We start from the raw sequence: 72,089 nt of genomic DNA, 5'->3' as shown, positions 1-72,089 counted from the left end.
ATCAGATAAGAACCAATAAAAAAATGACACATAGTCGGTAAATAGGGTAAACATGTATTTTTGTAGTCGAATCTCATTTTGGACCTGACACGTTAGCGAAACACTATAAAAGTCGTTGTGAGCTCGGCACGTAAGCAAATCACTACAAAAATAAGTATATAGATCAAACTTATTAAGAGATTCGACTACAAAAATCACTACACGTAATGCCGCTATTGTGTTATAAATTATAACTAATGTCCTAATTTTGTTTCCTAATCATGGAAAATATTAAGAGAATGTTATCTACTATATGATTGCTGTATGTGTTAGTTAAAGATAGCCCCAGAGACATAAACTTGAAGAAAATCTCCCTAAAATTATTTACCAATAAGGTTAAATTTTAGAACAAGTTTCAATGTGAAATCTTGATAAGTTTTTAATTACTAAAACCAAATTAGGGTGTTATCATAAAAATAAAAATAAAGAATAAAAACAAATTAAATAATTCTAAAAATATTTTTAATTCTATATAAGCAATATTATTTTATCTGATATATATATTTAAATGAAGAAATGATTGAATATATTTTAATTGTATTTATGTTAGAAGATAAATTAATTATTCTTAATTTTTAAAAAAATCTACTTTGTTATAAAATACAGATAAGAAGTCATTAGAAAATCAAAAATAAGAATAATATTCAGTATTCCAAAGTACGAAAAGGAAAATAAAACTTATGAAAAAGGAAAAGAATCATGAAATCATGAAATATGGAAGCAGACTAAAATTAAATAATATGGGCATAAATAAGTTTTGTTAAGTTATTGGTCGAAAATTATACTTCTATATAGGTGTTCATCTTTTTATGTATTAAATCTCAATCTCTTATTGTTGTTTTTCGATATAGATTCAAATTTGTGAAGATATTTTGATGTGATAATTGATTTTTTTACACGTAAATATTTATATATGTATTGTAGTATTGTCTTCAATTTCATCATTTTGATAATAGCTATGGTTTCTTATAAATTTTGAACTTATAAACATGTATATTTTAATAGACAAAGTAATATTCTATTAAAAAAATATTTTGTTATGATAACTATGTTTATTAATCATTATTTTTAATAAGATATTTGCTTAAATTCTTAAATACAATATTATTCGAAATAAATTTTTAGAAGATTGTAGGCGAAAACCAGATATCTTTATAAATTAATAATTATTAATTTATAGATAAATTTAATTAACGATAAATTAATAAAATTTCATAGTCCCAACATTATTAATTTATAGAGGTTTTACTGTATATTGTAAACCCTTTAAGAAACAATTATCATTAGTTGTCAGCCTATCACAAACAAGAAGAAAAGAAACAACTCTACTTAATTGTAAACCCTATTTAAGAAAAGAATAATATTGGACCCCCAGTATTCTGTATTCTTAAAAAAAAACAATTATTGTTATAAACAAATGGACTTCTAGTAACCGGCCCATTAACCATCAGGTTAATGTCTCATGGCCCATTAGAGTTTCTGATATATTAGTTATGTAATGTATATATACACTGCTTATGGAAACAATAAGATAAGAGTTTTTCCCTTAATACGTTATCAGCACGAAGCTCAACTTCAAACGATCATATCTCTCAAAATACAAGGAGTTAGAAGGCGATCTACATATCATTTTGAAGCCCTGGAAGAGAAGAATCTAGTGGTGAAAACCGCTCCTCAATCCGACACCAGACGCGCCTTCAAGACTCAAAAGAATCGGCGCTGTCCCACCTTAGCGGGTGATTCTTTCCAAGCGGTGGTTCCTCCATTGTAGCAACTGTTCGTCCTCCCTTCTGGTCATCATTCTCAGGAGTTTCCAGTAGATATCTGTGGTCTTTAGCTCCCAGATCATAAGCCGGTCAGAAATCCATTTGGCGAAAAGGTATTATCTAAAACTATAGATCCTAATCAAAGTTTTGGTTTTTTTTTGAAAACCCTAATATAGATCGGTTCTTCTTCTCTAAACCCTAATATAGATAAAACCATAACCAAACCGATCCTCTTTCTTCTTGTCTAAACCCTAATTGGTTTTATTTTTCCTAATCGGCTTTATCATATAAAACCTAAACCCTAATGATTTGTTCAAACCCTATACCGATCGGTCCTAGCATCATCTAAACCAAACACTAAAATTCCTTGCAAACCAAAACCTAAATCTTTGCAAAACCCTAGATCTAAAATCGTTTTGGTTTGTCTATCGTTAAACCGAGATCGATCGGTTTAAATCCTAAACCGATCGGTTATTTATCTTAGATCCGATCCTTGAAAACCCTAAAACCAGTCCATGCAAGCTCCTAAATCCTAAACCAATCGACCCCTTAAACTCTAAACCAATCGATCCACCTAAACCGTTTATAAACCGATAAATTCTAATCCTAAATCGATAGGGTTTAAGTTTAAACCGATCGGTTTTTCCTAATAAAAATTAAACCCTAGCAAATCCGTTTAGTTTAATCCCTTAACCGATTAATAACCCTAATAACCGGTTTCCAAAATTAAATCTAATTTAACCGGTTTTGTTGTTTAATCGATCAATCCGATCGGTTTAAGCTTAATCGGTTAATTTCAAATTAGTTTCCAAAATCAATCTAAAAAAAAAAAAATTAATTTCAAATTAGTTTATCTATTAGAGCTAAATTTGGAAACCCTAGTAAACCGGCTAGGTTATAAACCCTAAGGTTCGATTTTAGAGTTCCCTTATATAGCAAGTTTCCTAAAATAGCAAGTTTCCTGAAATGGAAAGTTTTCCCAAGAATACCTTAAATCCCTTATTCCAATGACCATAGTCTCATACTATTGATTATTTAACATAAATTATTATATGTTTCAGATGTCAAACATTCAGAAGGTCGAATATGAGGCACTCACTGTCTCCGGAGATAACTACCTCAAATGGGCCCTTGACACCAAGATCTACCTCAACTCAAAATGTCTGGGTGAATGCATCAAAGATCCCAACACCGCGACTCAAACAGAACGGTACTCGGCGATATTTATTATCCGCCATCACCTCGCTGAGTCTCTCAAGCAACAATACCTCACTCTTGAGGATCCACTCGAACTTTGGGTGGCACTGAAAAAGCGATATGACCATCAGAAAACGGTCATACTGCCCCAAGCCAAGTTCGACTGGAAGAACCTACGGTTCAAAGATTTCAAATCCGTCGAAGAATTCAATTCCGAACTCTTTCGGATAGTTGCACTCATAAAACTATGTGGCGAGGAGGTCACTGATAAGGATATGCTAGAGAAAACATTCTCTACTTTTGGCACTCCCAATGTTGTTCTCCAACAACAATACCGTGCCATGAATCATAGCACCTATGAGGATTTGATATCTTGCTTACTGCTTGCTGAGAAGAACAATCAGCTTCTGTTGAGGAACAGTCCCATGCGGCCTCCAGGATCAGCCCCATTGCCAGAAGGAACCAGAAAAGAGTCCAACTTCGTCCAACGTAACAGATCCTCAGATCGTGGACGTGGACGTGGAAATGGACATGGACTGCGCGGCAGAGGACGCGATAGACCGAACCAAGAAAACCGACCTAACCTCAGTTTTGGTCGGGGTAAGGGTCGTGGTATCAACAAACCGACCCAAAGAGGCAGTTCATCTAGACCAATTCCTTGCTCAAGATGCGGAATGACTAATCATTGGGTCAAGATCTGCCGTACTCCCAAATATCTTGCTGAGCTCTACCAGAAGTATGGGAAAGATAATCATGAGGCTAACCTGGTTCATCAAGTCAATGAAGATGACTCAAAGGATGATAAGATTGATGGCATGGATTATGAGCTCTCCGACCTCCTTGATTGATCTCAAAAAATCTGAATTTGTTTTTCATTACTCCTTAAACTTTTATCTTTTGTTTTTGGGATTTATTGTCTTTACTTTGGATTTTTAAGACCTTTTGCTTTTACATTTTAATTTATGGAGTAATGTTTTATTTACATCTCATTTTTGCATGTTATTGAATTATAATTCTTGTTTAATGAAGATATGCAAGACAATATGGATATCATTGTGGATAGTGGATCGAGCCACACCATTCTAAAAGACAAGAATTACTTCATAAATTTAGTAATCAAAACCGCAAACATTAGCACTATAGCGGGTAGTTCGAGCCTAATAGAGGGCCATGGCCAAGCTAATGTGTTGTTATCAAATGACACATATCTAGACATCTCTGATGCCTTATACTCACCCAGTTCTAAGAGAAACCTATTGAGTTTCAAAGACATAAGATTGAATGGTTTCTATATCGAAACTCAGGATGAAGGGAACAAAGAGTTTTTAATTATCACTAAAATGATAAATGGCCATAAACAAGTTTTTGAAACTATACCCGCCGTATCTACTGGCATTTACCATGCTAAAGTCAGTATGATTGAGGCTAATGCTGCTATCAAAGCACGGTTTTTAGATTACACTATTTGGCATGATCGCCTGAGTCATCCCGGTGCGAACATGATGCGTAAATTAGTCCAGAATTCTAAAGGGCACAGCCTTAAACCAAATGGTATTTTCCCTCAGCACCTCAAGTGCACAGCTTGCTCACAAGGGAAACTGATTACCCGACCTTCACCAGTCAAAGTGTCTAAAGAGACCTTGAACTTTCTGGAAAGAATCCAAGGAGACATATGTGGACCAATTCACCCACCTTGTGGGACATTCAGATATTTCATGGTCCTCATTGACGCATCGATATTTCATGATCTGTCTGCTCTCTTCTAGGAACCAGGCTTTTGCTAGGTTATTGGCCCAAATCATCAGATTACGAGCCCATTTTCCAGACTTCCCATTAAAGACTATACGTCTTGATAATGCTGGTGAATTCACTTCCCAAGCGTTTAATGAATATTGTATGTCCATGGGGGTAAGTGTTGAACATCCCGTTCCACATGTCCATACACAAAATGGATTAGCTGAATCCTTCATTAAACGAATTCAATGGGTTGCTAGACCATTACTCATGAGGTCACAACTCCCGGTCTCAGCTTGGGGACACGCAGTCTTACATGCCGCTGAACTAATACGCATACGACCATCTAGTGAGCACAAATATTCACCATCCCAATTGCTAACGGGTCATGAGCCAGACGTCTCCCATATTAAAACATTTGGGTGTTCAGTCTATGTACCCATTGCACCACCACAGAGGACTAAAATGGGACCTCAAAGGAGGATGGAAATATATGTTGGTTTTGATTCTCCCACCATCATAAAATATCTCGAGCCAACTACAGGAGATCTGTTTAAAGCCAGATATGCAGATTGCCGATTTGATGAATCGGTATATCCTAGATTAGGTGGTGAGACAGACAAGCTGGTAAAAGAACTTTCATGGAATCAAACATCCACACAATGGCAAGATCCTCGGACTCTAGAATGTGATTCAGAGGTCCAAAGAATTATACATTTACAAAAGCTAGCTAATCAATTGCCAGATTCCTTTGCTGACCCGAACAAAGTTACCAAATCGTACATACCAGCTTGTAATGCACCAGTACGAATAGATGTCCCCTCAGGGAAAAGTCAAGTTGCTACAGAGTCTGACGCACGTAAGAAACGTGGCAGACCACCAGGTTCCAAAGATAAGAATCCCCGGAAATCAAAGAAAGGTGCAATGATTGAAACCGGGATTCAAGAGAACACGGATACAGCCTCAGCTGATACTTACCCTATCGAACCATCTCAAGAGGTTTGGGACGCCAAAACTCAAGGTTCTGAAGGGATTGATAATAATGAGATCTCAATCAATTATATCATATTCGGTTCTCTATGGAACAGAAAAGATGTCGACATCAATGAAACTTTTGCATACAAGGTAGCACTTGAGATTGCGCACACGCAAGAGGATCTAGAACCCACGTCTATAATTGAGTGCACTCGTAGATCAGATTGGCTGAAATGGAAAGAAGCCATAAACGTGGAGTTGAATAGTTTAAAGAAACGGAATGTGTTTGGTCCGATCTTAAGGACACCATTCGATGTTAAACCAGTGGGAAACAAATGGGTCTTTGTGCGTAAAAGAAACGAACTCGGCGAAGTCGTTAGATACAAGGCACGCCTTGTAGCACAATGATTCTCACAGAGACCCGGAATCGATTATGAGGAGACTTATTCTCCAGTGGTGGATGCAACTACATTTCGATTCCTCATAAGTCTGGCCATAAGAGAAAACTTAGATTTGCGGTTAATGGATGTTGTAACCGCATATCTTTATGGACCACTGGACAGTGAAATCTATATGAGATTACCAGATGGTATTGAGCTCAAAGATAAGCATGCATCTCGTGATAAACACTGCATTAGGCTGAACAAATCCTTATATGGACTGAAACAAAGCGGACGTATGTGGTATAACCGGTTAAGCGAATATCTCATCAGAGAAGGCTACGAAAACGATCCGATCAGTCCATGCATCTTCATCAGAAAATATCAAAACAAAGGATTTGTAATCATAGCAGTATACGTGGATGACTTGAACATCCTCGGAACATCTGGTGAAATCGCCCAAACAGTTGAATGCTTAAAAGCAGAGTTTGAAATGAAAGACATAGGCAAAACTAAATTCTGTTTGGGATTACAACTTGAGTACGTCAATGACGGAATCCTTGTGCATCAATTGGCATACACTGAAAAGGTACTCAAGAGATTCAATATGGACCAGGCCCACCCATTGACCAGCCCAATGGTTATGAGGAGCCTTGGATTGGATAGTGATCCATTCGGTCCAAAGAAGGACGATGAAGAAATCCTCGGTCCTGAAATGCCATACCTCAGTGCCATAGGAGCATTAATGTACTTGGCTAGTCACACTAGACCATACATCTGCTTTGCCGTGAGCCTCTTAGCTCGCTTTAGTTCGTGTCCAACTCAAAGGCACTGGAACGGTATTAAGCACATCCTTAGATACCTTCAAGGTACTAAGGACTTGGGATTATTTTATTATAACCATAACAAGGATGGTCTAGTTGGTTTTGCTGATGCAGGATATTTGTCAGATCCGCACTGTGCCCGGTCTCAAACCGGTTATGTTTTCACGCATGGAGGAACAGCCATATCTTGGAGATCCATGAAGCAGACTATTGCCGCTACCTCATCCAACCATGCGGAAATCTTGGCCATTCACGAAGCTAGTAGAGAGTGTGTTTGGTTGCGGCCCATGACTCAGCATATCCGATCAGATTGTAGTATGGACGAAGATAAGGAGCCTACGGTGATGTATGAAGACAATGCAGTTTGTATCGCTCAACTCAAGGACGGCTACATCAAAGGTGACCGGACGAAGCATATTCTGCCCAAATTCTTCTTCACTCATGAGCTGCAGAAGGATGGTCAGGTCAAGGTTCAGCAAGTCCGATCAAGCGAAAATTTAGCCAATCTATTCACTAAATCATTACCGACTTCTACACTCCGGAAGCTCATTCATCAGATAGGAATGCGTAGACTTAGAGATCTACAGTGATGCCTAAACCAGAGGGAGTAATGCGTGTTGTACTCTTTTTCCTTCACCATGATTTTTCCCACTGGGTTTTCCTGGTAAGGTTTTAATGAGGCAACGTTCCCCAGCGCATTATAGAGATCCCGGTTTTGTGACAGGCACGCTACCTTGTCCAATGGGGAGTGTTATAAACAAATGGACTTCTAGTAACCGGCCCATTAACCATCAGGTTAATGTCTCATGGCCCATTAGGGTTTCTGATACATTAATTATGTAATGTATATATACACTGCTTATGGAAACAATAAGATAAGAGTTTTTCCCTTAATAATTATGATTATTTTATGATTATATGTGCATAAAAATGGTCTAAAGTTTAGATTTTTTATTTGGTAGAAGAAGAAAAAAAATCTACAGTTATCTGTAGAATCTTGGTTTTTTCAAAAAAAAAATATTATGGAGAAAGACAAGGTAGATATTTTTCGGTTTAATTTTTTTTTTTAAATAACCAAACAGGACCTGAGACTCTTTATTTTATTGTCGACCTCAAAGGTTTGGCCAACCTTGGGTGATGTCCTAAGTAAGATTTTGTATGTTCAACGACCTTTTTCCAAACATAATTGATTGTTTATTGAAGTTAATAAGCTATCCCAACTCATTAACATAAATAATATGTAAAGATATTCAATCTATTTATCGTTTTTCTGCAATGTCCAAACAAAAAAAAAAGAATCATTTGCAAAAAGTAAATGCGTGATCGAAGTTGAACATACCAATCCTTCATTTTCTGCCCAGTATTTCTACTAGTAATTCAATGACGGCATGCAATTGCAAAAAGTAAATGCATTATCCAATGATGACATGTAATCTCGTTTTATTGGTTTCGTCGAAGAGAATGTTTTACTTTTACAGTACAAATAAAAGGAAAAAAAAATGAATTATGATATCAGAATTCCTAAATATGTAAGAAATGCTCATAAACACATATATCTGTTTCTGTAATTATTATTTTTCGAAAACTTTATACAGTAGAAACTCTTTTTTTATCAAATACAGTAGAAACTCTATAAATTAATATACATTATATTAATAATTTGATTATTTAATAATTTGTTTGTCTTAAATTAAATGTTTGATCCAAGTAATTTTTTATAAAATAATAAAATATTAGAGTCCCAACTTTATTAATTTATAGAACTATATACTAAATTTGTAATTTTGATTTAAAATAAATTTATTTGCAGAAAAAAATGTAAAAAGGCCTAATAACGATTCTAAATGAGCCTACCTATATGGGCCGTAAAGGCTTTGATCTGTTGCAATATTTCACTCCACTTGCAAAACCTATCTTCTTCTTCCTACTTTCGCTCGTACCAAATGACCTCCATGAAGAAGAAGACCTCATAAACCTTCGAATAAACCTCTCACATCAATCATCTTCCTCATATATCAACACGCACGAAAGCTATGGTAGGAGCTTCGAGAACAATCCTCTCCCTCTCTCTCTCTTCCTCACTCTTCACCTTCTCCAGAATCCCTCACGTTGTCCCATTTCTCCGCCTCCATAAACCTTCCTCTAGATTCTACCACGCTTTTCGTCCTCTTTGCGCCGCCGCGACTGCTCCTACGGAAACTAATATCGCAGATCCAGACCAATTAAAGCACACGATCTTGCTTGAGAGGCTTCGGCTCCGTCATTTGAAGGAATCAGCGCCGAAACCACAACAGAGACCGAGCAGCGTTGTTGGCGCAGAGGAAGAAAACAACAGTAACAGCAGGAGAAAGAATAAGCTGGCTGAGAATTTCGAGGAGCTAGGGCTAAGCGAGGAAGTAATGGGAGCTTTGAAAGAGTTGAACATTGAGGTTCCTACTGAGATTCAGTGTATCGGAATACCTTCTGTTATGGAACGAAAGAGCGTCGTCTTGGGTTCGCACACTGGTTCCGGCAAGACTCTTGCCTATTTGCTTCCTATTGTTCAGGTGACTCATTGATTTTGTCTCGCCATTGTTTTTTTATCGATATGCTTCGTGAGCTCTGAAGTTAAAGTGTTGCAGCTTATACAGTGTTTGGATCATGAATTGCTTGTTAGCTCGTTGAATGATTTCGTTTTGATCGAAAACAGAAGGTCTAAATCTGTTGATTTGCTTGTGTATATTCATATATCTTGTAACAGTTTGTACATATATTCATTTGATTCATCCTCAAAAGTTGATATCTAGGCACTCGATTTGATTTGTGTCTTAGTATATTGCTCTCTCTGATCTAATATTGTGTTGATTCTTTCGAGTACTATATATGAAACTCGACAATGGACATATCCATATTGAGGTTCAAGTTGTATTGATTTGAGTTTTGCAGCTGATGAGAGAAGATGAGGCATCTCTTGGTAAAATAACAAAGCCTAGGCGTCCAAGGACTGTTGTTCTTTGTCCCACAAGAGAACTATCTGAACAGGTAGGTACTTCAAGTGCTTTTGTTTGTGTTTTTACCAAGATTAGTTACTGCTCTGTACAAATGCATGTCTTAAAAGTTTGTCAACTATTGTAATTTTGGATTCCTTTATTGGCTCGACTATTTTGAAGCAAAAGGAAAAGTGTAGAAATTTTATCTTCGTGGAAGTCATGGTTGCCTTCTTGTAGGATAATTATAAAATTGGAGAATGATGTAATATGTGATCACTGATTAGAGTATTTATTTCAGCTTGTTTATATTTCATGAATGCTTTTAGACAGAGAAATGGTGAAAACTAATTAAGGAGTCTGCATTAGGTTTACCGTGTGGCGAAGTCCGTAAGCCACCACGCGAGGTTCAGATGTACATTGATCAGTGGTGGTTCTCGGATAAGACCACAGGAGGATTCTTTGAACAATGCAATAGACATGGTTGTTGGAACACCTGGTAGGATTCTTCAGCATATCGAAGAGGGAAACATGGTCTATGGAGATATCACATATTTGGTATGCTCCATTTTGGGTTCTTGACATTATGTTCCATGGTTCTTGTTATTCTATAAACAAAGGGCAATGCGAACCTTTTTTTACCCAGGTGCTAGATGAGGCAGATACTATGTTTGATCGTGGCTTTGGTCCCGATATTCGTAAATTCCTTGCCCCATTGAAACAGCGTGCGTTAAAAGCAAATGACCAAGGATTTCAAACCGTCTTAGTCACTGCTACTATGACAACGGTATGCATATGTTCATTGGCCTCAAATTTCAAATGCTTGCACGATTTATAAACTCTTTGCTCCTTACATCTTGAACGTAATAAATGAAATTGTGAGTTTTCAGGCTGTTCAGAAGTTAGTCGATGAGGAGTTTCAAGGGATAGAGCATTTGCGAACATCAACGTTGCATAAAAAGATAGCAAACGCTCGGCATGACTTCGTCAAGCTATCAGGTAGTGAAGATAAGCTAGAAGCACTACTACAGGTAAATGCATCATTAAGATTCTGATCTTTGAAAGCAATCAGACATGTTACGGTTCTTGTTTGGGTACTTATACATTACTTATGCTTTGATGAGAATGCAGGTTCTTGAACCTAGCTTAGCCAAAGGGAGCAAGGTGATGGTCTTCTGTAACACTTTGAACTCAAGTCGCGCCGTTGATCACTATCTTTCTGAAAACCAGATCTCCACTGTGAATTATCACGGTGAAGTTCCAGCAGAACAAAGGTAGGATTAAAACAGCTTTGCTTACAATCATTGGTCATTTCTTAAGGAACGCATTGCCTTAACTAAGGTGTAAAAATCGGTTCGCATTTCATCTATGCAGGGTTGAGAACTTGAAAAAGTTTAAAGACGAAGAAGGAGACTGTCCCACACTAGTGTGCACGGATTTGGCTGCGAGGGGTCTGGACCTCGACGTAGATCACGTAATCATGTTTGATTTCCCAAAGAACTCTGTAAGTATATTGGCCAAATGTTTGTGCCTAAATCCTTATTTTTTCTTCTCTTAACTTGTTGATCGGCTTTTCTTGAGACCTGAATTTACTTAAACTTGAATTGCTTAGATCGACTACCTTCATCGCACTGGAAGGACAGCTCGCATGGGTGCTAAAGGTTTGTTCCTTAGCTCTACATTTTGCGACGTTTTCAAGTTCCTTCTCTTAAAGTAGCTGCTGTTTATGGTCAAAAAAAAAAATGGTTCTTGCTCTGACGTGTGATGTGCGTCTTTTTTACAGGAAAAGTGACGAGCCTGATAAGCAGGAAGGACCAAATGTTAGCTGGAAGAATCGAAGAAGCTATGAGAAACAACGAGAGCTTGGAATCACTCACAAACGATAATGTGAGGAGAGACGCTGCGAGAACACAAATCACTCAAGAGAAAGGAAGGAGCGTTAAGCAGATCAGAGAAGTGAGCAAGCAACGGAACACCAGAGACAGAGGAGCATCATCTCCTCCTCCTGCGAGATCAACTGGTGTGAAGACACCATTGAGAAAGTCAACTTCAACTTCAGCGAGAAAGTCAACTTCAACTTCAGCGAGAAAGTCAACTCCGGTTTCAAAACCCCGAAAATCATCATCTCCTCCAGAAAAATCTACAAAACCGAAAAGAAAAATACTAAAAACTGTTGGATCAAGATCGATTGCTGCGAGGGGCAAGAAGGGTTCAGAGAGAACAGGTAAGAAAATAAGTGTTGTTGGTTTCAGAGGTCGATCTTCTACGGCAAGAGCCTCTTAATTTAACATTCTGGTAACTTAATGAAGTCAATGGTGAAAGTGAATTATGTTCGGATTATGATTACTAGAACGTTATAGATGAATCGTCTTAAGAAGACCATAATATGTTCTTTCTTCTACGAATTTCATACCAATAGAAGAAATTCACTTTTTCCTAGAGATATAACTCATAAACTTTTGACCTGCTGTAAAATAACCAGTGAAGTCTGTTTATGACATCAATGGTTGGTTTATAATATATTATTTTTTATAAGCAGAATGATTATTTCTTTAGAAAAATGTTTTTTCTATATACATATACGACAAGAAAGAGCATCTAAAGGTCGAGTTTTGCTTCAGATCATAAAAGAAAAGGAATTCTAGAACTGTCCCACATCGAGAGGAGAGTATAAGAGGAGACCAAAGTTGTCGCTATAAAAACGAAGTGTTTAGAACAACATAATTCATACATTTCTCGGTCTTTTGGCTAAATCAAGTGTAGTATCTGTTCTTATCAGCTTAATATCTGATATGTGGTGACATTGTTGCCACATGATATTAACTTTATTTCTGGAGAGACCATTATGGCAGTTCACTGTCTGGGCTCTCTAGTGTCGCCTATGCGTTGCACTCTTGGAAAGGCTTTTGGCGCACCCCACCATAACCAATAAAAAAACTTAGATAACTTGGTAGAGCTTTTTGAGAGCGCAATTCTAATATTTGGTTTTTAACTAAAAACTGTCCCACAACATTGAGAGAAGGAGAGAAACGTTTGAGATATATGGTTATAACTTATAAGAGTGGCTTAGAAGTTTTAGTGTTTTACTACACCTTCCCCACCACAAATTGGCTGTTTTTTTTCTTTTTAAATCATGTGATGTCATTGCAAGATTTTCAATTTAAACTAAGGCTATCTTTCATCATCCAATGTGGCTCCATGAGAACAAAGAAGTAAAAGGGCCACAAAGCTCTATACTTTTTTTGTTTTGACATCCTCTATACTTTGGTATAGTTAATTAGTCAATGGTTTGTTTTCTAATTAAAATGTCCCACATCGATTGTGTTTACACTACTCTAACCTTATGTACACTTCCACACAAGGTTCATTGTTTGTCCCTTCGGGGAGATTTGATAAAATTGGAACGATACAGAGAAGATTAGCATTGTCCCTACGCAAGGATGACATGCACAAATCGAAATAGTCCAATTTTTTTTTTAAACATCATTAATTACAAATATAAATTAATTAGTTTCTTGATAAATCTTGAAAGATTAAACAAATACCAGTTGATACAAACAATGCTTTTAGATGCCTATATAACCTTCACTATTACTGCGTAATCAAATTGTTTATGATGAATTAACGTCTAACCATTTTTTATTTCAACAGTCTAAGTATCTAGAACGTATCTAGAACAGTTCGATAAGTCAAACCAGTGGTACTAATTTTACATACATAATTTCTTGCTAGGTTGTTTGCTTTTGAATTTTTTTGCGTGTGGAATACGATATCGATAAAAAATTGAATTTGTTCTTCATCTTCTCAATCTTCTCCAAGTGTAAAGTAAAAACTAGTCATTTTTCGGGTATAGACACCATCTACTTCTGAACAGTCTGTTACAAATGCTACTGACGTCCTTTGATTCTCTAGCCCATATATATAAGGGCTTCCATCTCTTCATGCAAAGAAGAAAGACTCCGCCACCCATTTTGTTCTTCCATAGTAAATTTCATAATTCCTTCTTTAAAGTAATACCATCTTAAATCTGCTACTAAATCTGTATCCTTCCAGGAGCCATCAATATAGAACCACCATTCATCGTACTCTGTCATTATTAATAAGTCCAACCATTTACGGTGAATTATCAAAGATATATTACAACGAAATAATGAGTCAAAATTTTCTACATATTCATTCGTACTTTGTTGTAATTTAGCGGCATTCTAGTATCGATCTAACGACAAATGTCTTTTCCCTGTTATTACCATTGATTTAACGATGAATATTTTTTACAATGGATTCCTTTCCTCCTATAATTTACGAGTTTCGTCATAATTGTTTTACAAATCCAAACCCTTCACAAAATTGTGACTGAGATTTGAGGGTCTTCGGTCAATATAACAAATAACGTTGGTTGTGAGAACACTTTGAAAATTTATGGTGGGAAAAAAGAAAAAAAAAAGACAAGCAAAACTGATCCCAGTAAACAAACAACTTTTTTTATGCTTAAGTTACCGAGTGATGAATCAAGTGGTGAAGAAGAGCGGTAATCACACACAGTGTCGTTTCATAAACACATTTTATGCCTACACTTACTAGATTAAATAAATCTTTTTATCTATTTATAATAACAATATGAAAAACTACAAATGAACCATTGTGTTTTTCCATTTAATATTATTTTTAAATTATATATTTTTATGTATAACTGATAATTTTATAAAAAAATTAATATTAGATGGTTGTGTTTTTAATTTTATTTAATTGTTTTAAATTATACATTTTTATGTATAACTGTTAATTTAATGAAAAATTAATATTTTATGGTTGTGTCTTTTCGAGTCCGACTACTTTGGCTAAGGCTTATAGCGATTATGGTAAGTCGCGACACCTAGATCGTAGATATAGCACAAACGTGAGCTAATCACTTATGAGATAATTACTATAGGATTTATTCAGTATCAACAAAATCTAGCGGATCACTTGACAAAAGTATTACCTAGAGATTTGGTGATCAAGTCGGCTAAACGGATATGATTAAAATCTATTTAAAATCTTGAATGATGGGATATCCAATTCCCTTAAAATACAACATTAGAGGCTTAATTCAATGGGGAAAGCCTACATTTTAAAGATTGAGGCACTGGTTTATATCATCCCAAAGTAAGTGCTTAGAGTAGTGTGGAAATTTGTGTGTAATATCTTCATGTGCCCAAAATGAGTTGAAAAGATTCAATTCATAGGACATCCTGGTTCTCAGACATCATGAATTTGGGATATATGTTGTTTATTTAGTGAATCTATGATTACTCTTAAATGGGAGAGGAATGTTGAAGATTTAAGTGTTAAATTTATTTTAGTGAACTATTGCAACTCTTGATTTTATGGTTATTTAACAAAACATTGCAATTTGTGAGATAATGGTTATTTTACCAACTATTGCAACTCTTGAATTTAATGGTTATTTACTAAACATTGTAACTCTTCAGTTTATGGTTATTTTACCAATCATTGCAACTCTTGAGTTTATGGTTATTAAAACATTTCAACTGTTGGAATTATAGTTGTCAGGACGAATCGCGTGCTTGCATGTGGCGTCCATGGTTTTTTTTCAGGTACGGCCCCCTGGGCCAAATAAGGATACATATTGGACCTCCGGCTCAATATGGTCTAAGCTTATAGCACCGGACCTCGAATCCATTCGAATTCAGGAGATCTAGCACGATATGCCATCTGTTCTCGAACTCCTCGTATCTGATAGTGCAGACCACACTGTTAAAAACAAGGAAGTTGGAAACTGAGTGGCCACATTCTCGGTGATCCAGAAGGGTCAGGATATAAAGAAATGTGATCCGCACAGGTAGCCGGAGAGAGAAGTAATCCATTCTCGACAGCCCGGTCCCAGTATCAAGGGAACTGGGCCAGGTATGAGTATTCCTTTTAGGGAAGAACACTATTCATATTTCCCTCCATTTGAAAAAATGAATATGTCTTAGTCTGATTTTATCATCCATACCATTACAAACCAACGAGATTGGCATTTAATGCATCTTTCTTACATGTGTCAGGTGGCAGTGACCTTTCGCAGGAGTCAGGAGGAAAAGCAGAGGTTCATCAAAGACCCATATCGTGTCAGATCCGCTGACCTGACTCGTACACTGAAGGTGAGAGAGACGCGCCAAGGAACTGTCTCACAGTAGGAAGAACACGCCAAGGAAAGTTGGTGAGACCGTCAGAAGCATGACGCCATCACAACATTCGAGCCCAATCAAGTCAGGTCATGGGCCGATCCACCCGATTCACTATCTGCGGATTGACCCGGTATACTAACCTGGGTCAGGTAACTCTCTATAAATACTTTTCTCTTTTCCACGGGAAAGAGGTTCACATCTTTAGCCATCTTAAATCTCACGCTATCTCTCTTGATATTTGTGGTTCTTAAGTTCAGGCATTCAACATTCTTCTGACCATATTTTCCGGTCACTCCTCTTCACATCGCCTCCATGGTGGTTCCTAAAGCATATAACTTCTTCACCCACAACTCTTCTTTTCTTCTCTTTCCACTGCAAAAGGTCATTTCCATCAAAAGGTCCGAGTAGATCCTACCTTTCTCAAGGACTCTTGGCCCAGTTTTCTTCTATAGTTTTTTTACTTCTTTCTGCTCTCTTATTGGGCATTTGCTGGTCTTTTGAGCTGTTTTCTGACTTGAGTATCAGAGAGCCTTCGGAAAACACACCCCCATCGTATTTTACGGGCCTTCACGTTTTCTCTATTTTGCAGGAGACTTACCCATTCTCTAGGACTGCAATTCTAAACCATTTCAACTATTCCTTTTTACCTCTTGGAATTCTATTAAAATTGAAACATATTTGGAGAGAAAAAAAGAAGAAGATAGGAGCAAGGAATTGGAAACAACAACCAGAAAAAATAACATATAACAAACACAAACAGTTCTACTTGTATTTCTTGTATCGTAGCCTATAACAAGAAGAAAAATTTGATTGTCTTATCCTATAAGGGATTTTGTATAAGGGATTTTGTGTTCCAAGACTTGATAAAAGTCAAGATACTCTTTGCTTCGTATACGATTCAATCATTATCCAAGTTCACAATATAGTAAAATTTGGGTTCAACCACAATTTTTTTTATTAATAATAACAATAGGAAAAACTACGAATAAACCATTGTGTCTTTCTGTTTAATACTATTTTTAATTATATTTTTTTGTGTATAACTGCTAATTTTATAAAAGATTACTATTGTATGGTTGTGTCTTTTCGTCTATTTTGTCAAATAATAAAAAAAAGTAAGAATGAACTGTTGTGTCTTCCCGTTTAGTATTTTCTTTTTAATTGTAATTTTTCATGTATAACTGCCAAATTTATCAAAGGGTACTTGTGTCTTTTTGTTTAATTTTAAAAAATTATATATTTTTGTGTATAACCATTAATTTTATGAAATGTTACAATTGTATGGTTTGTATACTTTTGTTTATTTTTTAGTTGTACATTTCAGTTCATAACTGCTGATTTTATAAAAAATGTTATAAATTTTTTAATTGTTGTTTTCCATATTAAGAAGACAACTTTCACAAAATCTATGACCATATGGAACATATAGAAGACTTTAATGATTTATATAGTAATATCTGCCATATTTTGAAGTTTTTCATCATTCTCAAATATACACTTGTAAGAAGGTAATTAAATCTTGAGAAATTGGTTTCTAAACAACAAGGAGCGGATAAAATTCTTGAATAAATTGTTCTTCTGTAATAGGAGGCCTTACTTTGCATATCTGAAGATATAAATATAATATAACTTTATTCAAAATAGAATAATTATTAGATGATATTATATGGTTCGCAAGATTAATGCAGTTCCTCAGTATTGTGGATGCATTATTTACTTCAACACCTTCGCTTCTCAATCTTCCATACTAGTACTCTTTATCTTCTCTTCTGACTCCTCCATATATATATATATATATGAAATCATAAATATTACAAAAAATTATTAGGATAGAGTTAAGTTGCAGAAGATTTTATATGTATTGTGATGCTGCCAGTATAATAATCTTCAATTGATTGATCAAATCCAAGAGCGAATGTGCAGATTGAGTTTTTTATTTATTTTTAACTTCATCTTCTTCATTAAAAAGAAAGAGTATAGTCCTCATGGTGAGCAGTTACAATAAACATAGGAACATAAAAAAAAGAGATACAAATTGAAAATTAGGAAATACTTTCTTTAATAAAAGATTGGCTGGTTGGTTACTCCAACTCCATCGTTGTACCCATGAGAACTCAGTACATTGAAATCTTGTTTTCCAAATTCAGATTTCACGAACCAGATTATGTAGTCCAAAATGTTGGTCTGTCCTGGTAATAAGCTTTGGTACTAACAGAAGAAAAGTTTGTTGAGCTGGAAAAGGAAAATATCTTCATTGATTGTTGAAAATGATTACAATGTTTGTTATATATGAAATGAGAACATGGTTAACTTCGGTTTACATCCAAACCAAAGAAAACGATTTTAACTAAACCGATCCTGTACTCTATTATTCTCCCTCAAGATGGCACTGAGTTGGAGAAGATAGAGTGAAGAGCCATCTTGCCTATAAGAGCCTTGAATTGTCCTGGATACAATGGTTTAGTAAACACATCAGCCAATTGTGATTCAGTCTTAACATGCATTGTTTTGATCAAACCTTCTGTGATTCGGTCTCTAACAGAGTGACAATCAAGCTCCACATGTTTGGTGCGTTCATGAAAGACAGCATTATTTGCAATGTTTATTGCTGCTGTAGAATCACAATAGAATGCAACAGCCTTGTTTTGGGGAACTTGTAACTCAGTAAGAAGGTTCACAAGCCAAACAATCTCCTTTGCTGCAAAAGACATGGCTCTATATTCGGATTCTGCTGAAGACAAAGAGACCACCGATTGTTTCTTAGACTTCCAAGATATTAGAAAGGGTCCAAGAAACATACAGTAGCCTGAAGTAGAACGTCTGGTGTCTTGACAAGAACCCCAATCCGCATCCGCAAATCCTTTAAGAACCAAATCTGAATCAGCTGAGTAGAAGAGACCAAAACCAACCGTGCCTTTGATGTAATGTAATACACGATAGCCGGCTTGGAGATGGGATTGTTTTGGTGCAGAGGAAAACTGACACAGCTTATTCACTGCATAAGTAATATCAGGTCGGGTAATTGTTAAGTACATGAGCTTACCAATTAGACGCATGTATTTCTCTGGATCATCAATAACAGGTTCATCACTGTTTTGTCTTAGCTTGACATTAGGATCCATAGGCACACTAGCTGGTTTACAAGCTAAAAGGCCCGATTCTTCCAATAACTCCAAGGCATACTTCCTTTGACATAGAGAGATACCAGAGTTGGAGCGAGCTATCTCAAGACCAAGGAAGTACTTTAATGGTCCGAGATCACGAAGCTTGAAGACCTGTTGCAGAGCCGTTTTGAATTGCTCCACTGCAGAATCATCATTACTAGCCACGATTATGTCATCTACATAAACCAAAACGGCCATGTATTTTCCATTGATGTTGCGAACAAACAATGTGTGATCTGTATGAGACTTCTGAAAACCCAAGCTTAATAAAGTTGTACTGAACTTTAGAAACCACTGAGGAGAAGCTTGTTTAAGACCGTATAGTGACTTTTTCAAACGGCAAACAGCATTGTCAGGTAGAGATTCCCCCTCTTTTGGTGTATATCCTGGAGGTAGTTTCATGTAGATTTCTTCCTCCAGGTCACCATTTAAGAAGGCATTGGAAATATCAAGTTGATGTAGACTCCATTTCTTTGCTGCAGCAACAGCCAACAATGTTTTAACGGTTGTCATTTTAGCCACAGGAGAAAATGTATCTACAAAATCAATTCCCTCTTGTTGTGTGTAGCCTTTAGCTACTAATCTGGCTTTATATCTTTCCAAAGAACCATCAGCATTGAGTTTAACCTTGTAAACCCATTTACAGCCAATGGAATGTTTATCTGGTGGCAGAGAAACGATCTCCCAAGTTGCAGTGCCTTCCAAAGCTCGTAATTCCTCATTCATGGCTGCTAACCAATCTGATGATTTCTTAGCCTGAGTATACGAGCTTGGTTCCGGGTATTTAGTGACTGAACAAATGAAAGCTCGATAAGGTTCTGAGAGCTGATCATAAGTCAAGTAATCAGACAACGGATATTTCACTCCCAGAGTTGCCAAATTGCAGTAATAGTCGTTCAGATGTGCAGGTTTCTTAACTTGCCTCGCTCGAGATGATTCAGTAGGTGGAGAGGAACTACTTGAAACATCCGGAGTGATATCAGGTATATCAAAGATATCAGGTAAGGGATCAGAGTCACCTGCATTCATTGGAAAGATATCCTCATGGAAGACAACATTTCGAGATATGTGAGTGGTCCTTGTTTCAAGATCCATTAGCATGTATCCTTTGTAACCAGAGGGATAACCCAAGAAGACACAAGGTCGTGCACGTGGTTGAAACTTGTGCCGGTTCTTTGAGGACGTAGAACTGTAAGCCAAGCATCCAAAGACACGCAGACCAGTGTAATCAGGTTTCTTAGAGGTCAATACTTCAAAAGGAGATTTGTCGCCAAGAAGAGGACTAGGAAGACGATTAATCAAGAAGACCGCCGTAAGTATACAGTCACCCCAAAATTCCAAGGGAAGTTTAGACTGGAACATCAGGGCCCTGGCAACATTCAAGAGATGTTGATGTTTTCTCTCAACGACTGAGTTCTGCTCAGGGGTTTCAGGGCAAGAATGGTATGAAATGATTCCTTTTGCTTTGAATAATTCCTCAAATCTTAACTCAGGAGCATTATCTGAACGTACTCCTTTGACTTTGGTGTTGTACTGAGTCTCGACCCTCTGTAAAAACTCAGGAAAGATCTTGAGAACATCAGACTTTGCTCGCAACATATAAACCCAAGTGACTCGACTGTGATCATCAACAATGGTGAGAAAGAATCGATACCCTTCTGTAGTTGGAACTGAAAATGGTCCCCAAGTATCGATGTGAACCATATCAAAAGATTTCTTACAAATGTTGTTCTTTGCAGGGAAAGAGAGATGTCTTTGTTTTGCAAGTGGACACACGGAACAGTGAAAAGTATCTTTATTCCTTTCTTTGATTCCAAGTACATGAGATAGAGAATCAGACTTTGACAAAGAGGGGTGTCCTAGTCTATTGTGCCACAAAGCAGAATCAAGAACAACATTTGTAGAAAAAGAGGGAGTCCGAGATGAGCTAGCTTCAACAGATCCCACATCCAAGACGTAAAGGTTGGAAACTTGTTCACCTTGACCAATCATCAAGCCCTTGGTATGATCCTGTATCATACAGGAATTTGCATCAAATTTAACTCGATATCCCAAATCCTTAGTCAGCTGGCTTACACTGATAAGGTTTAATCGGAAGTCAGGAATAAAGAGGACATTGTTCAAAATGATCTGTTCTGTCAACCGTATCTGCCCTGTTCCAACAATTCTCACTCCTAATCCGGTGGGAAGGGTAACAGAGGAATCAATAGTAGTAGACAGATTCAGGAACAAACTTTTGTCATGAGCAACATGATGAGTTGCACCACTGTCTATAATCCATGACTGAGAGGACAAAACAGCACGAGTGGCTCGCAAAATTCCAACAAAACAAATCGTAGAGGATGAGAAAGCCATACCCGATAAAGCAATAATGGTCCCTCCAGATGTAGAAGCAACAGAGTTAGGTTGTGAAGTCTGAAGCTGAGAGTTGAAATATGCGATCACTCTTTCAATTTGGTCCTTGGTCAAGGTTCGAGTAAAGTCATCAACAACATCAGATGAAGGATTGATTGTGAGATTCACTTGAGCAACAACAGGCTTCGTCTGAGTTTGTGTAGATGGTTTATCAGAAGAGGCCTTTTCAGCCTTTGTTTTGTGTTTGAATCCTGGAGGATAGCCATGTATCCTGTAACATTTATCCACCATGTGTCCAGTGTAACCACAATGGGAGCAAATAGGCCTTGTCTGAGATTTAGCAGCTGCATTAATCGATGGTTGTGCAGGAATAGGAGTAGATATGGCGAAAGCAGAAGCATTCTGATCTGGAATTATAGATCTTTGAATGTGATCCTGATCCAGTAGATTGTAGACTTCTGATAAGGCTGGGATGTGTTTCTTCATAATGATTTGACTTCGAATGACTGAATATGAGTCATTAAGTCCAGCAAGAAACTTAATTATCCGAGCATGATCTGCTTTCTTTTCTATTGCTTTACAACAATCACAATGATGACATATCTGCACACAATCAGCACCATCCAAGTCGTTCCAAAGAGTCTTCAAAGTCGTATAGTAAGCAGAAAGATCTAAAGATCCTTGCTGCAGAGACCAAATTTGTTGTGATAACTGATACGATCTTGGAAGATTAGTAATGTGAAAACGAGTCATCAAGTCAATCCATATCTCAGATGCATCGCAAAACGTAAGATGCTCTTGTAAATTTGCTTCGAAACTGAATTCAAAAGCCAAGACTTAACCATTGAGTTACATCGAGACCAAATCCTGAAGATACGATCCGATTTTAGAGGACGAGAGATAGATCCATCAATGAACGCTAATTTGTTCTTAGTATCGAGAGCTATCGTCATCGCTATTTTCCAATCATCATAATTTGTACCATCTAATACTTCAGAGATGATAGAGAGTCCAGGATTATCACCATTTGTAACGTAGTATGGAGAATGAATACTATCTGGTGAATCAGTTTGAGAGATTCGACGAACAGGTGAAAGTGGTGCATCTGGTGAAGAATCTTCGCGATTTGTAGTCTTGCGAGCTGACAATGATGCTCTGACTGCGCGACGAGCCACCTTGTGTTTAACCACCATCGTTTGAAAGCTTGATTAATGGCGGAATAACCAGAAATCAAGTCAGAGAATCGATTGAACGGCGGAATAACCGTGGAATCGATCGGAAAAGCAGATTAATCGGCAGAATGACCAAGAAATCGAGGTCAAAGAACGGGAAAACGAAGAAGAATCGTGTGAGATTTCGGGATCTCACAGCTCTGATACCATAACAGAAGAAAAGTTTGTTGAGCTGGAAAAAGAAAATATCTTCATTGATTGTTGAAAATGATTACAATGTTTGTTATATATGAAATGAGAACATGGTCTGCAAGATTAATGCAGTTCCTCAGTATTGTGGATGCATTATTTACTTCAACACCTTCGCTTCTCAATCTTCCATACTAGTACTCTTTATCTTCTGACTCCTCCATATATATATATATATATGAAATCATAAATATTACAAAAAATTATTAGGATAGAGTTAAGTTGCAGAAGATTTTATATGTATTGTGATGCTGCCAGTATAATAATCTTCAATTGATTGATCAAATCCAAGAGCGAATGTGCAGATTGAGTTTTTTATTTATTTTTAACTTCATCTTCTTCATTAAAAAGAAAGAGTATAGTCCTCATGGTGAGCAGTTACAATAAACATAGGAACATAAAAAAAAGAGATACAAATTGAAAATTAGGAAATACTTTCTTTAATAAAAGATTGGCTGGTTGGTTACTCCAACTCCATCGTTGTACCCATGAGAACTCAGTACATTGAAATCTTGTTTTCCAAATTCAGATTTCACGAACCAGATTATGTAGTCCAAAATGTTGGTCTGTCCTGGTAATAAGCTTTGGTACTAACAGAAGAAAAGTTTGTGGAGCTGGAAAAGGAAAATATCTTCATTGATTGTTGAAAATGATTACAATGTTTGTTATATATGAAATGAGAACATGGTTAACTTCGGTTTACATCCAAACCAAAGAAAACGATTTTAACTAAACCGATCCTGTACTCTATTATTCTCCCTCAAGATGGCACTGAGTTGGAGAAGATAGAGTGAAGAGCCATCTTGCCTATAAGAGCCTTGAATTGTCCTGGATACAATGGTTTAGTAAACACATCAGCCAATTGTGATTCAGTCTTAACATGCATTGTTTTGATCAAACCTTCTGTGATTCGGTCTCTAACAGAGTGACAATCAAGCTCCACATGTTTGGTGCGTTCATGAAAGACAGCATTATTTGCAATGTTTATTGCTGTTGTAGAATCACAATAGAATGCAACAGCCTTGTTTTGGGGAACTTGTAACTCAGTAAGAAGGTTCACAAGCCAAACAATCTCCTTTGCTGCAAAAGACATGGCTCTATATTCGGATTCTGCTGAAGACAAAGAGACCACCGATTGTTTCTTAGACTTCCAAGATATTAGAAAGGGTCCAAGAAACATACAGTAGCCTGAAGTAGAACGTCTGGTGTCTTGACAAGAACCCCAATCCGCATCCGCAAATCCTTTAAGAACCAAATCTGAATCAGCTGAGTAGAAGAGACCAAAACCAACCGTGTCTTTGATGTAATGTAATACACGATAGCCGGCTTGGAGATGGGATTGTTTTGGTGCAGAGGAAAACTGACACAGCTTATTCACTGCATAAGTAATATCAGGTCGGGTAATTGTTAAGTACATGAGCTTACCAATTAGACGCCTGTATTTCTCTGGATCATCAATAACAGGTTCATCACTGTTTTGTCTTAGCTTGACATTAGGATCCATAGGCACACTAGCTGGTTTACAAGCTAAAAGGCCCGATTCTTCCAATAACTCCAAGGCATACTTCCTTTGACATAGAGAGATACCAGAGTTGGAGCGAGCTATCTCAAGACCAAGGAAGTACTTTAATGGTCCGAGATCACGAAGCTTGAAGACCTGTTGCAGAGCCGTTTTGAATTGCTCCACTGCAGAATCATCATTACTAGCCACGATTATGTCATCTACATAAACCAAAACGGCCATGTATTTTCCATTGATGTTGCGAACAAACAATGTGTGATCTGTATGAGACTTCTGAAAACCCAAGCTTAATAAAGTTGTACTGAACTTTAGAAACCACTGAGGAGAAGCTTGTTTAAGACCGTATAGTGACTTTTTCAAACGGCAAACAGCATTGTCAGGTAGAGATTCCCCCTCTTTTGGTGTATATCCTGGAGGTAGTTTCATGTAGATTTCTTCCTCCAGGTCACCATTTAAGAAGGCATTAGAAATATAAAGTTGATGTAGACTCCATTTCTTTGCTGCAGCAATAGCCAACAATGTTTTAACGGTTGTCATTTTAGCCACAGGAGAAAATGTATCTACAAAATCAATTCCCTCTTGTTGTGTGTAGCCTTTAGCTACTAATCTGGCTTTATATCTTTCCAAAGAACCATCAGCATTGAGTTTAACCTTGTAAACCCATTTACAGCCAATGGAATGTTTATCTGGTGGCAGAGAAACGATCTCCCAAGTTGCAGTGCCTTCCAAAGCTCGTAATTCCTCATTCATGGCTGCTAACCAATCTGATGATTTCTTAGCCTGAGTATACGAGCTTGGTTCCGGGTATTTAGTGACTGAACAAATGAAAGCTCGATAAGGTTCTGAGAGCTGATCATAAGTCAAGTAATCAGACAACGGATATTTCACTCCCAGAGTTGCCAAATTGCAGTAATAGTCGTTCAGATGTGCAGGTTTCTTAACTTGCCTCGCTCGAGATGATTCAGTAGGTGGAGAGGAACTACTTGAAACATCCGGAGTGATATCAGGTATATCAAAGATATCAGGTAAGGGATCAGAGTCACCTGCATTCATTGGAAAGATATCCTCATGGAAGACAACATTTCGAGATATGTGAGTGGTCCTTGTTTCAAGATCCATTAGCATGTATCCTTTGTAACCAGAGGGATAACCCAAGAAGACACAAGGTCGTGCACGTGGTTGAAACTTGTGCCGGTTCTTTGAGGACGTAGAACTGTAAGCCAAGCATCCAAAGACACGCAGACCAGTGTAATCAGGTTTCTTAGAGGTCAATACTTCAAAAGGAGATTTGTCGCCAAGAAGAGGACTAGGAAGACGATTAATCAAGAAGACCGCCGTAAGTATACAGTCACCCCAAAATTCCAAGGGAAGTTTAGACTGGAACATCAGGGCCCTGGCAACATTCAAGAGATGTTGATGTTTTCTCTCAACGACTGAGTTCTGCTCAGGGGTTTCAGGGCAAGAATGGTATGAAATGATTCCTTTTGCTTTGAATAATTCCTCAAATCTTAACTCAGGAGCATTATCTGAACGTACTCCTTTGACTTTGGTGTTGTACTGAGTCTCGACCCTCTGTAAAAACTCAGGAAAGATCTTGAGAACATCAGACTTTGCTCGCAACATATAAACCCAAGTGACACGACTGTGATCATCAACAATGGTGAGAAAGAATCGATACCCTTCTGTAGTTGGAACTGAAAATGGTCCCCAAGTATCGATGTGAACCATATCAAAAGATTTCTTACAAATGTTGTTCTTTGCAGGGAAAGAGAGATGTCTTTGTTTTGCAAGTGGACACACGGAACAGTGAAAAGTATCTTTATTCCTCTCTTTGATTCCAAGTACATGAGATAGAGAATTAGACTTTGACAAAGAGGGGTGTCCTAGTCTATTGTGCCACAAAGCAGAATCAAGAATAACATTTGTAGAAAAAGAGGGAGTCCGAGATGAGCTAGCTTCACAGATCCCACATCCAAGACGTAAAGGTTGGAAACTTGTTCACCTTGACCAATCATCAAGCCCTTGGTATGATCCTGTATCATACAGGAATTTGCATCAAATGTAACTCGATATCCCAAATCCTTAGTCAGCTGGCTTACACTGATAAGGTTTAATTGGAAGTCAGGAATAAAGAGGACATTGTTCAAAATGATCTGTTCTTTCAACCGTATCTGCCCTGTTCCAACAATTCTCACTCCTAATCCGGTGGGAAGGGTAACAGAGGAATCAATAGTAGTAGACAGATTCAGGAACAAACTTTTGTCATGAGCAACATGCTGAGTTGCACCACTGTCTATGATCCATGACTGAGAGGACAAAATAGCACGAGTGGCTCGCAAAATGCCAACAAAACAAATCGTAGAGGATGAGAAAGCCATACCCGGTAAAGCAGTAATGGTCCCTCCAGATGTAGAAGCAACAGAGTTAGGTTGTGAAGTCTGAAGCTGAGAGTTGAAATATGCGATCCCTCCTTCAATTTGGTCCTTGGTCAGGGTTCGAGTAAAGTCATCAACAACATCAGATGAAGGATTGTTTGTGAGATTCACTTGAGCAACAACAGGCTTCGTCTTAGTTTGTGTAGATGGCTTATCAGAAGAGGCCTTTTCAGCCTTTGTTTTGTGTTTGAATCCTGGAAGATAGCCATGTATCCTGTAACATTTATCCACCATGTGTCCAGTGTAACCACAATGGGAGCAAATAGGTCTTGTCTGAGATTTAGCAGCTGCATTAATCGATGGTTATGCAGGAATAGGAGTAGATATGGCGAAAGCAGAAGCATTCTGAACTGGAATTATAGATCTTTGAGTGTGATCCTGATCCAGTAGATTGTAGACTTCTGATAATGCTGGGATGTGTTTCTTCATAATGATTTGACTTCGAATGACTGAATATGAGTCTTTTAGTCCAGCAAGAAACTTAATTACCCGAGCATGCTTTCTTTTCCATTGCTTTACAACAATCACAATGATGACATATCTGCACATAATCAGCACCATCCAATTCGTTCCAAAGAGTCTTCAAAGTCGTATAGTAAGCAGAAAGATCTAAAGATCCTTGCTGCAGAGACCAAATTTGTTGTGATAACTGATACGATCTTGGAAGATTAGTAATGTGAAAACGAGTCATCAAGTCAATCCATATCTCAGATGCATCGTTAAAACGTAAGATGCTCTTGTAAATTTGCTTGAAACTGAATTCAGAAGCCAAGACTTAACTATTGAGTTACATCGAGACCAAATCCTGAAGATACGATCCGATTCTAGAGGACGAGAGATAGATCAATCAATGAACGCTAATTTGTTCTTAGCATCGAGAGCTATCGTCATCGCTATTTTCCAATCATCATAATTTGTACAATCTAATACTTCAGAGATGATAGAGAGTCCAGGATTATCACCATTTGTAACGTAGTATGGAGAATGAATACTATCTGGTGAATCAGTTTGAGAGATTCGACGAACAGGTGAAAGTGGTGCATCTGGTGAAGAATCTTCGCGATTTGTAGTCTTGCGAGCTGACAATGATGCTCTGACTGCGCGACGAGCCACCTTGTGTTTAACCACCATCGTTTGAAAGCTTGATTAATGGCGGAATAACCAGAAATCAAGTCGGAGAATCGATTGAACGGCGGAATAACCGTGGAATCGATCGGAAAAGCAGATTAATCGGCGGAATGACCGAGAAATCGAGGTCAAAGAACGGGAAAACGAAGAAGAATCGTGTGAGATTTCGGGATCTCACAGCTCTGATACCATAACAGAAGAAAAGTTTGTTGAGCTGGAAAAAGAAAATATCTTCATTGATTGTTGAAAATGATTACAATGTTTGTTATATATGAAATGAGAACATGGTCCGCAAGATTAATGCAGTTCCTCAGTATTGTGGATGCATTATTTACTTCAACACCTTCGCTTCTCAATCTTCCATACTAGTACTCTTTATCTTCTGACTCCTCCATATATATATATGAAATCATAAATATTACAAAATATTATTAGGATAGAGTTAAGTTGCAGAAGATTTTATATGTATTGTGATGCTGCCAGTATAATAATCTTCAATTGATTGATCAAATCCAAGAGCGAATGTGCAGATTGAGTTTTATAATGAGCATTGAGCACCTAAATGATTACTCTTAAGCATATTATATATATCTGATTTTTACAGCTATCTTATTACTACCAAAAAAGAGATACAAACTGAAAATTAGGAAATACTTCCTTTAATAAAAGATTGGCTGGTTGGTTACTCCAACTCCATCGTTGTATCCATGAGAACTCAGTACATTGAAATCTTGTTTTCCAAATTCAGATTTCACGAACCAGATTATGTAGTCCAAAATGTTGGTCTGTCCTGGTAATAAGCTTTGGTACCTCGATATTATCTCATTCAAAGATAACTTTCCTATGTCTTCTGATCCAAGCTTGTTGCATTGCCATTAAAAGTCACTACAAAAAAATTGCACATTAATAGCATATCGTAATAGCACGAATTACAAAACTGCTATTGAAGATACATTTGTAAGTTCTGAAACTTATAATAGCACTTAAACAATGCTGAAATAAAATTATAGTAAGCGGGAACCAAATTTCGATAATCCGCCAACACTTAGACAAAAAAAAAACACGTATGCGCCAATTTTCCCTTTATCGAAAACACTTAGACAGTTTCCCCCTTTTATCGAAATTTCCCTAAAACCTAACCATCTCCGACGAAATCTTTGTCGACCCTCAAAATTTGACAAATCCTTCGCCGCCGTAACCACTAATTCTTCGCCGACCCTAATTCGTTCGTCTGAAGTGAACAGTGAGCTGAAATCGAGCGAAGGCATGTATTTCTTATCCTGATTTCTTTCTTCCTCACTCTAATTTCCTAATTTCGCACTTAAGTAGATTACTTTTGACCAATTTCTCTGTTTATTAGAATCGATAATCTGTCTTTTGTTTCTGGAAGTTTTGATTTAAGCTAGGGTTTATTAGAATCGATAATCTGTCTTTTGTACTTGTTCTTTCGCTCTGCATGCCTCTGTTCCTCGAGTTGGTGGACAATGTACCATCTAATTTTGATGAAACTGGAGATTACGAACGAAAATTTTGGTTTATAGATGTAACTCATAACTTTGTACCTGCGCTGTTAGTTGCAATTGATATATTACACTTTATAAAGCATCAAATTTTCACATAACTCATCACTTTAGTTTCTGTGTGACTGCAGTTTAAGGAAGTTTTGATCTTACATAGGTTTTTCAGAATTGACAGTAAAAGAATGTCTGCACGAGCTCTGTTATCTCTCTTTTATCTGCTTTGTTTGGTGTATCACCGTCTAGGAGTACTTCCGTAGCTGTTTACGTTTAATTATCTCTATATCTCATAGCTGTTTCTGTTAAACTGCATGCATCTTCTCTTTACTTATACAAATCATGTTATTCTTTTGCAAGTGCTGATCAATGCAAGATTTCTGGAATTGAAGCTTTATCTTTACCATAATCACAGGGCCACAGGTTAGCCCCATATATCCCAATTTGAAGTGTTATATGAGTTTAGTTATCTGGCTGTGTGCTTTGTTTTTGGTGTTTATGGTATTATTATGATAGATGTAATTGCGTTTGCGAGCTTTATATATTTGCTGTAAACGAGATTGAGTTATTGTTAAAATTGTTTGAGACTGAGATTTATATATTTGCTGTAAACGAGCGTTACTGTCAAATATTAAATATACAGATCATTCACTATAGTTTTTGTTAATTGGTAATTGGTAATTGGTTAATTGTTCTGCAATTGAGTTACTTGTTTGATATTATCTTGTTTGTTCATTGTTATGGCACTGAGTTACTGGTTACTGGTTTGATATTGATTAGTATCTGCTATTGTTATATTTCTCGATTGTTTTGATACTGAGTTTTAAATTGGTGTATCACACTAAAGGTTTTACCTAACTTAGTACATATAATGGTGGAGAGGGCATGTTACATCTTAGCAGGTATTAAACTCGATCAATATAAGTTAGGTTCTGTGGGAGTTTGTAGATTTTAAATTTTCTTCCCCATTTATTTCTGTGTTTGAAGAGCGGATCCTGCTTATGAAAGTGGGGCTCGACATTTTGTACAATCTGTGGCTGCTGCATTAGGAGACTGCAGTGATCTGATGATATGTCCGTGTATTGATTGTCGAAATATAGTTCGTCAATCAGGTAAAGTTGTAGTAGAGCATCTTGTCACAAGGGGAATGGATGAGGCTTATAAGATTTCTAGGGATTGGTATCATCATGGGGAAGTGATTTCAGAGTCTGAAAGTGAAACCAACTTAAATCATCAATGGAATGATGAGATTTTTGGATTGTATAGAACTGCTGAGTATTTCGAAGAAGAGTATGATATTAAGGATTACTTATCTGAGGATGACGATGGTGAAGACAAGAGGGAAGATGACTTCTATGCAAAGCTAGCAGATGCTGCAACTCCTTTATACCCAAACTGTGTAACGGATAGCAAGCTGTCAGCCATTGTCAAACTGTTTAGATTGAAGACTCAAAATGGCTGGTCCGACAAGAGCTTTAATGATCTGCTAGAGACATTAAAGGAGATGTTGCCCAAGGATAATGTGCTTCACACCTCATTGTATGATGTGAAAAAGTTTTTCAAATCTTTTGATATGGGTTATCAAAAGATACATGCTTGCGTAAATGATTGTTGTCTGTATAGAAAGAAGTAAATGACCTTAGATAGTTGTCCAAAATGCAAGGCTTCAAGGTGGAAGACTAATACTCAAACTGGTGAGGTAAAGATAGGTGTTCCAGAAAAAGTACTACGGTATTTTCCGATAATTCCCCGGCTGAAAAGGATGTTCAGGTCTGAGGAGATGGCTAAAGAATTAAGATGGCATTTCAGTAACAAGAGCAGTGATGGAAAACTGCGTTACCTGGTAGATTCTGTGACTTGGGATCAAATGAACCATAAATACCCATCCTTTGCAGCAGAAGAGAGGAATCTGAGGCTTCGACTTTCCACAGATGGATTCAAGCCGTTTGACATGAAGAATAGTACTTATAGTTGCTGGCCTGTGCTGTTGGTAAATTATAATTTGCCTCCTAACCTATGCATGAAGGAGGATAATATCTTACTTACATTGCTTATCCCTGGTCCACATCAGCCTGGTAATAGTATTGATGTTTATTTAGAGCCCTCATAGAGGATCTAAACCATCTGTGGAACAATGGAGAGTTAGCATATGACGCCTATAGTAAAAGTAGTTTTACTCTTAAGGCGATGCTTCTCTGGACTATTAGTGACTTTCCTGCTTGTGGAAATCTAGCAGGCTGCAAAGTAAAGGGTAAAATAGGCTGTCCTTTATGTGGGAAAAACACTGATAGTATGTGGTTAAAGTTTAGCAGAAAACATGTGTATATGTGCCATAGAAAGGGTTTGACACAAACTCACAGTTACCGGGAAAAAAAGACTTGGTTTGATGGAAATGTTGAATATGGGAAAAATGGAAGAATCTTAAGTGGTCGTGAGATTTATAAAACCCTTAAAAATTTCAAAAATGATTTTGGAAATCTGAAGGAATCTGCATAGAAAAGAAAAAGGAAGGAGATTACTCGTTTGGAATCTGATGATGAGGATATCTCCAGTGAATCCGAGGAAGAGGAAGAAGTAGAAGTAGATCAGGAGGAGTTATTGAGATGGAAGAAAAGGTCCATATTTTTCAAACTTTCTTACTGGGATGTTCGTTTTTCTGTTTTTAATTGCTTCTTTTTATCAGATTTTATCAGTTAATTTTTATGACTTTGGTTTTGACTCAATTTTTTAATGTTGACATGGCAGCGTAAGAATAATCCCAACGCAGTGTTCAAGGAAAATCAGAAGTGCAAGTTGGTGGATATTGCAAATCGAAAGCGGATTGTCGCTCAAGCAGAATGGATTTCAAATGACCCAGAACAAACTATACACTGTGTTCGCTTGGGGGTTAATGGAGTTAAAGTTCTGGTTAAGGCAGTGGACGTACCTGATGCAGCAGTTTGGAAGCCATCTTCTGCAATCGAGTGTATGGAAGATGCACTTGGTACATATATTGCATGGCCAGAGGATAAAGTTATCATGGTTTGAGTTCAACAAACTAAGGTTAGTGTTGTGATTAGAGCATGCTAGCTACTTTGGTTCTCAACTTTTCTCTTGTATAGGATACTGATGTATACATGGTTGATTGTTGCAGGGAATGAAGAAAACTTGGTCCAGATTAGGTAGTTTTACTTAGTTTAAAACTAGGCTAACTTTGCGTTTAGGCTTATTAAGTGTAGTATGGATTCAGACCTTAACTTTGAGTCTACTTATGTAACTTGGATTGGGATTTAGACTTGTGTTATGTGTGTTGAATTTGGATGATTGAGACTTATGTTATTACTGGTCTTGATTTCTATTAAAGCAGGTGTATTTCGTAACGAAAGATAACATCCAGAAAGCATGTATCTGGCAAAACGAAAGTGCTATTACTTATGAGGAAAGCACATATCATGACAGAACGAAAGTGCCATAAATTCAGAAAAGGTCATATCATAGCAAATGAAATTGCCATTACTTACCAAAAGCTCAAATAATAACAAAACGAATGTGCTATTATTGACCAGGAAAGCACATATTATAGCGCAAAAATAAATGTGATTATTTGTTTCTTGGCACGTAAATTTTGTTACTAAATTGTGTCTTACAGGAACTTACAGTGCTGTAATAAACTTAAACATGGCGAGAATTCTGAATTGTAAAAAAAAAAATTTGATGATTTGAAACAATAAAATACAGCATTTGAATATTGCTATTGTCTAAAAACATACTGTAGGATTTAAAACATGCTATTATATAGTGGGTACTTTCCATAGCTGCTGATGTCACGGCACGACTGAAAATGCTATCAATAACATATAATAGCATTTTTTCCGTGCCAATAATGTGCATCTTTGTTGTACTGAGTCCTTGTAATTCTGCTTCAAGATATGAAATACAGATTGATCCAGTATTCTATCCTGCCTCTAAATAGTAACCATTCTCATCTCGCATGATGCATGCTGCTTTTGAAAAGAATCCATTACTCTAAAATCGAAAATCATGAATTACATTTAACGGAACCTGGTTGCGGACGTTTCCAACATGATCTTTTGGTATTTGGAGTTGTTTGAGACTGTTCTGATCCCTTCCAAGAATGGGGTAGACATACTGATAGCCATTCTTTCTCTCTGTCCTTGCCTTACGAAGATCTTTCCTCCAGTTACTACTTTGTTTTTTGATAAACTAAAAGGTTTTGACTCTTCCAAATTCTCCATAAAACACATAGAGGAAGTTGTCTCAGTGTTGGGGATAGTTTTCGGTTTTGATGGCCATCAAAAAATAGCTTTGAATTTAACACCAAAACTGATGTTAGGATCTGCTAATTTTGAATATGGTAATTGAGCACTACGCCAAATCGCCTGAGCATATTTACATTGAAGAAAAGATGATCAATAGTTTCTTCCTCTGTTCAACAGCGGCGACATTGCGAGTCAGTAATTATAGCTCTGTGAACCAAAATTGAACCCGTAGCCATGGCATTTGATAGAATTCTCCATAAAAAAATGACAGATTTTTGGAGCTGTTTTTAACTTCCATATGGCTTCTTTGAAAGCCGATCTGACCTGGTGGTGGATTGATATTATCCTCTTGATCAGGAAGATGGGTAGCAAGCCAATATCCTGATTTGACTGTATATAGACCAGAGTCTGTATAAAGCCAACCTCAGCCGTAGCTTCAGAAACAAATAAATTCTCAATTAAGTCCTGATTCCATCTCTTATGGGGAGCCTCAAAAAGATCTGAAACAGAGGAAATATCTGTGTTGATTCCTTCACATAATCTTGGGGGTCTTGGTAGGTAACCATGAGTCTAATAACACCTTAGTGTTGCTTCCATCTCCAATTAGGAAACATAGACCCTGCTTGATTACATTTCTTCCTTCAAGTAAGACTTCCCTATAAAAGAAGATTTATAACCCCTTCCAGCATCAAGAATATTTGATTCAGGAGAATAACGTCCTCGGAGAAGTCGTGCATCAAGGCTATCTGGTGTTTATAATATACGTCAGAATTGTTTCCCCAAAAGAGCTAGATTAAAACGCTAAATGTCCCTCAATCCTAAGCAACCTTCTTTTTCCGGTAGACCCATCCTTTTCCAAGCAAGCCAGTGCATCGATCTTTGACCTGACCCTTTACTCCACCAGTAATTGGCTACGATTCCATTGATTTCGTCACAGATGACTTTAGGTAACTTAAAGCAGTTCATTGTGTAGACAGGTAACGCTATAGCTACTGTTTTTAACAGAATTTCTTTTTCCTGCTTCAGATTGATTTATCCATCAAGTTATTCATAAAAAAATCCTATAACAATCAGAAAATATTTAGAATTAGGTGGGGATCCGTGCCAATCACAGGCTTGCTATGTATACTTTCTTGTTGATGCAAGTAACTGTAAACTGCCTTAAGAAACGAATGTTAGCCCACAACATGCCCCTATCACTTTACTCCCGATCCAAAGCACCCCTTTTCCATTCATAGATAAATCCACAGCTTATTTTACAAAATTTATAGAGGTGATCATTGATAAGTAGAAGATTCATAAGATATATATAATCTTTTGAAATGATATATTTTAATATTTTCTTGTTCTAACAATACTAATTATCATAAATTATTATTATTATTTTTTTTATAATAGTGAAAAGCTTCGATAGTTAGATAATGGTATTGTGATCTCGTTAATAAACCCATAAATTTTTATAGTTAGATAATAGTTCTTTTGGAAAAATTCATCACTTTATCAACCATGACCATTATTGTTATGTGCAACAATATTTGCTGATGTACAACATTCCAATATTACGATCTTTAAATTGTAGTTTGTTTCAGTGTGTATTTTTTCAAACACCATTATGGTTTTGAACTCGGTTTCCTTTATGTTTAACAAAAGTATCGATTTTCGACAATCAGGAAAACTCATTAATGAAGAGTATCAATTCTGAAACACAATAAACTAATGTATCATTAAAACAAACCATTTAATTAGTAAAGGTCTAAACCAAAACAAATAAAATAAACTATTGTTTCCTTACATTCTGAAAGACGAGCTTGTATACAACGTTCAAAGTATTAGTTTGTGGCTTACCTATAGTATCTGTTATCAGAATTTTGATACCAACTCTCGAAGTAACATGTGATATAGCCACATAAAGTTGTCCATGAGAAAATACGAGTTTTGGTAAATACAGTCCAACCTTTTGTTAAATCTGTCATTGGATTTTATTGACAGTCATTGCATAGGCAATGACTACAGGAAATTGTTTACGCCTCATTCTAAAAGGAAATCTTGTCTCGGTGGGAGAAACAAACATTCGTGGGATCAAGACCTTTTGACCAATATACTCACTAGTTATGTGGCTAGCTTAAATAATATGTTTAGCCAGTTGTGTTATCAAGAGTCTTGTTCCATTACATAAACCACCTCTAGGGTCAATATTCCAAAGAAACATAATAGGTATTCCTATTTTTAATTTCAATTCCCGGTTCGGCAATCCTGAGATCTTAATATTATTAAGATATTTCTGGGTGTAGACTTTCTCGTCAATTTTGCCCTAATCCCTAAACCCCTTGCACGAGCATAGGGGTTTCAAAAACGTACAACAGAACTTGATGTTATAAACTGATGACTGAAGAGAATTAAAACAATCATTTAAAACATAGATGATAAAATAAAACAAATCCAAAAGTAAACACCATCTAAAATTAAAAACCAAAATGCTACTAAAGAAGTGTATGAAACTCACAAACCAATTGAACTAAGACAAAAGTAAATTCTTCGTCTCCACATAATCGTTTTACATCTTTTTATTTTTCCCTCTTATTTATATGTTGATTTTTCTTCTGTATCGTCTTTTTCTTATCTTTCTTTATCATTTTCCACCTTTATCTCTCTTTATTCCCTCACATCTACTTTTTAGTTTTATTTTATTTTATTTTATCTCTTCTTCCTTCTCCTCTTTATTTTATATGTCTTTCTTACTTTTTCTTCTTTAAGATATTTTTTGTCACGTCTTCTTCTTCTTGGTTTCCTTCGTCTTTTATATTAATTAAATACATGTACCTCAAAACTTTAACTCTCTCTCTCTCTCTATCCCCCTCCATTGATAACACCGGATTTTGACCATTTTTGTAGATCACTTTAATATCTTTTGCAAGTGTTTTTACTCCATTTTCAAAGGTTTTCAAAGGATTTCTATGTTTTCGGATTTTAAAAGACTTTTCAGGTAATTTGGGATAAAGAGGTGCAAATTGGAACAAAAAGATTTTTTTGGATAAATTCAGACCGTCAGAACTCTCATGGAGAGACGAAGACCTTCTCACCGTCTGATCACTCTCAAAATTGGATAACTAATAGAAGACTCAACAAGCTATCAAATTCACTTGGTTTGGAGACATTCCAACGGCTGGATCTCAAGATATTCTATTTGCCCTGGAAACATTCAAAGACAGCCAGTAAGCTACGTGACCGCGGCCAGCATCCCATCCACCGCTGCCAGAGCCATGTGACCGCGGCCAAGCCTTCATTCCCCACGGTCACACCTCACGCAACCGCGGCCAGATATCTCCGACTTAAAAAGCCCATTTCTGAAGCCCAAGTCATTTCTCAGCCTCAATTCTGGAACCCTAGAGACCCTGGAGTATTGAAGACTATAAATACTTGTCATCTTGGTCGTTTTTAGATATCACCTTTCATACTTTTACAAAAACCCTTTTTCCAGCCGTTATATGCGATTTTTAGAGAGGATTCTTCAATTTTGAGTTGATCAATAGAGAAGCTTTCTTTCATCTCTTTTCTTTACTGTTTTTTTATTGCTTTCATTAAAATCAATAATGATGTCGACCTCAGACATGGCTGAGTAGATCCCGAGTTGGGCATAGGGTTCCCGAAAGGGGCTCTCATAATCGATTAAGACATCTAGGTTTTTAGATCTGAGATTTTAACTATGTTCTCTGTTTATTCTCATCTTTAATGCATGTATGCTTGATTGATCACCTCGTATCTGATCTAGATAGTTAGTGTTGCGAAAGTGTTCATTAAGTATCCGCCCTAGAATGAAACATGCGATTTTTCCATAGGAGTGGAAACCTACCTGCGGTGAAATCGTGAGTACTGACGAGTCATGTGCAGCTCTTGCGTTTTCTCCCCTCCAAGGCCAGAGTGGAAACCTACTGGTCAGGGTTGCGAGAAACAGTTGGTTATGATCACGACAGTGACGTAGTCATACCGCCGAACTATAGTACTAGAACCCTAATATTTCGATATCCGTCAATCCCAATCTAAAGTCCCTAGTGTTGAATCTGTAGAGTCCCAAAAAGTCCAGCGTTTTTTAGTCATAGTTTACAAACCAATCGATATTTACTTGCTTTCTTAGATCTGCATTTTATTCGCTTTAGTTTGATTCCCTACTTGTTTCATCTTACTTCCATTCGATTTTATACTTGTATTTTAGGATAGATTTATCTGCTTTCTTTAGTTTTACTTTAATCCGTGACAAAAAACAAACCCCTTTAAAACCGATTTAGTCTAGACATAAACTTAGAAACCGTGGAAAAATACTAAGCACACAAATCCCTGTGGATTCGATCCCTAAGTACTACAACTAATTAGCTGTGCACTTCCGGCTTTTATTTGTTTTTATTAAGGGTAAAACTTGTTCCCTCACCTCGCAGCACATCAAGTTTTTGGCGCCGTTGCCGGGGACTTGTTTTGCTGTCCTTTTTATTTTTCTTGTTCTAATTTCTGTTCTAGACATCTGATCTCTAGTTCCTTCTTAAGTTTCTGAATTATCTTTCCCTTCGTTTGTTTTTCTCTGAATTGCATGAATACCAGGCGCAGACCTGTAGAAAACATTCCAATTCTAGACGAGATAGACAGGCACGAAAGAGACTTCGAAGACTTAGACGAACGCAAGGAATAGCCGACGACAACCAGCCTGGAGATCCTGTTAACCGAAATTTAAACATGGACCAAGATGGGTCCGAACATGGTGAAAATGAAGAGAATGATCATAGAGAAGGTGAAAATGCTCGACAAGATGGAGAAGAGAATGAGATTCCTCCAAGAAATCCTCAAAACCAAGAGAGAGAAGATCGCGAAGGCCTCGATGCACCTATCAATGCAGCCGATGGTAACAACCAGGAGATACAGCCGAATGGGCGCAATAACCGCCCTGTTCAGTAAGCAAATCAACACCGAAGACAAGCCAGGAACCATCGCATAGCTGATTTCGACGCACCTAGTCAGAATTTTCAAAATCGATCTGCAATCCAAGTATCATTTCCGAACTGGAATGAGTTTGATGTCAAGCCTCAAATCATTTCTTTGGTGAAACAAAACCAGTTCCATGGAGTTCCTTACGAACATTCAATGGATCACACTAAAATCTTTGAAGAAATCTGCAGCATGATGAGGACAAACCAAGTTCCAGCAGACTATCTAAAGTGTAAGTTGTTCCCTTTTTCATTAGCATATAAAGCTCACCGTTGGTTTAAATCTTTGCCTGCAGGATCGATCACTAATTGGGAAGAATGTAAAACCGCTTTTCTGAACCACTTCTACACCAAGTCAAGGTCAAACTTACTGAGTACCAAGATCTCAAGTTTTCAGCAAGGACCGGCTGAACCTTTCTATGAAGCCTGGGAGCATTTTAAAGAGTATGAACGTGACTGCCCTCACCATGGATTTCCTGGATCAAGCCTTCTGAGTACATTTTACAGAGGTTTGCAACCAAAATACAAACTTTAACTTGATACAGCCAGCAATGGAGATTTTGGACAAAAGACGATAGCACAAGGAAGAGCCCTCATCGAAACTTTGGCTCAAGCAAATAGCAATGACTGTTCAGAGTACGATTGATCGACGAAGCTGACTGGAACGGATAATAAGGAGATAACCGAGTTGAAGAACATGATGAGCCAGATTTTAAAAAGCCACAATCGCCCAATCCATGCTTGTGAGACCAACATTGGCGAAGAAGACGACGAAGGACCTTGTGATACCGATCACACTAATCCAACCTTTCAAGAAGAAGAAGTGAATTATGTAGGAGCACAAGCACCATATCCGAATCGCTTCAACAATGGTTTCAACAACAACTTCCGGAATGCGAATTACAACAATCCCTCTTACCAAAATCCAAATGTGGAGAATCCTCAAGACCAGCATTATCCACCGCAGCAGAGACCCTTCCAAAACAAGTTCTAAGGTGGAAATTTCGGAGGGACTAGAGTCTTTCAGCCGTGACAACCATACAACTATCAAAGTACGGGATTCAATAATCAATTTGGACAACAGCAGAGAGTTACAACAAAACCAGCTAGCTTTGCAAATAGGAAGACTTGAACAGTCCATCCAACAGCTTGTTATGACAAACGAGAAGGCAGCTAAAGACATGAACGTGAAAGTCGATTGCATGTACAAGTTTGAAGCTTTATCTTCTCACTTCAAAAAGCTAGATGTCCAAGTTGCCCAAACAGCGAAGAGACAAAATGGAGCTCTTCCCAGGAGAGTTGAAGACAATCCCAAGAGATTTTGCAATGCCATCACTACATTGCCCGAAGAAGGAGCCAAAACCAATGGAGAGGACAAAGAAACCCCATTCTTTATGCCTCTCTACAAGAATACCGATGCAAAGCAACCACCATTTAAGGTATCTCAACGTTCCCCAGCCCGCTTCAAGGCTTACAAAAGTCGATGACCCGAGACATTTTTCTTTCCAATGTTTCATTTCAGGAATCAAGTTAACAGACTGTCTATGCGATTCCGGAGCCAATGTCAACATCATGTCTAAGATATTTGCCGAAAAATTGGGGATAAAGACCTTCAGGCAATCGACGATTAAGGTAATGTTAGGAGATTCATCTTAAAAAGATACCGAAGGGGCGATTCATGACCTGCAAATTATAGTTGGAAACAAAATTGTTCCAGCAGATTTCCAAGTTCTGGAAATGGATCAAGATAAAGAGAGACCACTTATATTTGGGTGACCGCTTCTAGCTACAGTAGGAGCAGTAATCGATCATGCAAACCGGCATGCTATCTTTCTGAACGTGGACCGCAAGAAGTTTTATTCCACTTCCCAGAAGATGTTCCAAACAAAGGAAAACGGTCAAAGGAGAAAGACAAGGAGAAACCGAGACCTTTTGCGAAAATCAAGATTATTATTCCACCAGATTCAACAGAGTATAGTGAGGAACAGATACAAGAACTGATTGAGAACACAAAAAGGGTCTTAAACAACGTTAAAGTCCAAAAGAAGAGTAAAGGAAAGAAGCCGGTGCTAATCGTGTGCCGTTCTAAAAAAAGAGCATGACGTTTTTCAGACGCTATAGATCGTCCAAACGACGTGATACAAAAACGTCTACACGACGAAATAATGTATCAAACATAAAAAAAAACAAACCGTACGAAAACAATCATATGCAAATTATTAATACAATATTTAATTGATGAATAAACAAAAGGTGAAAAAGCGTTAGACCTAAAAAAAGACCAATGTTATATCTAACAAAACAAAGATCTATCTATTCATATATATATATATATATATATAAAGTAGAGTGTTTCAAAGTTAGTAATTCTCGAGATCGTGACACGTGTCAAGATAAACGATTAGATTTTGACATGTGTTTAATAAATTTTCAATTAAATTCTGATATGTAATATTAACAATAAATGAAAAAAATGGTAATCGGTTCCTAATCCTAAAATGGTAATTGGATTCAGACTTCCTTCTGCTCTCCGATAGGCCATTTGGTGGTCTTTTGAGCTGTTTTCGGAATTGAGCGTCGAAAAGCCTCCGGAAAACATACCTCCATTGTGTTTTACGGGCCTTCCCGTTTTCTCTGTTTTGCAGGAGACTTGCCCCTTCTCTAGGACCAAAATTCTAAACCATTTCAACTATTCCTTTGTACCTCTTGGAATTCTATAAAAATTGAGAAATATTTGGAGAGAAAAAAAAAAGATAAGAACAAGGAATTGCAAACAACAACCAGAAAAAACAACATATAACAAACACAAACAACTCTACTTGTATTTCTTGTATCGTAGTCTATAACAAGAAAAAAACTTTGATTGTCTTATCCTACAAGGGATTTTGTGTTCCAAGACTTGATAATAGTCGAGATACTCTTTGCTTGGTATACAATTCAGTCATTATCCAAGTTCACAATATATTAAGATCTGGGTTCAGCCACAATATTTTTTTTATTTAAAATAACAATAGGAAAAACTACAAACAAACCATTGTGTCTTTCTGTTTAATATAATTTTTAATTATACTTTTTGCGTATAACTGCTAATTTTATGAAAGATTATTATTGTATGGTTGTGTCTTTTCGTCTATTTTTTCAAACAAGAAGAATACTAAGAATGAACTGTTGTGTCTTCCCATTTAGTATTTTTTTTTAATTGTAATTTTTCATGTATAACTGCCAATTTTATTAAAAATTACTTGTGTCTTTTTGTTTAATTTTTTAAAATTATATATTTTTGTGTATAACCGTAAATTTTATGAAATGTTACAATTGTATGGTTGTATCTTTTCATTTATTTATTTAGTTGTACATTTCAGTTCATAACTGCTGATTTTATTAAAAATGTTGTTGTTTTTCTAATTGTCGTTTTCCATACTAAGACAACTTTCACAAAATCTATGACCATATGGAACATATAGAAGACTTTGATGATTTATATAGTAATATCTGCCATATTTTAAAGTTTTTCTTCATTCACAAATATAAACACTTAGCTCTTTTTCACTTAACAATATCTGACCTCTTTTCTTATCTTTTTAGACACTTGAAACTTTTGGCTTCTTTTTTCTTTCTTTTCACTTAGAGGCCAGAATTTTCCTTTTAAAAAATATTAGAGGTTCTTTCCTTTGAACACTAGACCCCAAACCAATTTCTTTTCTTTTCGATCCCCTAGATCTCATCACTCTCCACTTTTCCATTGCATATCTCTTCTCTCACCCAAATGACTTCTCTCTTTTTAACTTTCACCAACAAACCATTCCCCCACACTCAATTCTTGCCATGATCTCTTAGTCCCTTGATGATGGAACTAAATATCATGAGAACTCACCCTTGTCGCTGATGGGCTTGCGGGCCTAAGGTTATTTTTTAACAAGCCCGTTGGTCCTCCAAAAATTTTAAATTTATAAAACCCTAGTGTCTGCAAGTGCACAGATGTACGTTGTAGGACTTAGGGTGTCGATCCACAGGGAGGATGTCTAATCTACGAGAACCAACAAACTGGGGAGTAAGCAAACTCATAAACCAATAAAAGTTTTGGGTTTTTGGTTAAAATTCCTAAAATAAACCTAATCTAATATTTACAAGAAATGCAATGCAAGATAAATTGTTAAAAGGACATCTAAAGCATATCGACTCAAACTAAAGACTCTAAAGTCCATCGGGGGTGAGAGTCTTCCAGGACAGGTAAAACATGCGTTTACCGCAGGTGAGAGACTTCTGGGACTGGTAAATTGGGTCAACTTGTTCTCCATGTATCTTTTGATTGCACCGTTGAATCTTTGTGATGTAAAGTGCTATGGAAATCTGGTTGTCTCCTCTTGATTGTCTCCAAATTTGAGTTGGATCAGACGGTGAGAAAGTCTTCATTTGAGGCTGAACTTCTGACGGTCTGACTCTAAGCTGAAAAAGTGGATTTCTTCCATTTTGCCATCATAATCCCTAAGTTTCCTGAAAAGAGCCTTGAAACTAGAAATACAAGGAAATCATAATTAAAATACCTAAAACTAATTAAAACCTTTGAAAAAGCATTTGAAATCAATGGTGAAAAATTGTCAAAATCGCAAGTTATCAACTCTCCCAGACTTAAGACTTTGTTTGTCCTCAAACAAAACAAGATCAAATCTGGAAAAAAATATCATTCAACAAAACTGAGAGGGAACTCAAAAATATCAGCAACCATACTTCTAGACCTTAATTATGGACAATGCATCAATCAGATCAAGTCTAGAAAATTCTCACCAAAATACAAACATAACTAGTCCGTTAATCCGTCATGCGAAAATCCACACACTTAGAACTAACTTCCAGTCAACTAGCTCTTAACATTCATTAAAGGTTTCAGTGGTTCCCATAAAAAGGACTTTAAACAAGGCATTCAAGGTTAGGTATCAAAAGGCTTTTTAATGGTAAGGCTTGATGTGTTTACGGTTACCTTTTTCTGGAGAGACAGGACATTATGCAAAACAGCAAGAGAGGATGGAACTGTAAATGCCCCCACAGTTTCAGTCACACTCTTCTTGCTTCAAGATTTCTGATCTCCTTTCTTCAGGTTCTCTTATAGTTCCCCCAGACTTGCATTTTTGTCCAGGTTGTAATCCATAACTCCTTAAGTGAATACCTAATGTCTTGGCTCAAGTGATTTCGACTTCTAAGACTCTTTTAGCCTTTTGGTTTCCTTTCCTTTTTTTTTTCTTTTTTTCATTTTTTTTTCTTTTTTTGGGAAAGGGTAAACTGCCTTTTGACTTGGAGTCCTAGAGAGCACGAAAATTACCTTTAAAAATGAGCTTTTATTGCATCATAAGATCTCTGGCACATTCCCTTCTGGTCTCTTTCAGTCTTTCTCTTGAGTGACTGAAAACTATGTTGTTCCTCCCTCTCGGGCGTTTTTGCACATATCTGTCGATATAAACTTAAGAGAGAATGCATGAGGTTTGAACATGAAGGTTTGGGTTAAGGGTGTGGTACCAGCTAAAGATAAACTGACCATCTAGGACAACAAAGAATGGTAACGTACAATAAGGTAAAGATGTCCTAGATGTGTATCATGATGCCTTTTTTAAACCATCGATGAGAAAATTAGATGTCAAGATTAAGTTCACGTAAAATGAGCTAGTATATCCTGTCAGAAAATATCTTCATGAATAGAAGTTCTCTGGTGGGATTTCGTAGTGTAAGTACTCTAGCTACCGCCTAATCTAGTACTAAACCTTGAAAGAGCTTTCATGAGTAATTGGTGTAGAAGCGAACAGGTTGGTTATCATCATCGATTTTTTCATTATTCCCTCAAAATGTATTTGACCTTTGAAAACACTTTTTGAAACTCAAAAGACTTTTGAAAAGTTTTAATAAAAATCGAAAAAATTGAAAAATTTAAAGAAAATGTAGAATGCAATGGCTCATGCAAGAAAAGGTGGTTAGAAAGGGATGAAATCCTCCCCCAGACTTAAATCACACTGCCCCCAGTGTGATATAAATCAGGCAAGGATGAAAAATAGAGTATGTGAAAAAATTAAAAAGATAAAGGAAAAGAAAACTTACATGTTGTTGGTGATGGATTGTGAGGTGGTTGTGGAGTGGTAATGCTTGATCAAACTTGGATGCTAGGGATCCAAAACAGATTCGATCAAGGTGGTGGTGGAAGTGGCTAAAGGATGGAATGGTAGGGGCCAAAGGTGGAATTGAGGTGGCCAAGGGTGAGATGGAGGTGGCCAAGGTGGCCGGTTGTGCTGGCCGCGGGTCACAGCAACACGGCCGCAGTGGGACGCGTGCTGACCGCGGGCCGACCTTCTTGGCTGCTCATAGGAAGTAACATAGGAAGTAAACCAAATTCATAAACACCCTAACTTATTCTTTTTATGCTCATTCTTTCTTCTGTTTGCCCTAGTTTCAGAAATCTTTGAAGCATGGATCATTCAAGGAGAAACCCTAACCCTAAGTGAAGGTCCTGCAACCTGTGTGAAGCTCTCTATGCATATGAATCACCCTCCAGGCATGATTTTGATCATCATCTTCGGAACCCTAATCCGAACCACCACCATGGAGACTTGCGACCTCCACACCATCGAGATGAGCCCTATTCGCCTCACCTGGTGAATCGTCGACCATCTCATCCTCTTCCTCATCAGATTCTGCACCAACACGCTGAGGCTGATCGATTTAGGCTCCAACTAGATCAATTAGACACTACACTGAATGAGTTTCTTAATCTACAAGCCATTGCTGAATCTAACCTTTGTGTGAAATTGGAATCAATGTCCTCTGATTTTAGCAGGAAGTTCGAATGTCTCTCTGACCGAATGAAGACTCTAGAAACACAAAAGCTCAAAGCTGATACAGTTCTAGAGAAGAGACTTAAAGACATCGAAGAAGGCGAGGCAAAGAACACCATCGCCCTTCGTCAAGCACTTAAGGAACAGAGAGGCTGCAATGTCCTGATTGAAGATTTGGAGAGAGATTTCAAAGATAGCAAGTAGTACTATGATGGAGACAAGATAGAGATGAGTAAAGAGATGGAAAAGATCACAAACAAGACAGAAGAGCTTGATGCTACTTTAGACTAAGTTGTCTATGATTTGGATGAAGTAGAAGAGAAGGTTGAAAAACTTTCTAAAGATCATAAGGAGTATGATCTGAACTCTGGAATCAATGATTTGGATACCCCAGACGTGCCTGACAACCACTGTGAGCAAGAGAACAACAATGGAGAAGAAGAGATTGAAGAAGCAAGCATGGAGAGCCGGAGGAAGCTGACCGCGGCTGCGAGCTCCTCACCCGCGGCCAGAGTCACTTCCACCGCGGCTCTGAGCTCCTCACCCGCGGGGGAGCACGACTTCTCAGACTGGGAGAGCTGTCAACCTCTTTCTGAAGCCTGTTCATCAGAAAACCGATCTCATGTGACCAGACCTAGGTTGTTTGGCCAAGCTGTCTTGCAACATGGTTAACACTTGTGACAATGAGCTTCAAGAGCAATTCTCAGAAGATGAAGAGTATGGTTTGTTTGTAAAAGATCCAAACCCTGGGGACGATACATCTGATGACAACACAAAACCAATAACCAAGAGCATATCTAGAGAGAGACTGATCGAATTCAACAAGTTTGTGAATTCCATTCCTCTCTATCTGGGGTTCGACGATGTCTGGAAGCAAGGCTGCCTTCAAGTCTTCTTCAGATACAGCAAGGAGACTAAGGAGAACATCTCTACATATTTCAGAAGAGCCAGGTATCTATTTTTTCCCAAATTATCACCTGATGCAGCTGTTTACAGGATCCATCTCAAAGATCCCCAAGAAGCCAGTGACTACACAAACAAGATCAGCAAAGAAGCACTTGAAGAGTTCAATCATGTAGTTCAGACCCTGCCAGAAGGAATTTCATTTGCCAAAGCATGTAGAGACTACATGATACGCCACTTATTTTGTGACAGCAAAGAATCAATCCAAGAGATGAAAGACTTGTTCACACACGCCCAAGAAAGAAGACCAGTTCGAACTCTGCACAAAGTTCAAGACAAAGGTCAATTTCTTATCTCTTGTGACATTAGAGGTGAAAGATTCCTCAATATTCTTTGTGATTCTGGAAATTGCATTAGCATGATGTCCAAAGCAACTGCTTTGAGACTTGGCATTAAGCACATCTCAAATACCAGGACAAAGATTAGCTTAGTAGATGATTCAAGTGCAACACCGAGAGGGATAGCCCGAGACATTCCTCTAAGGATTGGAGATTGCATTGCACCTGTCGATCTATACATAGTGAAGACCAAATATGACTCTTATCCAGTTATTCTTGGATGGCCTTTCTTAGCAACTGCTGGAGCCATCATGGATTGGCCCAACAGGCGAGTTTATTTTGCTAATATCGACAAGGACATATTCTATGAAGCTACACCACTTAAGAGCAAAAGAGGAAAACATAAAGCCCAGGCATTTGAACCAGAAGACTCTGGAGTGATGAAGAACCTGCAAGACAGAACCGGAGAATTTCGAAAAGGACTTGTCTTAGGACAAGATCCTATTTGAACTAAGTCTTTTTCTTTGCAAAGTCTAGCTAAGGACTATAAACCAAAGTGCTTGATTGGAGACAACCCATTTTAGGTACTCATTTGTTTTTGTTTAGCTTTCTTTTTCTTTTAAAGTTTTGTTTCTTTTATTTTAGATAAGCCTTAGTATGCCATAAAAAAAAAGAGAAGAAAAGGAGCTGGCCGCGGAAAAGGAGGTCCAGCCGCGGCCAGCAGGCGTTTTACCGCGGCCAAGAAGGTCTGGCCTGCGGCCGGCACGCGTCCCACCGCGGCCGCGATGCTCTGACCCGTGGCCAGCACAGCCGACCACCTTGGCCACCTCCATTCAACCTTGGCCACTTCCACCACCACGTTGACCAAATCTGTTTTGGATCCCTAGCTGATGTGGTGTCTGCGTTAGGGTTGTCAAGTTTTACCCTAAATGAAATCAATAGCCGCAAGTGCACAGCTGATCGATTGTAGTACTTAGGGATCGAATCCACAGGGAAGGAGGATCTTTCCTGCAAAAGCCTTCGAAAGAAATATAAAGTAAACAAGTCTAGAACCAGGCGAGTTTTGTGAGGGTTTTGGTGGTGTGTTTAAAACGTAAAAACGAATCTTAAAGAGAAAATACGATAATTAAAATGACCTAATAACTAAACTTAACGAAAACGAGTAAAAACGAGAAAAACGACTAAACCTAATTGCTTAAATAAAAATCAATTGAAAGAGAATGAAAATAATGAACTAAAACTTGAAATAAAACGGTGTAAATCTATAGGAAAGAAAGCGCTGGGGTTCAGGGAAGTTTTCTCAGGGGTATGAACGATTCAAAACATTGCTAGAGAGTAAATTTGATAAGAACTTAGCTTAAACTTTTCGAACTGGAGTCACGGACGTATGAATACGCCACTGTTGTGATCATAGACAACTATCTCTCTCAACCCTGACCAGTAGGTTTCCACTCTGGCCCTGGAAAAGAGGAGATACATTATGTTTAAGACTCGTCAGCATTCACAAATCGCCCATAGGTAGGTTTTCACTCCTGTGTTTGTTTTTCTCTCCCAAACTAGATCTAACACCGGATGAACACTTTCGTGTCACCAAGCATCTAGATCATATTGTAGTTCATGACGCTACTCTCATGCAGTAAAAACGAATTCAGAGAAAAAGTTCTAAGATTCGGCTCAATAGCTCATAGAATCCTTATCGAACATATGTATCCCCATCGAAAATCCCTTAGACCCAACAATAAAACTACTCAGACATGATAAACGAAATCAAAAACATGGTATTAAAAAGTAGTACAGAAACCGAAATTGAAAAAGAAAGAACAAGGATTCAAGAGATAGATCTCTCTCTCCCTAAAACCTAAAAACAAAGCTTAAAGTAAAATTTCTGTAAAGTATTTCGTCTCTCCTCTTCTCTTCTTAAAAACGACCTAAATGGTATGTATTTATAGTCTCCAATACTCTATGGTGTCTAGGGTTCCGGAATTGAGGCTGGGAAAATGATACGGGCTTCAGAAATGAGCCTTCAAACTCGGAGTTGTCTGGCCGCGGTCGGGAAGTGCGTGACCATGGGAAATGGATGGCTGGCCGCGGTCGGGATGGTTGTGACCGCGGGGAATGGCCTGTTGGCCGCAGGTGGAAACGCTTGCCGGCTGGTTTATGGGACATCTTGCTCTTTGCGTATCTTTTGATTGAACCGTTGGATTGCCAAGCTGTAAAGTGTGCTGGAAAGCTGATACTTCCATCTTTGAGATCTCCAAATTTGAGCTGGATCAGACGGTGAAAAGGCCTTTAATCAGGGGTGAACTTCTGACGGTTTGACTCTGAGCTGAAATCTGGTCTTCTATCCATTTTGTTAAGCTTTTCCCTAAGTTACCTGAAAAGAGTCTTGGAACTACAAATACTAGAAAAACGTAATAAAAGTACTTGAAAACAATTAAAAACATAGAAAAAGTATTTCAAAACGATCCATAAAAGTGGTCAAAATACGGTGTTATCAACTCCCCTAGACTTAAACTTTTGTTTGTCCTCCAACAAAGCAAAAAGTCTAAACTGGTTAAGTGAAAACAAAAAATAGGGAATGCACAAATTTCAGAGACATGAACTCCTAAACTAGGACCAAAGATCGTGCATCAATCCACAACTTAGTCTAGAAAATTATCACCAATACACAAAAGATACTAGTCCACTTTTTCCGTCATGCAAAACTTAAACAATCTAAATCTTGATTCCAGTCAACTAGCTCTCTACATTCATTAAGTGTAATAGTGAATTCTCATTAAAGACATCATCCAGGGTAGACGGCGTTTGGCATTAAAGGGCTGTTTAAGTGGTAGAGTTAAAGTGTTTCGGGTTACCTGATGAATTTGGAGGATGCAAGATAATATGCAAAACCGCAAGAGAGATAAGGACCTGTTGATGACCGCAATTTTCAGTCACTTCTTCTTGCCAAATGTTGTTGCATAATCCTTCCTCCTTTGTTGTAAACAGCTATTCCCCCAGATTAAGATTCTTTCCGGGAATCAGAAAATGATCTCCAAAACTCCATAAAATTGAACTCCAGTTGCCTTAGGACTTAAAATTCAACCTCTCTAGACTCTCTAAGGCTTTTATTTCCTTTCTTTTCTTATTTTCGGATTTTTTTTTTATGAAAAGGAAATGCCTTTTAAAGAGAGAGAGACTAGAGGACGAGATTGTACCAAAATTTGAGATTTTTCTAAGGCAAACTGAGCTTCCTCTTGTGTTGAATCCTTCCAGGAACTTTTCCGGCAAATCGCAGGTCTCTGTCTTTGGTGACTGAAAACTGCGTCGTTCCTCTTTCTCTCCAACGTTTTTACACATATCTGCATATAAGACAATAGAAAATAAGAGTGCATGTGGTTTGAAAGAGGATTGGTTAAGGTGGGAACTAGCTAAAGATGAACTAGCCATTCAGGATCAACAGAGAATGGTAAAAAAGGTAAAGGAGTCCTGAATGTATGATTCGTTTCCCTGGTCTAATGCTTCAATGAGAAAATTAAGTCCAAATAAAACAGAGCTAGTGTATTCCTTCATCTAAATCGAAATCATTCAAATTCCTCTGGGGTACTTCGTTTCAAATGTGCTTAGCTACCGCCTAGTCTAGTCCTAAATCATGAATGAGCATGTCACTAGGAACAGTCTAAAAGCACACAGTCAACTATCATTGATTCATGTTCACCATTCCCTTTAAAACGTATTTTGTTTTGAAAACCAATTTTGAAAAACTTTAAGGAAAATGCAAAAAGTGTAGATAATGCAAGACTCATGAAAGAAAAGTGGTTAGAAAGGGATGAAATCCTCCCCCAGACTTAAATCACACTGTCCTCAGTGTGAAACAAGTCGAGATTGGATGAGAAAAATGCATAGATAATCGAATTGGTAAGTCTAAAGAGAACTTACCTGGATCCGGGATGCTGGTGGAGATGGACCGGATTCATTCGAAGAGGTTTGGGAAGGTGATAGGTGGTGAGGAAGGTGGTGGGAAGTGATGAATGAGGTGGAATGAGGTGAAGTAGGTGATTTGGGGTCGGGTTTCGTCTCAACGACCATTTGTCGCGGTCAGAGGTCATGCGACTCAGAGGTCATGCGACCGCGGCAAACCGGTACTCGGCCACGGTCAGAAAGACGCGGCCGCGGTCGAACATGTGTTTCCCGTGGTCAGAACACCTGCGACCGCGGGGGCTTATATCGCGGCCTGTTTCCTGCTTCTCCTTGGTTCCTGCTGAGCCGAGCAGTCAGGGACCATCCTTCTTTTTGGTCTTTTCAGTTTTTTGATTTTTTTTTGCTTTTTTGTTTTATAAGAAACACCTAAAACTAAGAAAAAGATCATTGGAAAAAGAAAGAAAAATCATAAAGAAAACAATACCTAAATGGGTTGCCTCCCATTAAGCGCTTCTGTTTTAAGTCGTTTAGCTCGACTTTTGGTGTTGGACGTGGCTTAGTCAAATGAAGAAGATCTTGTCCTGAGACAAGTCTTTTTCGACATCTCCTTGATTTGCCTAGCATGTTCTTCGTCACTCCAAAGTTCTTCTTGAAACTCTTATGTTGCAGAACGTTTTCCTGTTTTGCTGTTGTATGGGACAGCTTCTGTGAAGACATCTTTGTCGATATTAGCAAACGAAATCCTCCGGTTTGCAAGTCCATTATAGCTCCGGAAGTTGCTAGAAAAGACCATCCGAGAATCACTGGATGTGTTGCGTCTCTCGTTTCGACAATGTAGAAGTCGACAGGCACGATGCAATCTCCTATTCTCAAAGGAATGTCATGAGCTATTCCTTGAGGTGTTGCATTGGAATCATCAGCTAGACTAATTCTTGCTCTAGTCCTGCGGAGGTGTTTAATACCAAGTCTCAAAGCAATTGCCTTGGACATCATGTTAAGACAAGCTCCAGAATCACAAAGCACGTTTTTAAACATTTCTCCTCTAATAGAACAAGAGATGAGAAACTGACCTATACCTTCGATTTTATGAAGTGTTTGAACAGGTTTACCTCTTCTGGAAAGATTAAACAAGTCTTCTATCTCAGGGATTGATTCCTTGCTCTCACAGAAGTAGTGGCCTATCATGAAGTCCTTGCAAGCTCTGGCAAAGGTGATTCCTTCAGGTAAATTTCGGACTACATCATTGAATTCGTCGAGCTTTTCCTTGCTGATTTTGTTGGTGTAGTGGCTGCAGTCTTCGGGTTTTTTTAAGGTGAATCACATAGACAGCTGCTTCTGGTGTTGTCATGTATCGAGCTCGCATAAAGTATCTATGGATATCCTCTTTAGACTCCTTGCAGTACCTGAAAAAAACATGCAAACGACCAAGCTTCTAGATTTCATCAAAGCTTAGGTGAGCAGGGAATGACCTGACCACATTGTTGAACTCTATGAGCTTCTCCCTACTGATGTTGTTGGTGATCCATTGAATTTCTCCTGAACTGTCTTCTGAGGAATATCCTGCGTTTGGATCTTCTACAAACAACCCAACTCTTCATCTTCAGAGTATTGTTCTTCATACTCATCTTCACAAGACAAGGCCATGTTGCAGGGCAATGACTTGTCTTCGTCTTCAGATCTTTGGGTGCTGATGGAGCAAACCAGTTGCTGATGGAGTGGTTTAGTCATCCCAGGAGGTGTATCAGACGCACAGCTGCTTGTATGAGCTGAACGGGGCTGTTTTGGAACGTTTTTCCGGTTGGCCTTAACTGTAGGAGACGCGACCGCGGGAAAACGCCCATGGGCCGCGGGTAGACCGAGCACGACCTCGGGAGAAGGCTTCTTGGCTGCGGTCGGAAGCGGCGCGACCGCTAGAAAGTGTCTCTGAGTCGATTGTCTGCTATTACTTGCTCCTCTGCTTCCTGGATGATCTTCTGGGTTTTCTGGCTTGATGTACTTCCTCTCTGGACTTGATTCTTTAGTTTTGGTTGCTGGGATCTGCTCTCCAAGTCCTTGTATGATCTCCTCAACCTTTTCTTCAACTTCATCAAGAGCATAGACTACTTTGTCCATGGTTGAGTCAAGCTTTTCGGTTTTGTCAATGACTTTGTAAACCTTCTCTGAAACTTCGACTGTGAAGTCATAAGACTCGTTCGTAGCTTCGTTGAGGGCTTTGTCCACATCATCAAGTTTGAAATCCAGGTCCATGACTTTGTTTTTAGTGTTACGAAGCTCGTAGGTGTGCTTCGCTTGCTCTTCCTCCATGATGTTGAACCTGTTAGCGATCATAGCTGCGTCCATGGTTGCTCGTTCTTCTATTGATTTGACTTGTGAAGCTAGGTTATCGATCTTCTTATTGAAAAGTTTTGATATCCCGTTAATCGTTTCGTTTAGAGCGGCTGTAGCGGTTGCTTGAGCTTCTATGAACTGCTTGATTACACTTTCGAGCTGACTCAATCGGTTACTGAGCTAGACGTTCTCATCTTGCTGGAGAACCTGGTGAGGTAGGCGATACCTAGGTGGTCTAGGATTTACCATTGGCGGCATGTAAGGCTTGTTCAGGAACGTTCTGTAGTCTTCGGTTCGAACATCTTCGTAAAGATCGCGTAGGTACTGCTTCTCTATGCGTCTGGTGGCTTGAGGAGTGTTGTAGAAGCCTTCTAATGCGTGTCAACTGCGTGAGGGAACAAGTTTTACCCTTAACAAAAACAAATGAAAGCCGCAAGTGCACAGCTAATCAGTTGTAGTATTTAGGGATCGAATCCACAGAGATTTGTGTGCCTGGTATTCTTCTACGGTTTCTTACTTTGTGTCTAGACTAGATTGGTTTTAAAGGTTGGTTGTTTTTCACGGATTAAACTAAAACAAAAGAAAGCAAATAAATCTATCCTAAGGAACAAGTAGAATAATCGAATGAAAAGGAAATAAAGCAAGCAAAATATCGAACTAAAGCAATTGAAATTCAGATCTAAATAAGCAAGTAAAAGTCGATTGGTTTGTAAACTATGGCTAAAAAAGCTGAGCTTTTGGGAACTCTACAGGGATCATAATCGGTTTTAACACTAGGGTAGATAGATTGATTGACGGATATCGATATATAGGGTTCTAGAGCTAGAGTACGGCAGTATGACTACGTCACTGTCATGATCATAACCAACTGTTTCTCGCAACCCTGACCAGTAGGTTTCCACTCTGGCCCTGGAAGGGAGAGAACGCAAGAGCTGCACAAGACTCGTCAATACTCACGATCTCGCTGCAGGTAGGTTTCCACTCCAACGAAAAAATCGCCTGTTTCATTCTAGGGCTGATACTTAATGAAAAATTTCGCAACACTTACTATCTAGATCAGATACTATGTGATCAATCAAGCATACATGCAATAAGAACAAGAATAAACAGAGAACAAAGTTGAAATCCCAGATCTATAAACCTAGATGTCTTAATCGATTATGAGAGCCCCTTTCGGGAACCCTAAGCCCAACTCGGGATCTACTCAGACATGGCTGAGGTCGACATCATCATTGGTTTTAATAAAAGTAATCAAAAACAGTAAAGAAAAGAGATGAAGAAAGCTTCTCTATTGAAGAACTCGGACTTGTACAATCTTCTACAAAAATCGCATAAAAACGGCTAAAGGAAAAAGGGTTTCTGTAAAGTATGAAGGGTGGTGTCTAAAACGACCTAAATGACAAGTATTTATAGTCTTCAATACTCCATGGTCTCTAGGGTTCCGGAATTGAGGCTGAGAATGACTTTGGGCTTCAGAAATATGGGCTTTAGTTCGGAGTTAGCCGGCCACGGTCGAGAATAACGTGACAGCAGGAAATAGGTGGCTGGCCGCGGTCGGAAGGCTTCAGACCGCGGGGAATGGGCTGTTGGCCGCGGTCGCGTGACTTGCTGGTCGTCTTCGAGTGGCTCCGGGGCTAATGGAATATCTTGAGGTCCAACCGTTGGAATGTCTCCAAACCAAGTGCATTTGAAAGCTGGTTGATTCTTCTATAAGTTGTCCAATTTTGAGGGTGATCAGACGGTGAAAAGGTCTTCGTCCCTCCATGAGAGTTCTGACGGTCTGCATTTATCCAAAAGAGTCTTTTTGTTCCAATTTGTGCCTCTTTATCCCAAATTACCTGAAATGTCTTTTAAAATCCAAAAACATAGAAATCCTTTGATAACCTTTGAAAATGGAGTAAAAACACCTGTAAAAGACATTAAAGTGATCCATAAAAATGGTCAAAATCCGGTGTTATCAACTCCCCCAGACTTAGTCTTTTGTTTGTCCTCAAACAAAACAAAGGCTAAATCTCGGCGAGAGGTTTGAAAACGCAGGAACTAAACAAAATCTCAGAGACCAAACTTCTAGAACAATATCAATCAGTATGCATCAATCGGGAATAGCCTAGAAAATTCTCACTAGCAATACATGCATAACTAGTCCGTTAATCCGTCATGCGGAAATCTATGCACTAAGATCTAACTTCCAGTCAACTAGCTCTTATCATTCATTAAAAATCTCGGTAGTTCTCATCAAAGAAAGTCTAGGCAAGGCAAACTAGGTTAGGTGTCAAAAAGGGTTATTCTAGGGGTAAGGCTTAAAGTGTTTATGGGTTACCTGAAGATCTGGAGGATGCAGGATATTATGCAAAACCGCAAGAGAGAGTGAAGCTGTTGGTATCCACAGTTTTCAGTCACTTTCTTCTTGCCATAGATTCCTGGTCTTCTTCCTCAGGTTCTCTCCTAACTCCCCTAGACTTAGATTTTTGTAAATCTTTCAAAAACATAGCTCTATAAACGCTTAGTAGTTGTTTCTTGCTCCACAAATTTCGACAATCTAGGACTCATTAGGCTTTTTGTTTCCCTCTCTCTTTTCATTCGTTCGTTTTTTTTTTTTTTGAAGAAGAAGAAGAAAGAGAGGGAGCACCTTTAGATATAGAGTCATAGAGAGCATGAAATTACCAGTTAAGATCTGTCTTGTAAAGCTTCATGAGGTTTCTGATACTCTTCCTTCCCAATTCCATTCAGTCTCCTTTGTGAGTGACTGAAAACTGCGTCGCTCCTCTTCTCTCCGACGTTTTTGCACATATCTGCTGATATAAACTAAAGAGAATGCATGAGGATTGAAAACAAGGGTTTTGGGTTTAGGGTATGGTACCAGATAAAGATAAACTGGTCATCTAGGACGACAAAGAGTGGTAAAAGTGAGGGTAAAAGACGTCCTAGATGTGTATGTCGATGCCTGCCTAAAATCAATGATGAGAAAATTAGATGTCAATATTAAGGTCAAATAAAATGAGCTAGGATATCCTGTCGGAAAGAATCTCCATGAATAGAAGTCCTCTGGTGGGAGTTCGTAGTGCAAGTACTCTAGCTACCGCCTAGTCTAGTGCTAACCACAAATGAGCTATCATGCATAGTGTAGAAGCGTGCAGGTCTAAATCATCATAGTTTTGTGTCAAACATTCCTGAAAAATACTTAATGTCAAATAGGTTACATATAAAAATTTAAAAAGTGCTTGAAATTTGAAAGCAAAAGCAAGAAAATGATTAGTACGGATAGACATCCTCCCCCAGACTTAAATCACACTGTCCCCAGTGTGAAAAAGTTGGTAAGAAGATGGTGAATAAAAGCGAAATAAAATAAGATAAAATAAAAGAAAATGATGATAGAACCATGATGGCAGTGAAGTGCTGATCAATCATTCATCCTCCGATGTGTCTGCTGCGAACTGGTGCTGCTCCTGTAGGAAAGTGACAACGCGCTCAAAGCGTCGTCCCTGCCTCTCAACTCTGCTCTCCAGATCAGAATGTGCGTGCGATGATGTCGATGATGAGGTGTGGCCGGTCGAAACAGATGGCTGAAAATGAGAACGTGCCGTAGCTACATCACGTTTTGCCTTGGCCACTATGTATTGGCCAATGGTGAATGGTACACGGGGTACAGATGGCAGAAACTCATCGGGTTCTGGAGTCCATCGCGAACGTCCTCCGTTACTCAATCTCGGGACTGATGCTGAAGGCAAGCAGACTCGGTGCTCCTCAGTGCCAGTGCAATACTTGTAACCAAACCTGTCTGGATCGAAAGCGGCACGAGAGATAGTGTGATCGCGAGAGAGATAAAGTAGGTCATACCAGACATCGGGAAGTGGATCATCAGATGAGAAATCGAATCCTACAACTTGTAGTATCGCTGTAATAGCGCTCCCGTAAGCTGGAGTAGCGTCCTCGCAACCATGTAAATCATGTTTCACTTTTACCATGTTTTGTGCTATGATCCAGGCAAAGCAGGTAAGTCGTGGGTCGTCCATAAATGGCATCTGAAGTGTAATGAGCTCGGTCTTCAAAACACATCCCATGTTAGCTCTAGAGAAAATCGTGTGTGCTAAGAGTTTGTGCACAACTCTCACTGCAGGATGAGTAAGAAGGGCTGATTTGGATCTCCCACTATCATAGACTCCATGACCCATCTCTCTCCACAAGTTAAAATCGGGTTCATCTTCAAGGTAAATGCCATCGGTGTATGGAAGCTTAAGAGCCTTACAAAGTGCAGAAATGGTGAGCGAGTAAGGCTGTCCGCGGATAGAGAATGACAAGATGCCATCTGATGCTCTGGGGTTCCTCCTCTTCGTGTGGTGGAGTGTAATAGTTGCTAAGAACTCGCGGACTAGCTCAGGATAAGTTGGAAGGTTCAGCTCCATGTAGGGTCTTACCTTAAGTGCATCGATGTACCAGATTACATCTTCTTTGATTCCAAGTATCTTAAGTGTATGATAATCAATGCAGGGCGTGGGCTTGATGTTCAGCTTCTTGAAACGTCTTGCATAGTCCACTCTCGGGTTTATCTCCTTACCAATGTATCGGATCTGTGGTGGCTCGGGAGTTGCTTGTGTTTCTCTTGAGTGCTGGAGAAATCTCATTACATAATTTCTTCTTCTCGGTCTGGCTTAGTTCAGCATGTACTCTCCTAGAGTAGCATCATCGGGAATGTCCTCAGAGCTGTCACCAGTGCGACGGCTTCTTCGGGATCTAGTCTGTTCTATTTTTCTGCAAGACGAGATGATTCTTGGAAAAAGAGTGAATATGGATGCTGATTTTACCACATTAACGATCAGTTATACTAATACTAGTATAAAGAGGTTAATTAAAACCATGAGCAAGCATAATTGACATTGAATTGAAGAAATCGAGTAGTTCATGACTAGATTCGGATTTTTGATGTTCTCAACATAGAAATCTTCTAAAAATCGGTTTTAATGAGCAATTCCCAGGTCAAATCTATTGGTTACCTAATACTAACCAGTAATCACACAAGACTTAATAAAATTCATCAGTTTTGCTGTTCCAAATTCGATTTTTATAAAGCATGTAGAATCCAAATTTCAAAAATCTCAATTCCTCTTAAGCTAGGTGTTAAAATCGATTTTTAGATAACCTAAAAGGACAATCTATTGTTCTTAAGTTATTTCCACCATCAATAAACCAAGATGTGGGCTTTTTAAGAAAACCCTAAGTTCTAAAATCAATTAAAAATGGCTAGTTTGAGCTTCATACATTGCTGGAAATAGAAATTTGATGACAGAATTGAAATCAGCTTTGAAAAAGAGTGAGGTTTGGGCCAAGAATCTCTTAAAACGCTTAAGAATTGAAAAAGGTGTTCTATCTCCTAAATCTCCAAGTCTTTTGAAAGAGAAGAAAAAAATGAGTTTTGATCCAAAAAGTGCATTTCCTTTTTTTAAAAAGCGTTTTTGTAGCAAAAACGGAAAATTTTATGGAATTCATAAGTTTACGGGAACTTACATTTCTTATCTTGCACGCAACGGAGGTTTAAAACTTACGGAAAATCTTAACGGGCTTTACTGGGAATACTCCAGAAATCACCCGGGAAACTCCGGGAACTTTTGAAAAGCGGTGGAAATCCGCATTCCTGTCTCAACGACCAACGACTGCGGTGAGAAAACGCGCGACCGCGGCGATTAAGGGCTCGGCCGCGGTCACATTCTCGGTGCCGTGGTCGATGCTCCCTTGGCTGCGGGTCGGTTGGTCGCGACCGCGGCCCTTTCTCATGCGGCCTTCGTCCAACTTTCAGGTCTTTGCTGGGCCAAGCAGCTAAAAACCTACCCTTTTCTTCTTGGTTTTTCTAATTTTTTGTGTTTTTGTTTTATAAAATATCTGAAACTTAAAAGAAAATGAAAGCATAAATTGTAAAAAGGAAAAGAATACTAAAAGAAAGAGTACCTAAATGGGTTGCCTCCCATTAAGTGCTTTTGTTTTAAGTCGTTTAGTTCGACGTATGGCAAGAAGAATCAGGCTGATTTGAATGGCACTCCACTTGATGTGCCCTTATCACTTCCGGTCGCTGGAGGTTTTACTTCTTCTCCTTGAGGGACCATCTTCTTTCCTTTACTCTTCTTTCGGATTTTAACATTGTTTAAAACCCTTTTTGTGTTTTCGATCAGCTCCTGGATTCGGTCCTCACTAGTTTCTGTTGCATCCGGTGGAATGATGATCTTGATCTTTGCAAAAGCTTTCGGCTTCTCCTTTTCTTTCTCTTTTGGCCGGTTTCCTTTGCTTGGAAAATCATCTAGGATAGTCGGGTAAAACCTTCTGCGATCTACATTGAGGAAAACAGCATGCCGGTTTGCGTGATCGATTACTGCTCCTACGATAGCTAGGAATGGTCTCCCGAAAATGAGTGGCCTCTCCTTGTCTTTATCCATCTCCAGGACTTGGAAGTCTGCTGGAACAATCTTGTGTCCCACTAGAACTTGTAGATCATGAATCGCCCCTTCAGTATCTTTTTGAAAATATGAATCTCCAAAGACAACCTTAACCGTCGATGTCCTTAAGGTTTTTATGCCCAATTTTTTGGCAAATGTCTTTGACATGATGTTGACATTGGCTCCGGAATCGCACAGGCAGTCTGTGAAACTGATTCCTGAAATGAAACATTGGAAAACAAAACGTCCCGGATCGTCGGCTTTTGTAAGCCTTTGAAACGGTGATCGTTGAGGTACCTTAAATGGTGGCTGCTTGGCATCGACATCCTTGTAAAGTGGTACAAAGATTGAGGTTTCTTCTTTCTTTCCATCGGTTCTGGCCTCTTCTTCGGGCAATGTGGTTATGGCGTTGCAAAACCTCTTAGGGTTATCTTCAACTCTTCCTGGAAGAACTCCACTTTGCCTCTTCATAGAGTCGGCTGTTTGGGCAACTTGCACGTCTAGCTTTTTGACGTGTGAAGATAAAGCTTCAAACTTCCCGTTCAGGTCATTGTACATGCAATCAACCTTCACGTTCATGACTTTAGATGCTTTTTCGTTCGTCATAACGAGCTGTTGGATGGACTGTTCAAGTCTACCGATTTGTGAAGCTAGCTGGTTCGTCGTGACTCCTTTCTGTTGTACAAATTGATTGTTAAAACCCGTACCTTGGTAGTTATATGGCTGTCGCGGTTGATAAGCTCCTGTCCCTCCGAAGTTTCCACCTTGGAACTTGTTTTGGAAAGATTTTTGCTGTGGTGGGTGGTACTAATCTTGAGGATTCTCCACATTTGGATTGCGGTAAGAGAGATTGTTGTAATTTGCATTCCGGAAGTTGTTGTTGAAGCCATTGTTGAAGCGATTTGGGTATGGTGCTTGTGCTCCTACATAATTCACCTCTTCTTCTCGAAAGGCTTGATTAATGTGATCGATATCACTAGGTCCTTCATCTTCTGCGCCATTGTTGGTCTCACAAGCATGGATTGGGCGATTGTTGCTCTTCAAAAGCTGGCTCATCATGTTCTTCAACTCGGTTATCTCCTTGTTGTCTGTTCCGGTTTGCTTCGTCGAGCGATCGTATTCAGGACAATCATTGCTATTGGCTTGAGCCAAATTTACGATGAGGGCTCTTTCTTGGGCTATCTTCTTTTGTCCAAAATCTCCATTGCTAGCTGTATCAAGTGAAAGTTTGTATTTTGGTTGCAAACCTCGGTAAAATGTGCTCAGCAGGCTTGATCCAGGAAATCCATGGTGAGGGCAATCACGTTCATACTCCTTAAAACTTTCCCAGGCTTCATAGAAAGATTCAGTCGGTCCTTGCTGAAAGCTTGAGATCTTTGTTCTCAACAAGTTCGACCTTGACTTAATATAGAAGTTATTCAGGAAAGCGGTTTTACACTCTTCCCAATTAGTAATCGATCCTGCAGGCAAAGATTTCAACCAACGGTGAGCTTTGTCTGCTAATGAAAAAGGGAACAACTTACACTTTAAATAGTCTGCTGGAACTTGGTTTGTTCTCATCATGCTGCAGATTTCTTCAAAGAGCTCAATATGGTCCATTGGGTGTTCAGAAGGAACTTCATGGAATTGGTTTTGTTTCACCAATGAGATGATTTGAGGCTTGACTTCAAACTCATTCCGGTTCGGAAATGGAACTTGGATTGCAGATCGGTTCTGAAAATTTTGAGTAGGTGCATCAAAATCAGCTATGCGATGGTTCTTGGCTTGTTTTCGGTGTTGATTTGCTAGCTGCACAGGGCGGTTAGCGCGCCCATTCGGCTGCATTCCTTGGTGGTCACCATCGGCCGCATTGAATGGTTTATCAAGGTCTTCACGTTCTTCTCTCTCGCGATTCTGGTGGTTTCTCGGAGGAACCTCATCCTCCTCTTCATCTCGTCGAGCATGATCACCTCCTCTGTGATCATTCGCTTCATTTTCTCCATGTTCGGACCCGTCTTGGTTCATATTTAAAGCTCCGTTAATAGGATCTCCAGGCTGGTCGTCGTTGGCCATTCCTTGCGTCCGTCTAAGTCTTCGAAGTTCTCTTTCGTATCTGTCTATCTCGTCTAGAATTGGAATGTTTTCTACAGGTCTCCGCCTGGTATTCATGCAATTCAGAGAAAAACAAAAGAAGGGAAAGATAATTCAGCAAAACTTTAAGAAAGAACTAGAGATCAGGTGTCTAGAACAGAAGTTAAAACAAGAAAAATAGCAAAAGGCAGCGAAACAAATCCCTGGCAACAGCGCCAAAAACTTGATGCGTGTCAACTGCGTGAGGGAACAAGTTTTACCCTTAACAAAAAAAAATGAAAGCCGCAAGTGCACAGCTAATCAGTTGTAGTATTTAGGGATCGAATCCACAGAGATTTGTGTGCCTGGTATTCTTCTACGGTTTCTAACTTTGTGTCTAGACTAGATTGGTTTTAAAGGTTGGTTGTTTTTCACGGATTAAACTAAAACAAAAGAAAGCAAATAAATCTATCCTAAGGAACAAGTAGAATAATCGAATGAAAAAGAAATAAAGCAAGCAAAATATCGAACTAAAGCAATTGAAATTCAGATCTAAATAAGCAAGTAAAAATTGATTGGTTTGTAAACTATGGCTAAAAACGCTGAGCTTTTGGGAACTCTACAGGGATCATAATCGGTTTTAACACTAGGGTAGATAGATTGGGATTGACGGATATCAATATATAGGGTTCTAGAGCTAGAGTACGGCAGTATGACTACGTCACTGTCGTGATCATAACCAACTGTTTCTCGCAACCCTGACCAGTAGGTTTCCACTCTGGCCCTGGAAGGGAGAGAACGCAAGAGCTGCACAAGACTCGTCAATACTCATGATCTCGCCACAGGTAGGTTTCCACTCCTACGGAAAAATCGCCTGTTTCATTCTAGGGCTGATACTTAATGAAAATTTTCGCATACATGCAATCAAGCATAACTATCTAGATCAGATACTAGGTGATCAATCAAGCATACATGCAATAAGAACAAGAATAAACAGAGAACAAAGTTGAAATCCCATATCTATAACCCTAGATGTCTTAATCGATTATGAGAGCCCCTTTCGGGAACCCTAAGCCCAACTCGGGATCTACTCAGATATGGCTGAGGTTGACATCATCATTGGTTTTAATAAAAGTAATCAAACAGTAAAGAAAAGAGATGAAGAAAGCTTCTCTATTGAAGAACTCGGACTTGTACAATCTTCTACAAAAATCGCATAAAAACGGCTAAAGGGAAAAGGGTTTGTAAAGTATGAAGGGTGGTGTCTAAAAACGACCTAAATGACAAGTATTTATAGTCTTCAATACTCCATGGTCTCTAGGGTTCCGGAATTGAGGCTGAGAATGACTTTGGGCTTCAGAAATATGGGCTTTAGTTCGGAGTTAGCCGGCCGCGGTCGGGAATGACGTGACCGCGGGAAATAGGTGGCTGGCCGCGGTCGGAAGGCTTCTGACCGCGGGGAATGGGCTGTTGGCCGCGGTCGCGTTACTTGCTGGCCGTCTTCGAGTGGCTCCGGGGCTAATGGAATATCTTGAGATCCAACAGTTGAAATGTCTCCAAACCAAGTGCATTTGAAAGCTGGTTGATTCTTCTATAACTTGTCCAATTTTGAGGGTGATCAGACGGTGAGAAGGTCTTCGTCTCTCCATGAGAGTTCTGACGGTCTGCATTTATCAAAAAGAGTCTTTTTGTTCCAATTTGTTCCTCTTTATCCCAAATTACCTGAAAAATCTTTTAAAATCCAAAAACATAGAAATCCTTTGAAAACCTTTGAAAATGGAGTAAAAACACCTGTAAAAGACATTAAAATGATCCATAAAAATGGTCAAAATCTGGTGTTATCACCTTCCTCATAGTAGGGATTTCGATTTATAGGATCCATTGCTTCGAGAAAGGAAACAAAACAACCGAAAAATGGAAATATGCAGAAAAAGGGGTTCTAAAGTCGATTTACCAACCTTTCTTAGGGTTTTGCGGAAAATAAAATGTGTGCCTTCCCGGCAACGGCGCCAAAAACTTGATGTGATGTCTGCGTTAGGGTTGTCAAGTTTTACCCTAATTAAAATCAATAGCCGCAAGTGCACAGCTGATCGATTGTAGTACTTAGGGATCGAATCCACAGGGAAGGAGGATCTTTCTTGCAAAAGCCTTCGAAAGAAATATAAAGTAAGGAAGTCTAGAACCAGGCGAGTTTTGTGAGGGTTTTGGTGGTGTGTTTAAAACATAAAAACGAATCTTAAAGAGAAAATACGGTAATTGAATGACCTAATAACTAAACTTTAACGAAAACGAGTAAAAACGAGAAAAACGGCTAAAGCTAATTGCTTGAATAAAAATCGATTGTAAGAGAATGAAAATAATGAACTAAAGCTTGAAATAAAACGGTGTAAATCTATAGGAAAGAAAGCGCTGGGGTTCAGGGAAGTTTTCTCAGGGGTATGAACGATTAAAAACATTGCTAGAGAGTAAATTTGATAAGAACTTAGCTTAAACTTTTCGAACTAGAGTCACGGACGTATGAATACGCCACTGTCGTGATCATAGACAACTATCTCTCTCAACCCTGACCAGTAGGTTTCCACTCTGGCCCTGGAAAATAAGAGATGCATTATGTTTAAGACTCGTCAGCATTCACAAATCGCCCATAGGTAGGTTTCCACTCCTGTGTTTGTTTTGCTCTCCCAAACTAGATCTGACACCGGATGCACACTTTCGTGTCACCAAGCATCTGGATCAGATTGTAGTTCATGACGTTACTCTCATGCAGTAAAATGAATTCGTAAGGAAAAGTTCTAAGATTCGGCTCAATAGCTCATGGAATCCTCATCGAATATATGTATCCCCATCGAAAATCCCTTAGATCCAACAATAAAACTACTCAGACATGATAAACGAAATCAAAAACATAGTATTAAAAAGTAGTACAGAAGCCGAAATTGAAAAAGAAAGAATAAGGGTTCAAGAGATAGATCTCTCTCTCCCTAAAACCTAAAAACAAAGCTTAAAGTAAAATTTCTGTAAAGTATTTCGTCTCTCCTCTTCTCTTCTTAAAAACGACCTAAATGCTATGTATTTATAGTCTCCAATACTCTCTGGTGTCTATGGTTCCGGAACTGAGGCTGTGAAAATGATACGGGCTTCAGAAATGGGCCTTCAAACTCGGAGTTTCCTGGCCGCGGTCGGGAAGTGCGTGACCGCGGGAAATGGATGGCTGGCCGCGGTCGGGATAGTTGTGACCGTGGGGAATGGCCTGTTGGCCGCGGGTGTAAATGCTTGTCGGCTGGTTTACGGGACATCTTGCTCTTCGCGTATCTTTTGATTGAACCGTTGGATTGCCAAGCTGTAAAGTGTGCTGGAAAGCTGATACTTTCATCTTTGAGATCTCCAAATTTGAGCTGGATCAGACAGCGAGAAGACCTTCAATCGGGGGTGAACTTCTGACGGTTTGACTCTGAGCTGAAATCTGGTCTTCTATCTATTTTGTTAAGCTTTTCACTAAGTTACCTGAAAAGAGTCTTGGAACTACAAATACTAGAAAAACGTAATAAAAGTACTTGAAAGCAATTAAAAACATAGAAAAAATATTTCAAAATGATCCATAAAAGTGGTCAAAATACGGTGTTATCACTAGCATCCAAGTTTGATCAAGCATCACCACCACAAACACCTCATAATCCATCACCAACACCAGGTAAGTTTTCTTTTCCCCAATCTTTTTAATTTTCACATACTCTATTTCTCATCCTTCCCTGATTTATTTCACACTAGGGGAAGTGTAATTTAAGTCTGGGGGAGGATTTCATCCCTTTCTAACCACTTTTTCTTGCATGAGCTTTGCATTCTGCATTTTCTTTAAAAATTTTCAATTTTATTTTATTTTTCTTAAAAATTTTCAAAAGTCTTTTGAGTTTCAAAAAGTGTTTTCAAAGGTCAAATACATTTTGAGGGAATAATGACAAAACCGATGATGATAACCAACCTGTTTGCTTCTACACCAATCACTCATAAAAGCTCTTTCAAGGTTTAGTACTAGACTAGGTGGTAGCTAGAGTACTTAAACTACGAAATCCCACCAGAGGACTTTTATTTATGAAGATCTTTTCTGACAGGATATACTAACTCATTTTACTTGGACTTAATCTTGACATCTAATTTTTTCATCAATGGTTTTAAAAAGACATCATGATATACATCTAGGACATCTTTACCTTATTTTTACCACTCTTTGTTGTCCTAGATGGTGAGTTCATCTTTAGCTGGTACCACACCCTTAACCCAAACCTTTATGTTCAAAACCTTATGCATTCTCTCTTAAGTTTATATCGACAGATATGTGCAAAAACGCCCGAGAGGGAAGAACAACATAGTTTTCAGTCACTCAAGAGAAAGACTGAAAGAGACCAGAAGGAAATGTGTCAGAAATCTTATGATGCCTCAGAAAAGCTCATCCTTAAAGGTAATTTTCGTGCTTCCTAAGACTCCAAGTCAAAAGACAGTTTTCCCTTTCTAAAAAAAAACGATAAAAAAGAGAAAAATAAAGAAAGGAAATAAAACTAAAAACCTAAAGAATCTTAGAAGCCAAAATTACTTGAGCCAAGGCAATATGTGAATCACTTAAGGAGTTATGGATTCACAACCTGGACAAAAATCCAAGTCTGGGGGAACTATAAGGAGAACCTGAAGAAAGGATATCAGAAATCTTGAAGCAAGAAGAATGTGACTGAAACTGTGGGGGCATTTACAGTTCCATCCTCTCTTGCTATTTTGCATAATGTCCTGCCTCTCTAGAAAAAGGTAACCCTAAACACATCAGCCTTACCATTAAAAAGTCTTTTTGATACCTAACCGTGAATGCCTTGTTTAATATCCTTTTGATGAGAACCACTGAAACCTTTAATGAATGTTAAGAGCTAGTTGACTGAAAGTTAGTTCTAAGTGTGTGGATTTTTGCATGACGGATTAACAGACTAATTATGTTTGTATTTTGGTGAGAATTTTCTAGACTTGATCTGATTGATGCATTGTCCATAATTAAGGTCTAGAGGTATGTTGCTGATATTTTTGAGTTCCCTCTCATTTCTGTTGAATGATATTTTTCCAGATTTGATCTTGTTTTGTTTGAGGACAAACAAAGTCTTAAGTCTGGAGGAGTTGATAACACCTGATTTTGACCACTTTTCACCATTGATTTCAAATGCTTTTTCAAAAGTTTTAATTAGTTTTAGGAACTTTTATTATGAGTTCCATGTATTTGTAGTTTCAAGGCTCTTTTCAGGAAACTTAGGGAATATGATGGCAAAATGTAAGAAATCCACATTTTTAGCTCAGAGTCAGACTGTCAGAAGTTCAGCCTCAAATAAAGCCTTTCTCACCGTCTGATCCAGCTCAAATTTGGAGACAATCAATAAGAGACAACCAGCTTTCCATAGTACTTTACATCACAAAGATCCAACGGTGCAATCAAAAGATACATGGAGAACAAGTTGACCAAGTTCACCAGTCCCGGAAGACTCTCACCCGCGGCAAAAGTATGTTTTACCTGCCCTAGAAGACTCTCACCCCCGGTGGACCTTAGGACGAGCCACAAGGCCCAACATCAAAGCCCACTTCGCTATTTCTCTTCAGAGAAGCCCTGAGACTTGGAAGACCTTAGGACCTATATATACATTGTTTAGCAGCCCTAAACGGATGTGTGCTCCTGTAATGAGATTTTGAGCCACCAAACTCTGTTTTTCTAGGGTTAGGCGATGGAGATAGGGATTCTTCCCCAGATCCTTTGTTCTTTCTCCTTTTTATCTTATTAACTTTTATGTTTCATTCTTTTGCATTATTCTATGTCTTTTATCATTTATTGCATCATGTAGATTAGTGTTTAGAGAATCAAGTTGTTTGAAGATATCGACAAGCATATATATCGATTAGGATTTCTATTGTTCTTAGCCATATTCTGGATCTCATCTCTTCTAAGTTGTTCATAAATCATGAGAGTAGACTCATGACCTATTCTCTGAGCCTAGGATCGATCAGAGCCACGAGAGTGTTGTATCAGATCATCTGTACCTAGCTTCAGAAGAACATAGTCGCTATAGGAGTGGAAAGCTACCTATAGAGAAGATGTGAGCAGACGAATTCAATGTCTAATGCATGATCTTAAGTTTAGCATGAGAGCGAGAGTTAATTGCTAGATCTAAGAGATTAGTTGATTAAGGTGACGACAGTTGGTTAATCATACATATGTCTATTCCAGTCCAATGCAGATTCCCAGAAACAGATGAAGATAAATCGCCTGGAAGCTAATTGGAAATGCCATCATACATCGATTAGAGTAAACCGGAGAAGTCTAAATCGCCACCTATGAGTTTAAGATTCTTTAGTTTGAGTCGATATACTTTAGATATTCTTTTAACAATTCGTCTTGCATTGCATTTCTTGTGAATACTAGATTAGGTTTAGTTTAGGATCTTAACCAAAACCCCAAAACTTTTATTTGGTTTATGAGTTTGCTTACTTCCCAGTTTGTTGTTTCTTGCAGATTAGACATCCTCCCTGTGGATCGACACCCTAAGTCCTACAACATACATCTGTGCACTTGCAGACACTAGGTTTTTATAAATTTAAAACTTTTGGAGGACCAACATGCTTATTAAAAAACAACCCTAGGCCTGCAAGCATTAGACATTGATTCGTCTGCTCACATCTTCTCTATAGGTAGTTTTCAACTCCTATAGCGACTATGTTCTTCTGAAGCTGGTACGGATGATCTGATACAACACTCTCGTGGCTCTGATCAATCCTAGGCTCAGAGAATAGGTCTTGAATCTACTCTCATGCTTTATGAACAACTTAGAAGAGATGAGATCCAGAATATGGTCTAGAACAATAGAAATCCTAATCGATATATATGCTTGTCGATATCTTCAAACAACTTGACTCTCTGGGAAAAATTTACATGATGCAACGAATGATGAAAGACATAGAAGAATACAAAAGAATGAAACAGAAAAGTTAATAGAATAGAAAGGAGAAAGAACAATGGATCTGGGGAATAATCCCCATCTCCATCGCCTAATCCTAGAAAAACAAAGTTTGGTGGCTCAAAATCTCATTACAGGATTAGATCTAGCAATTAACTCTCGCTCTCATGCATTAGACATTGATTCGTCTGCTCACATCTTCTCTATAGGTAGTTTTCGACTCCTATAGTGACTATGTTCTTCTGAAGCTAGGTACGGATGATCTGATACAACACTCTCGTGGCTCTGATCAATCCTAGGCTCAGAGAATAGGTCATGAATCTACTCTCATGCTTTATGAACAACTTAGAAGAGATGAGATCCAGAATATGGTCTAGAAAAAATGAAATCCTAATCGATATATATGCTTGTCGATATCTTCAAACAACTTGACTCTCTGGGATAAATCTACATAATGCAACAAATGATGAAAGACATAGAAGAATGCAAAAGAATGAAACAGAAAAGTTAATAGAATAGAAAGGAGAAAGAACAATGGATCTGGGGAATAATCCCCATCTCCATCGCCTAATCCTAGAAAAACAAAGTTTGGTGGCTCAAAATCTCATTACAGGAGCACATACCCGTTTAGGACTGCTAAACAATGTATTTATAGGTCATAAGGTCTTCCAGGTCTCATTTAGGGCTTCTCTGAAGAGAAACAGCGAAGTGGGCTTTGATGTTGGGCCTTGTGACTCGTCCTAAAGTCCACCGGGGGTGAGAGTCTTCCAGGGCAGGTAAAACATGCGTTTACCGCGGGTGAGAGTCTTCTAGGACTAGTAAATTGGGTCAACTTGTTCTCCATGTATCTTTTGATTGCACCATTGGATCTTTGTGATGTAAAGTGCTATGGAGAACTGGTTGTCTCTTCTTGATTGTCTCCAAATTTGATCTGGATCAGACAGTGAGAAAGTCTTCATTTGAGGCTGAACTTCTGACGGTCTGACTCTGAGCTGAAAAAGTGGATTTCTTCCATTTTGCTATCATATTCCCTAAGTTTTCTGAAAAGAGCCTTGAAACTACAAATACATGGAAATCATAATAAAAGTACCTAAAAATAAGTAAAACCTTTGAAAAAGCATTTGAAATCAATGGTGAAAAGTAGTCAAAATCGGGTGTTATTAGTCGCTCTAAACCTACTTTCTGCTAAGTTTGATCCGAGGTGGCCTCTCAACACTCACAAACAGTTGGCTTGAAAGGAGGATTGGTTTAGGGTGTGGACCAAAATTAGGAATCAGCTATTTGAGCTAAGGAAGAGAGTGGTAAAAATGGGTTTCTAACTCAAATATGTATAACTATCCACAAGTTCATCTAAGCAAGCATCACATGATAATTTAAAGTCAGGTTAAAAGTTCCACTTGCTAAGGCTGAGTTCAATTGAAAGCTTGTTTTAACCAAGGTCTAAACAATGCCACACATTTCATCACTTGCAAGCATCAAAGAACTAATAGCTAGGACCATGAACTAAACTCTTAAAATGATGCTCTCTCAAAAAACCTATCATTACTCCCATGCAAATGATGCAAACCTATATGAAATGCAATCTAGACAAAATCCTAAAATGTGAATGCAACTAAATGAGACTCAAGATTTTTCTTTTTCTATGCACTTAGATGCTATGCATGATCAAATGAGACTCAAGATGCAAAAGAGAAAATAAGAACATAGAAAAACATGATTAGTAAACACAAAACCCCTTCCCAACACTTAAATTACACAGTCCCTGTGTAATAAAAACTTGAGAATGAGGATAAACAAACAAGAAAAAAATGAACTAAGAAAAAGAAAAAACTAGATGCTTGAATGCTATGTACAGGTTTGGAGTGTTACCAGATGTGTTTGTGATGGAATGGAGGAGTGGAATTGTGCATCTTAGGAGGCCACACATCACTGGAATATTTGTTGTTCAGATGCTGCTCCTTGCACTGATCTAGATGCTCTTGAAGTGATGGTAAAAGCTTGATCTTGCACCTTTGTACCCTTGCCTCGCCTTGGTGCCTCGCCTTGGTCTGTTCTTCATCAACCCGAGGCAACATCTTCTGGGTTTGTGCTCATCTTTTCAACCCTGCCACGCCTTCCATCACCCACGCCTGTACCCGAGGTTTGGAGCCTTTTCATTTGGCACCAAGTACATTTATGCCTTGAGTTGGTTATTGCCGAGGCATACAAGTCGAGGCCTCAGTTTTCTGGGTTTGTTCCTACTCTCCGCCATGCATCCACTTGTCTTAGCCCAAGGCAATCAACTTGAAGCATATGGCCTTCGTTTTCTGCTTGAAAAATCACCTGGCCTCGCCTTGATCAACTTGCGGCCTCACCTCGAGGTCTTAGCATTTCATTTGGATTTTTGGCCCTTGAGGTGTTTTAACTTGAGGCATTCAGGTTGAGGCACATGTGCACCTTCTCTCTTTGCTCAAAACGACTGTGCCTTGAGTATATTTAACCCGCGGCCACAAGGCAAGGCCCCATTTCACACTTGGCTATTTCTCCATCTTTCACCACCTTGGTCTCCTTTGCTTGGGGTTTCAAAGCACAGACACCACTTATGACCTGAGAATACTCAACAAAAACATCAAAAAACATCCTAAAACATAAAAAGAAAAGATTAAAATACTGTAAAAGGATAAGCTTGGGGTGTCTCCCAAGAGCACTTTGTTTTAAGTCACTAAGTTTGAATTCTTACGCTCTTTTCTTAGTGAGGGTGAGGAGGAGCATTGATGCTCCTTATCTTGTATATGGATTCAAGCATGATTTCTCATCAGCTCTTGAGCACCATCAGATCCCTTGTCATTTGATTGAAACCTGAAGCCCTTGTTCATCAGCTCTTGAACACCCTTAGATCCCTTATCTATGATTGCTTGTGTAAGGACTGACCTGATCTCAGCAAATGGTTTTGATCCTCCATTGCATTGAACCTTATAGCCTACAGTTCTACCATCAAACTTCCAAGGAATGAGAGTTATGGCTTGAGAAGAAGATCCAAGGATGGATTTTTTGGTGCATTTTGGATTTTTTTCTTTGGATCTAGAAACCATTGCCCTTGATGTTGCTCAGCACTTCCTCACTTGGGGTAGGGGAAAATAAGATCAAGAAAGCTTCTTCCCTAATAAAGGGATGCCCATCTGCATATTTAAAGTGAGGTTTGATTTGGGGTTCTTTCTTCTTCTCCATAGCTATAAGAGGTTGAGCTTATCCTATGATATCAATGCTTCCCACATATTTCATCTAATAGTTCTTGAACTCATCAATCTCTTCAACAACAGTACAACAAAAATCAGCTGATGGGGGCTTAACAGGGTAAGAGACTTCTTTATCTACCTTTGTGAGCACCACTCTTTGGGTATCAAATTCAATTATTGCTCCTGTGGTGTTGAGAAATGGAGTTCCAAGCAATAGAGGAAACTCTTTCACTTCTTCTGGATGTGAAAGAAACTGGAGTAGCTTTGAAGGGGTGAGCTTATTCTGTTCTATCTCTCCGTTCTGATTTTAAGAAACTCATATT

At 38.4% G+C, this 72,089-nt stretch overlaps 1 protein-coding gene and 4 non-coding genes across 5 annotated transcripts; 4 read left to right on the top strand and 1 right to left on the bottom strand.

Annotated features, from left to right (window-relative positions):
* Positions 1–8,861: 8,861 nt before the first annotated feature.
* Positions 8,862–12,255, top strand: LOC18014269 (DEAD-box ATP-dependent RNA helicase 39). Its single transcript, XM_006397086.2, has 9 exons — positions 8,862–9,461; positions 9,841–9,936; positions 10,251–10,439; positions 10,528–10,668; positions 10,772–10,912; positions 11,013–11,155; positions 11,256–11,385; positions 11,494–11,542; positions 11,665–12,255. Exons 1-9 carry the CDS (start codon positions 8,949–8,951, stop codon positions 12,162–12,164), a joined length of 1,902 nt encoding a protein of 633 aa, XP_006397149.1. The 5' UTR covers positions 8,862–8,948; the 3' UTR covers positions 12,165–12,255.
* Positions 12,256–12,608: 353 nt separating this feature from the next.
* LOC112085859 lies at positions 12,609–12,801 on the top strand. Its single transcript, XR_002899146.1, has one exon. It is a non-coding gene; the product is annotated as a U2 spliceosomal RNA (small nuclear RNA).
* A 453-nt stretch (positions 12,802–13,254) lies between these two features.
* Positions 13,255–13,357, top strand: LOC112085922. Its single transcript, XR_002899200.1, has one exon. It is a non-coding gene; the product is annotated as a U6 spliceosomal RNA (small nuclear RNA).
* A 25,832-nt stretch (positions 13,358–39,189) lies between these two features.
* LOC112085760 lies at positions 39,190–39,296 on the bottom strand. The gene has a single exon (XR_002899059.1). It is a non-coding gene; the product is annotated as a small nucleolar RNA R71 (small nucleolar RNA).
* Positions 39,297–60,810: 21,514 nt separating this feature from the next.
* Positions 60,811–60,915, top strand: LOC112085810. Its single transcript, XR_002899102.1, has one exon. It is a non-coding gene; the product is annotated as a small nucleolar RNA R71 (small nucleolar RNA).
* Positions 60,916–72,089: the final 11,174 nt, after the last annotated feature.

Source organism: Eutrema salsugineum, unplaced genomic scaffold, assembly GCF_000478725.1.
Source record: "Eutrema salsugineum unplaced genomic scaffold, Eutsalg1_0 scaffold_3, whole genome shotgun sequence".
Lineage (NCBI taxonomy): Eukaryota > Viridiplantae > Streptophyta > Magnoliopsida > Brassicales > Brassicaceae > Eutrema > Eutrema salsugineum.
The sequence above is the reverse complement of the archived record's forward strand: the minus strand, read 5'-3'. Positions and strand labels throughout refer to the sequence as shown.

What these genes read in the sequence shown, in the direction of transcription:
- LOC18014269 (XM_006397086.2), top strand. Translation starts at nt 8,949, where the DNA reads ATGGTAGGAGCTTCGAGAACAATCCTCTCCCTCTCTCTCTCTTCCTCA. An exon ending in ATTTGCTTCCTATTGTTCAG is followed by an intron (nt 9,462 to 9,840) that starts GTGACTCATTGA and finishes TGAGTTTTGCAG; the next exon opens with CTGATGAGAGAAGATGAGGC. An exon ending in TCACTGCTACTATGACAACG is followed by an intron (nt 10,669 to 10,771) that starts GTATGCATATGT and finishes GTGAGTTTTCAG; the next exon opens with GCTGTTCAGAAGTTAGTCGA.